Raw genomic sequence first — 71,653 nt, 5'->3', positions numbered from 1 at the left:
GGAAAAATAATTTGCTGGTTTTTAAGGGATTGAGGAGACAACCGTACGGAGGAGACTCCTCGAACCGAGCGAAATGTTAAACCTCACACAGATGCACCGCTGCAAAGGGGGTGCTTTAGATTCGAGATATCAATCTGTAGTACTCCAGCCTAAATCAAGACAATGACCGTTCCAGAGTAAATTCGGTCACAAGAGAGGATGCGTTGATCTGTAGGAGGGAAGCTGAGAAATGTGTGGAATCAATGGTAATCAAAGATTGTGGGTGTGTGAATTCCGAATACGATAAGCTCTGAGTGATTGAAATTGCTCAATTGAGAGTAGTTGCTCAATTGATGAGTTGATGATCTCGTGTTGTCGATGAGACGTGAGATTGATGATACTGATGATGCTTATTCAATCATGATTCAGAGACTTATTTATATTGCTGGAATTGTAGACACCATGATTCCATGAAGTGTGACAGTTGATGGAATCAAGGAGTGGGGAAGTAGAGATCGTGTTTGAAACCAGTTGCTCAACGTGTGGAGACTTGGTCGATTTTCCACCCACTACCTCGTGAATTACTTCAACTGATTGCACGACTTGTTCACATTCCATCGTGTGTTTGAACACACGTTCCGTAGACCGCCAGACCAAAACCCTAAGTGATATCCCTCCAAGTGACACGATTGACGTCTCGTGGTTTGTTAGTCAATTGATGACTCCGTGGTTTGATGGGACGATGAGTCCATGTAGTCGTTGAGTTGAACATGATGTTCTGAAACTCATGAATTGAACATGTCATGAGACAGAGGTATAGTTCTTACGATGAAGTGAGCAAGTATTGCTCATTCGATGAATCGTTGAATATTGATTGTTGAACCAATATTGAGCAAATATTCCTCATCTGAGCAAGTGCTGCTCATGTGATGAATTGTTGAATATTTGATCATCTGAGTATGTGTTGCTCATCTGATGGATTATTGGCAGCGTACCAAAAATATTAATTAGAATACTGGTCGTTGAACCGAGCATAATTAATGACCATGAAGCCGTCGTAAAATTATTAAGGTTGGAATCTGGAATGATGATCCTTGGATTCAGAAACCCTAATTTGATCAATTGATGATCAATTTCGTCAGAATTTCAACCATGGGACGAAGGAGGGAGCGACTACATGGGACCGTGGATCAACCATGTAGTGTCCATATGCTCACGTGAGCAAATACGAAGAACTCCTGAAGAGTTGACGATTTGTTGGTGAAGAATGATTAAATGCTGCTGTTAATCATTTATTCAAAATGCTCGTCTGAGCCTTAGGTGAGAAAACCTAATTAATTATGACGAGGAGGGACCGACCATGGAGTCATGAAACCGGCCCTGGGTTGTCCGTGACCGCCTGACGATCACTTCATGAAAATCCAAAGTGTTTGGAAGTTTTGGACCTAATACGAGCAATTGTGCAAATTAGGTCAAAACTGTGAAAATTGATGGGACCGGCTTCCGTGAGCCAAAGAGCCAATCTTGGTCGGTCAAGAGCGTGCTCGTGTCCCCAAGGCGTCCGTCTCAGTCCTGAGAATTTTGATATTTTCTGGCGTGCAATTGAGCATCCATTCGAGAAAATATGCCAAAATTAGGGTTTCGACGAAACTGAGGAAAACACCATGAGATGATGAAAAATAATTATAAAATAAGGAATGAGGAGGCGTGGGACCGCCGTGGTCAAGGCATGGTCGGCCGGTCGTGACCACGGTCCCGTGGTGCCTTTTCTTAATTTTATAATATTTTGATGATTTTATGAAAAATTCATGAATTTTGAGAAATTTGATGAATTTAGGGAGTTTCCATGAATTGAAGGAGTTTTCATGAGTTCAGGAAGCAAAAAATATTAAAATAATAAAAACAAGGGCGTGTGGGACCGTGGAAGGCATGGCCGGCCGGCTAGGGCCCGGTCCCACGAGTTTTCAATTTTTTAATATTTTTAGGTATTTATGATTTGAGGGAATTTTTCCTAATTTGAGAGAAATACCATGAAATCAAGGAATTTGATGAATTCAAGGAAAATTAATAATAAAATAATAAAACAAAGGGGCGTCTGGGACCGGTTAGGGCATGTCCGTCCGTCCAAGGCCCGGTCCCCCAAGTTTTCATAATTTATTTTATTTTATTATTATTATTTGATGATTTGTGCAAAATACCATGAAATCAAGGAGTTTTTTCATGAAATTAGAGAAATAATAATAAAAATAATAAGGAACCGTGGGGTGTGGGGCCGGTTGGGACCAAGGCATGGCCGGTTGGCCAATGGTCACGCCCCACACTCCTTTCCTTAATTTTATATTATTTTTTATGGATTTATGGAAGTACCATGAAACCGAGGAGTTTCCTCGAGACGAAGGAGATTTGATAAAATGAGAGAATTTTCATCAAATCATGGAAAATAATAAAAATGCATTAAAATTATAAAACTAGCGTGGGATTGACCGCGACACGGTCGGTCGGTCGTGTGTTCGTGCTCCCAGCACCCTGGTCAATATTTTTAATTATTTATTATTTTCTTCTCTATTTTACATAGGTTCATCGTTTCGTTGTATTTTTGAAATACTCGTTCATGCGGTGACTGTTAGTGTATCGTCGTTGAATACACCTTCACCATTTGAATCGGTGCTTACTTAGAGGTAGCTCAGACCCCCGATTGTTGATTATTTATTACTAATTGGGGAATTCGGTGGAGAATAATTCACAAAACTGAGAAATAAGATGTTTATTATTAATTCATAGGATCAGCTGAGGATTCGACTACGAATACAGAATAATAAAGTGAGCATTACCATTCCACGGGATCGTACATTCGACCATATAATCGGAGTAATTAAGATTTATCTATTACCATTTATGAGACCAGTTGTGGATTCGATCATGAAATCGGAGTAATGAGATAATATAGTTATTGCTATTCTATGAGATCAAGATGTGGATTCGATCATAGAATTAGAACAATTGTTATTGCCATTCCATGGGACCAGTCGTGGATTCGACCATGGAATAGGAGCAATTAGGAATAATTAAATTTGTGGCTCTATACTAGCAGAGTAAGCTGTCTAGAAGCATTAATTATCCCGATATGAGCTTGTCGGTAAGTCATATCCTTTATATAGTCAGGGTAAACTCGTTTTTTGTTCCTGAAGACGTTATCGCTCTATACCAGCAGAGCAAGCTGTCTAGGAGCCGTCCATCTCGTGATACTATATAGAAATAATCACTGAAAGTATTCAGTATTCATGAGATATGTTTTTGTCCAGTCGTGAGACTACATATCTACATGTACTCTGAGAGAAAGTACTCTCCGTTGAGAATTCGATGAGAGAGCCTTGTCTCGATGCTCACGTCTGATTGCTGAATCAGAGATTCGTATAATTATGAGTTTACAATTTTAGACTTTGTCGAAAATCCACCATCTACATTAAGTTCCCTGCTTACTGAGGAAAGCTGTGTTCCTCAGTCAGCATTAAATGGTGATTTTCCTGCCATAAGTAATAATACCAGTAATTGAACTTAGTCGTACGTTGAGACGTTACCAGATTTAGAGAGCATGAGCAAACCAAGACTTGATGAAAGCTTCAATGTCATGATTGGAGCATCGTTTGATGAGCATAAATTGGTGTTGAACCGCTGGTTTGGACGACGAGTCCATGGTCGGTTAGGATTCGCGGGTCGGGCCCAATAAGGAAATCCTTAGAAAATTAGGTTTTGGAAATAAAATTATGTTAAAAGGGATTAATCCTTTTTTTGTTCCCACGACCATCTCTCCACCATCTCAGCACCTTCACGCCAACAACAGGAGAAGACTGCCGGGATCCAGCGCCGCCACCGCCAGTCGTCGTCCGTTGCCGCCGGCCAAATTCTGGCCGACCAGGTACGTGTATTTATTTATTTTATTTTATTTTGCTGATGTTGTGACCTTCATGAGTTGTTCATGTTTTGATCATGTTGAAGTTATATACATGTGTGTGTATTAGTGTGAGTTTTATGAAAACCCTCGTTTTTGAAAACGTACGTTCGTTCGATCGTTAGTTTTGTAAACTAACTATAATCCCTGATTTAGTAGAGATTTGTTTTTAGTATATGAACCTAGGTTCAGTGATAAAACTTAGTTTATGAGCTTTCATGTGTACCAAGGTTCTATCATAAAAGAAGTGAATTTTCATGAAATCGGAATAATCCTTCGTTTTAAAGACAAATAACGATGACACGAAGGAAAATATGTATGATGAACTTGTGTAAAGTGATAAAATTTTGCTTATGAGCTTTCATGTAAATACAAAACTTTATCATATGTATGAGATGTGAGCTTTCACAATATTTTTTGAAATAAACCTTCGTTTTAAAGACAAATAATGACGATACGAAGGAAAAATAGTTTTTTTTATCTATATATATGCAGCCGTGACATATATTGTGCAAAATATGATGATATATTTTATTTTCATGAGTTTGTTTTCATTAAATAAAATCCCTGAGAGTTTATGTATGCAAGTTGCATTAATTGCTGCTTTTTTCGAAAAATCAAAGCGTATGTTTTGAGGAACCTTCGAAGATAGATAATATATTTATTATGAAATATTTTATTGTTATAAACTTCATAGGTCAGTTGTGTGAATTTTCACATTATGAAAATTGTGTCCGTGATTTCATGAAAAATCAGTTTCGGAAATTAAATAAAGTTTCGTTCGTTTTTGCAGTTTTCGAAGAGACGAACGATTTTGAGGTGTTAACTCTAGCATTACTATCACTATTGTTAGTGGAAGTATAAAAGGTAAGAGTTAAGAGTTACCATTTTTACTTGTATTTCCTTGATTTATATCTGGACGGCATACTGAAGTAGAATTTTCAGCTACTCGGCAAAGATGACCAATTCCCAAGCTGATGACGCCTCGAGGGAAGAGATGTGCGTTGATGATGGTATCTCCATAGATGAGACATGCATGGATGAAACTTCCGTTGGGGGAGACGAAGATGAAATACCTGGGATTAAGAATGTCTCGAACATAGATGATGCATTCTTTGAAAAAGATATTCTCGGAGCTGAGCAACATTTGAAATCCCCAATGTATTGTCTTTTGATAAATCCCAGAACTGTTACTCAGAAGAAATTGGTGACTCCTAAGACAGTGATTCGATTTTTTTCTTGAACGAGGGATCTTCAATTCATCAATCATAGAGTTTAAGCTTTCTCGACGACCTTTGGAGAAATTTGCCGGCTGGGTGAGGCATATGTTGGGTTTTCCTCATGTGAGGACTATGCACGACCAGGCGCAGGTGACGAGAGCTATTCAAGCTTCTGGAGAGTTGTTCATTTATCATGACGCAAGTGGTATTGTGGCTCTGTTTGCTCGCTGGTGCATTCCCACTCACACTTTCATATGTAGGTGGGGAGAGTTTACCATTACCTTGGAATACGTGGTGGCTCTGATGCATCTCCCGGTCACGGGCAATCTTCCTGGGGATCTTTCAGATGAGGAGACCGCCGTTTCTCATGTCTTGACAGTTTCAATGGAGAAAGCGAATAAGGCTGGTAGTAAAGGATGTTATGCTTCCTGGTTGACACACTGGTGGCCCAAAGACGAGGTTTCTGATAAACCCATCGAAGGTATGTTACCCATTGCTGCTTTCTTATGTTTATGGTTGTCCAGAGACGTTTTTGAAGACAGTGGAAACTTGTTGAAGCCTTTTGTGATTCCCTTTGCTATTAAGATGGCTCAAGGTGAGAAACTTCCGATAGGTAGTTTATTCTTAGGCTCTTTGTATTACAACCTGGACTCCTTGATTATAGACTCCAGTGTGTCGAACAGCTCTATGAAGATTGAGTGTTATGCCAACACGATGTTTCTTCAAGCTTTGATGTGGGAGCATTTTAAGAATTATGCACCTACTCCACGTAATGTTCTGCAAGGACTGAATATTGATGTGCGCCACACTTTCCCTGAGAAAGATAATGCTAGGATCATGCGTTGGTCCACAAAGCAGCCTCGTTCTAAAATACGCTTTATTGATGTGTTAGATGAAGAATCTGAGTTCAATTTTCGCCCGTGGGTGTCAGTCCCTGATTATGTTTCTCAGCCGATGACTTTCAATACTAGAGAAAGCACGAGTTTGACGTCTGGTGCGCATCTGAGTGATGGCGAAAGATCTTTCATATTCAGTTGCACCCCTGGTCATTTGCTATCAGTCACGTTTGGAGAGCTTTCAGTGGAGGAGTATAACATTGATAGAGCAGCTCGACAAATAGGTATGGATCAGTGTGTTCCAACCATACGGAGAAGGAAGCCATCAGTTGAGCAACTCAGGACTCATTTGGATCATACTCACGTGGATGGGAGTAGCTACTGGTTTCCTGGTTTTGATAGATTCGCCTATGTAACCCCAGGTTATGTAGAATTCTGGGATCAGCAACTTGGGCGTTTGCGTGGCTTTGCGAGATTTCCCAGACCTCCATTCAAGGATCTTCCTTTGGCTGAGATGATTTCCAGTCGACCAAGATTGAAGTATCTTTCTGGTGATAAACGAAAGTCGTCTCCAGGATGCTCTCAGGTATGTTTCTTCATATAATCTTCACGAAATTATAAGAACTGTATTCTGATTATATTACTGGATTTCACCACAGGACGGTCGTAATATACGACCTCGAATCGATGTAGATTTCTCAGAGACTGAGGCGGTTATTCATGGCGGAGAAGGCAGACATAAAGGTTATAAGCTGTTACCCAATACCGTAAAGTCCCCAGTTGGTGCTTTGGTGAGTTCCCAATATTTCTCACCGTGACTTTCATTGCTATTAACATTAGAATCATGAAGCCAATGTTGTTACTTTTGTGGCATAATTTTACTCCATCGAGTCTTGAAGGTCTTCAATTTTCTGCTACTGAGGCAATCGCTGATTTGAGTGACGAAGAAACTGTAAGTATTTCTTCACATGTTCAAATGTGGTGCTTCATGGATAAAAATATTGATTGTAAAGGACGTGTACAGGAGGATGTCGTCATGGAAATGGAGAGTTCTGGAACTCAATCATCCTCTGGGAAGGGGAATGGAGGTAATTCCCAAGATTCGGAGCCAGATGGAAGTGATGTTTCTCTTGTCGTTGATGTGGACAATTCCAACCCCTTGGACACTTCGAGGACTCCTCAAGTAAGTATAGATCCCGTATATTATTCATAGAAGTATAAAAGTGCTGACTTTTGAATGAATGAATGAGAACCCATGTGAATATATGAAAACTTAGTCGAACTTCGTCGTTAGAAAATTCAGAACCCAGCTTTTTAGTAAAAACGCTGTAGAATATTCGTCCGGAGTCGGATTTTGATGATCTGCATGTGCAAATTCAAGCCCAAAAAATTTCCAAGCTTTATCACAGAAGTTTTTTAAGTTTTGAGCACGTTAAGAGCTTGAAAAAGTCGAAATAGTAAACTTCCAGGAGACTTCCAGAACTTTTTTCAGATTGCGCATCACTTGATATTGTGGCCACATCCACTCGCTCGTTCATCGTATTGTCATGAAATTTTGACATGTCATATTGGACATTCATATGAAGAGAATGGAATATGACCCATCCTCAGATTCCTTGTATATTTCTCCCAGTTTGTCTCTTAGTACAGGGCAGAGTTCGGTTTCTTCAGACGGACTCATCGTAAAATGTGCTTTCATGACTTTCATGTTATTTGCTCGTGCCTTGAATGTAGTATGATGAACTTTGATGATATTGCCTTGCGGGTATACTGTGTTTCATAATCTCCTTTGGCTTCGTGACTCTAACCTCATGTAATCTTCGTATTAGGTGCTAAATACCGAAGTTGAGGATACTGGAGCCAATGATGACAACTCTAACCCTTCCGAAGTTATTGATGAAGAGAAATCCATCCCTGCACTTAGAGGCCATGAGAAGGTCGCTGCTGATGTTATGGAAGACCAGATGGTTGTCGCCTCAGTGATAAAAGAAACCGAGATAGCAGCGGAGAATACCGAAGGAACTGTTGCTTTGGTCGTGGGAGCCGCTCCAGTGACTGAGAACCGTATAATAGTGTATGAATATCCAACTGCAGGGGTTGCTTTCTATCCTCCCTTTAACACTTCACTCCCGTATCATGAACTGGTCGGTGGATTCAGCGTTCCCATTGGATATGCACACTTGTACGAGACGATATGGAAGAAGTTTGGCCACATGATCGTTGACAGGAACCCTGGGCATGCTTATGCTTTAACCATGCAAGTAGGCGTTATCTTGCGTGTCGTGAGTGATATGCATAAGAGACCCAGGAATACCGTGACTCCAGATATACTCTTTGATTGGGAGTTTAACTTGGATAATTCAGAAAGACTTGGCCTCAACGTGAAATGGCTTCGTAAGCAAATAAACGTTACCAAGGATTCATGTGAGAAGAAAATACCCTTTCCAAATGATGCTGTGAAGGAAAAGGAGGACAAGATTGCCAAGCTGACCGAGGAGTTGAACAAGGAGAGGGCGACTTTGCAAATCTTGAAGGATGCTGATGAAGATTCAGTGGTGGTTTCTTGGATCAGCAGACGTTTTCTGGACATGATGTGGTTCAGTGCGGCAAACATGTCTTTCCTTTGAGCTTTCGGAAGATACAACAATTCGCAGACATGTTCGATCAGAGATTGAACCGCTTCCTTGACAGGAGGTTTAGAGATGGTAAAAGTTCTGACTGGGAGGGGGTTTTTGTGCACTCCCTCAGTCCCCAGGTTGAGCTCTCCTGATTCGACCTTTTCCTTGAATATGCGCTTCAAAATTTTGCAATCACTTGTGGGATGGCTGACGTATCTATGGAAACGGCAATACCGAGGATTTTCCATGGCCTCTTCAGTTGGTTCCTTCTTGACATAAGGTAATTTGATTGCACCATCTTGAATCCAGGCATCGAGTAGTTCATTAACTTCTTCCATTGAACAGGGAAAATCAGGTGCTTCTGGATCTTCTGTATGATGAGGAGGGATTTTCGAATTTTCCTTCTTGTGTGCCTTTGAAGGTGTGGAGGAAGTATGCTTGTGCTGTGGTTCTGCTTTTCGCTTACTCTCTTCCGCGACAGCATTTGTTGAAGGTTGCAGGTTGTACTGCTTGTTGATCAAACGCCTGCTTCCTCGAGTGTCTTTTGAATCCTCAGTCTTTGTAGACTTTGCTCTTTCCAAAAGAGCGGGTGCAGTGGTTTCCGACCTCTTCGCAGCTTCGTGAAGCTCTGAGAAAGTCTGGAATCGAAGGTTTTCTAGTAAGGCCATGTAGACCGGGAGCATGCCATTGATTCAAAAGTCCACCAGTTGTTGCTCTGTGACGTTTGGGTCGTGACAATCCAGGGCTTGGACTCTGAACCTTTTCACATAATCATTGGGATTTTGACTGACCCTCTGAAACATCCTTCCAAGGTCGGAGAGGGTGACTTGTTCTGACACGAAGAAGTATTTCCTGTAGAATGCGTTAATCATTTCTCCCCAATTGTTGATAGTCCCTGGTGCGATGTTGTTATACCAGGTGTATGCTCTGCCTTTCAGAGATTTCGAGAATTCCTTGAGACGACTGACATGATTATGTTCATGTTCTCCCAGGTCTTCGAGAAAAAGAGAGACATGTTCCCGAGCGTTGCCAGTTCCATCATACAAGGTGAAAGTTGGAGAAACGTAACCTTTGGGGAGTGGCATCCTCTGCGTAGCGCCAGGATAAGGAGGTTGATGACGATGGTCATGCGATGTCTTGTATTTTCCACGGTTCTCCAAGAGGTGCTCCAGATCCTCGCGAGTAATGAAGTTCGATGATCCCTTCGCTGGTGAGTTGTCTGCAGCAGTTTTGCGGACTTCGTCGTCTTCCACTGTATGGATTGGAATAACCTCAAGTTAGTCTTCTGAGGATTTCTCCTTCTCCTTTCCATTCTCTTGAATTTTCTTTGACATCTTGTCAGTAAGAGTTTTGAGATAATTACACAGTTCTTTCTGTGTAGCAGCCATGTCAGTCTGATTCTATGCAAGAGTCTCCTGCGCTTTGATAAGATCAGCAATGGTAGGTGGTGGATCTCCTCTGACTTCTTCAGGGTGTCGTCCGGACAGTGGATGACCTTCGACGTGAGGAGGAGTAATGTCACCACCATCAGTGTTGGAGGTCGGAATTATCTCCGGTATATTCTGATTGTTGTTGTTGCTAGTGCTAGCACGGTTTGTGTTAGAATTCGTAACTGAACCCGGCCTGAGATCAACCATCTTGTGAAATTGTGAGATTGCAACCGAGAGAATGATCTCCCACTGTGGTCGCCAATCTGTAGATGAGGAAAAACGATTTGCTGGTTTTTAAGGGATTTAGGAGACGACCGTACGGTGGAGACTCCTCGAACCGAGCGAAATGTTAAACCTCACACAGATGCACCGCTGCAAAGAGGGTGCTTTAGATTCGAGATATCAATCTGTAGTACTCCAGCCTAAATCAAGACAATGACCGTTCCAGAATAAATTCGGTCACAAGAGAGGATGGGTTGATCTGTAGGAGGGAAGCTGAGAAATGTGTGGAATCAATGGTAATCAAAGATTGTGGGTGTGTGAATTCCGAATACGATAAGCTCTGAGTGATTGAAATTGCTCAATTGAGAGTAGTTGCTCAATTGATGAGTTGATGATCTCGTGTTGTCGATGAGACGTGAGATTGATGATACTGATGATGCTTATTCAATCATGATTCAAAGACTTATTTATATTGCTGGAATTATAGACACCATGATTCCATGAAGTGTGACAGTTGATGGAATCAAGGAGTGGGGAAGTGGAGATCGTGTTTGAAACCAGTTGCTCAACGTGTGGAGACTTGGTCGATTTTCCACCCACTACCTCGTGAATTCCTTCAACTGGTTGCACGACTTGCTCATATTCCATCGTTTGTTTGAACACACGTGCCGTAGACCACCATACCAAAACCCTAAGTGATATCCCCCCAAGTGACACGATTGACGTCTCGTGGTTTGTTAGTCAATTGATGACTTCATGGTTTGATGGTACGATGAGTCCATGTAGTCGTTGAGTTGAACATGATGTTCTGAAACTCATGAATTGAATATGTCATGAGACAGAGGTATAGTTCTTACGATGAAGTGAGCAAGTATTGCTCATTCGATGAATCGTTGAATATTGATTGTTGAACCAATATTGAGCAAATATTCCTCATCTGAGCAAGTGATGATCATGTGATGAATTGTTGAATATTTGATTGTCTGAGTAAGTGTTGCTCATCTGATGGATTATTGGCAGCGTACCAAAAATATTAATTAGAATACTGGTCGTTGAACCAAGCATAATTAATGACCATGAGGCCGTCGTAAAATTATTAAGGTTGGAATCTGGAATGATGATCCTTGGATTCAGAAACCCTAATTTAATCAATTGATGATCAATTTCGTCAGAATTTCAACCATGGGACGAAGGAGGGAGCGACTACATGGACCGTGGGTCAACCATGTAGTGTCCATATGCTTACGTGAGCAAATACAAAGATCTCCTGAAGAGTTGATGATTTGTTGGTGAAAGAATGATCAAATGCTGGTTCAATCATTTATTCAAAATGCTCGTATGATCCTTAGGTGAGAAAACCTAATTAATTATGACGGAGTGAGGGACCGACCATGGGGTCATGAAACCGGCCCTGGGTAGTCACTTCATGAAAATCCAAAGTGTTTGGAAGAGTCTTGGACCTAATACGTGCAATTGTGCAAATTAGGTCAAAACTGTGAAAATTGATGGGACCGGCTTCCGTGAGCCAAAGAGCCAATCTTGGTCGGTCAAGGTAGCATGCTCGTGTCCCCAAGGCATCCGCGTCTCAGTCCTGAGAATTTTGATATTTTCTGGCGCGCAATTGAGCATCCATTCGAGAAAATATGCCAAAATTAGGGTTTCGACGAAACTAAGGAAAACACCATGAGATGATGAAAAATAATTATAAAATAAGGAATGGGGAGGCGTGGGACCGTCGTGGTCAAGGCATGGTCGGCCGGTCGTGACCACGGTCCCGTGGTGCCTTTTCCTTGATTTTATAATATTTTGATGATTTTATGAAAAATTCATGAATTTTGAGAAATTTGATGAATTTAGGGAGTTTCTATGAATTGAAGGAGTTTTCATGAGTTCAGGGAAGCAAAAAATATTAAGATAATAAAACCAAGGGTGTGTGGGACCGTGGAGGCATGGTCGTCCGGCTTGGGCCCGGTCCCACGAGTTTTCATAATTTTTTAATATTTTTTAGGTATTTTTGATGATTTGAGGGAATTTTTCCTAATTTGAGAGAAATACCATGAAATCAAGGAATTTGATGAATTCAAGGAAAATTAATAATAAAATAATAAAACAAAGGGGCGTGTGGGACCGGCTAGGGCATGGCCGGCCGGCCAAGGCCCGGTCCCACAAGTTTTCATAATTTATTTTATTTTATTATTATTATTTGATGATTTGTGCAAAATACCATGAAATCAAGGAGTTTTTTCATGAAATTAGAGAAATAATAATAAAAATAATAAAATAATAAGGAACTGTGGGGTGTGGGGCCGGTTGGGACCAAGGCATGGCTGGTTGGCCAATGGTCACGCCCCACACTCCTTTCCTTAATTTTATATTATTTTTTATGGATTTATGGAAGTACCATGAAACCGAGGAGTTTCCTCGAGACGAAGGAGATTTGATAAAATGAGAGAATTTTCATCAAATCATGGAAAATAATAAAAATGCATTAAAAATATAAAACTGGCATGTGATTGACCACGAACGGTCGGTCGGTCGTGTGTCCGTGCTCCCAGCATCCTGGTCAATATTTTTAATTATTTATTATTTTCTTCCCTATTTTGCATAGGTTCATCGTTTCGTTGTATTTTTGAAATACTCGTTCGTGCGGTGACTGTTAGTGTATCGTCGTTGAATACACCTTCACCATTTGAATCGGGGCTTACTTAGAGGTAGCTCAGACCCCCGGTTGTTGATTATTTATTACTAATGGTAGAATTCGGTGGAGAATAATTCACAAAACTGAGCAATAAGATGTTTATTATTAATTCATAGGATCAGCAGAGGATTCGACTACGAATACAGAATAATAAAGTGAACATTACCATTCCACGGGATCTTAGATTCGATCATAGAATCGGAGTAATTAAGATTTATCTATTACCATTTATGAGACCAGTTGTGGATTCGATCATGAAATCGGAGTAATGAGATAATATAGTTATTTCTATTCTATGAGATCAAGTTGTGGATTCGATCATAGAATTATAACAATTGTTATTGCCATTCCATGGGACCAGTCGTGGATTCGACCATGGAATAGGAGAAACTAGGAATAATTAACTTTGTGGCTCTATACTAGCAGAGCAAGCTGTCTAGGAGCATTAATTATCCCGATATGAGCTTGTCGATAAGTCATATCCTTTATATAGTCAGGGTAAACTCGTTGTTTGTTCCTGAAGACGTTATCGCTCTATACTAGCAGATCAAGCTGTCTAGGAGACGTCCATCTCGTGATACTATATAGAAATAATCACTGAAAGTATTCAGTATTCATGAGATATGTTGTTGTCCAGTCGTGAGACTACATATCTACATGTACTCTGAGAGAAAGTACTCTCATTTGAGAATTCGATGAGAGAGTCGTGTCTCGATGCTCACGTCTGATTGCTGAATCAGAGCTTCGTATAATTATGAGTTTACAATTTTAGCCTTTGTAGAAAATCCAACATCTACATAAGGGAGTCTCTAAATCATTTGAAGCCTCGACAATGCCAGAATCTCCGTTGACAACACCGATATCTCCATTCGGTTCGGGATTTCGGGAATTCTCCATATTCCCATGTCCCAAAGAAGAGTGCGCTTCATCAACATGCTTCTTATCTATAATGGTTTCTTCCTGGATTCATCAACAAAAATTATTATTATTTAATTCAAGGAGATGCCGTGATCACCTGCACGAAAGAGATATTTACATCGACTTCTTCATCAGTCCTGGATTCCTGAATTGTTCGCCTGGGAACAAGTTGAAGACCGTCAATCGATGGAGAAAAGGTCTGAAAATAAATAACAAAACCTTGGTCTCATGATCCTAATTGCACGGGCAGGAAAAAGTCATGACACAAGGAGCGCTAACAACTCACCAAAGAAACGGTTGGGGACTGCACGTCATTTGCTAACATCCTGTAGTCCTTACTTTTGGGTGCTCCGCCCCGAAGACTTTCTTCCATTTACGAGGAGTCCATATTGATCTGAAACCTCGCTATACGATCATCATGTGGTATAGTTGATGAAATAACCAGGAGTACAACTCAGTATGAAGGATCTCTCACCATCATTCACAGGTCCCAAAAGTACCATTTCTTGAAGTTGCACCCACGGAGATGTCATCCCTGGAAACATCGTCTTTGAAAGTGTCATCATGAGAGTCAGTCATTCTTGCAAAGTGGCTGTGACAGATGTATAACATTCAGCGCATCATTCAAAGCGCAGGATTCAACAAAACAATGTATCATGGAATAAAGATGCTCACATCAGCGTCTGCAAAAATGGTAACTTTCAACTCTTACTTGTTTACGATTCCACTAACAGTACATGAGTTAATACTTCAAATCTTGCTCGTTCCTTCAAACTTGCTAAGACGAGCAAAATTCTGACATGATTTTCATAAAACGTGAACAACCCACATAAATTTTACAATGTGAACATTCACTGATTTCTCAAAATCTGGACGGACGTCCATTCTATGATTGTGAAAACTCACATATAGACATTATTTTACCATGTATAATGGTCTACATTCAACAGTTGTTCAAAATCAAAACATGATTTTACAAACTATATAAATATTTAACGTGAAACTCACGTAAATTTGGAAAATATATCTATATATTTTTACTCCCTCGCACGAGCATCTGTCTCTGAAGCGAGAGTATATTCTCAAAGACTTCTGAAATCTCGAGATAAAATTTTTTCATGAAAGCTAATAAACAAAACTTTATTACTAACAGACGCACGTCTATTTAAAAAATAAAACTTTTCTCTCGTACGAGCATCCACCTTTGAAACGAGAGTTTATTCCACTTTGTGAAACCTCACATATTTAAAAAAATAAAATTTTGTTTTTCGTGAAAGCTCATAGACAAAATTTTTATCATTAGACTCAGGTCTATTTTGTTGTTTCTTAAACTAACGAACGAAAGAGCGTCCGTGCTAAAACGGATTCATTTCTTGGGCCCGGTACGCGAATCCTAAACGATCAAGGTTCCATCACCAAATCAGCGGTGCTACCACTTTATGCTCATCAAACGATGCTCTATCATGCCACTGAGATTTTCATTCAAGTCATGGTATGCTCGTACTATCAAAATCCGGTAACGTCTTAACTTACGACTAAGTTCAATTACTTATATTGTTTATGACCGGAAAATCACCATTCAATGCTGACTGAGGAACACAGCTTTCCTCACTAAGCAGGGGACTTAATGTAGATGGTGGATTTTCGACAAAGGCTAAAATCGTAAACCCATAATTATACGAACTCCTGATCCAGCAATCATATGTGAGTATTGAGACACGGGTCTCTCATCGAATCCTCTGACTTAGAATACTGTCTCTCAGAGTACATGCAGATATGTAGTCTCTCGGCTGGAAAGCGGCATATCTCATGAATATTAAACACTTCAGTAATTATTCTTATATAGAATCACGAGATTGACGGCTCCTAGACAGCTTGCTCTGCTAGTATAGAGCGATAACGTCTTCAAGATACAAACAACAAGTTTCCCTGACTATATAAAGGATATGAAGCTCCAACAAGCTCATGTCAGAATAATTAATGCTCCTAGACAGCTTGCTCTGCTAGTATAGAGCCATAAGTTAATTATTCCTAAATTCTTGGATTCATCCACTGAATTTCCGAAATATTCAAATATTTTCGCAATATTTCGTTACTTCAATCTATGGTTCTTCCCAGCATAATTCCATGGGTTAGTAATAAATATTCAACGCACGGGCGTCTGAGCTACCTCTGAGTAAGCCCCGGCTCAAAAGGTGCAAGTGTACTCAACGATGATGCACTAACAATCACCGCACGAACGAGTATTTCAGAATACGACGAAACGATGAACCTATACAAAATAGGAAGGAAAATAATAAATAATTAAAATATTGACCAATGCGCTGGGATCATGGGCACACCGACTGGACGGCCGTTCTGTGGTCAATCCCACGCAAGTTTTATATTTTTGTCATATTTTCTGTTATTTTCCTTGATCTCATGAAAATCCTTTCATTTGAACAAATATCCTTCGTTTTGAGGAAACTCCTCGATTTAGTGGTGTTTCCTTCACACCAAGGAAATAATATAAAATTAGGAAAAATATTCTGGGGCCGTGATTATTGGCCAACCGCCATGCCTTGATCCCATCCGGACCCACACCTCATGGTTCCTCATTATTTTATTATTATTTCCCTAAACTCATGAAAACTCCTTAATCTCATGGTATTTACACAAAACCATGGAAAATATAATATAAAATTAGGGAAACCCGTGGGACCGGGCCCCAGCCGGCCGACCATGCCTCAGCCGGTCCCACACGTCCTATTATTTTATTATTATTATTTTAAGGTTTCCTTGATCCCATGAAATTCCTTGATTTCATGGTATTTCTATCAAATTATGAAAATTCTTTCAAATCATGGAAAAATACACATAAAATACATAAAATTAAGGAAACTCGTGGGACCGGGCCCAAGCCGGTCGGCCATGCCCTAGCCGGCCCCACACACCCTTATTTTATTATTTTATTATTATTTGCTTCCTTGATCCCATGGAAACTCTCACTTTAAGGAAACTCCTTAATTTCAACAAAATTCCTCGATTTCATGATATTTTCATAAAATCATGAAAGTATTATAAAATTAGGAAAAGGCACCATGGGACCGTGGCCACTGGCCGGCTGGCCATGCCTTGGATCCAGCGGTCCCACGCCACATATTCCTTCATTTTATAATTATTTTCCTTCATCTCATGAAGTTTCCTCAGTTTCAGCAAAACCCTAGTTTTGTCATATTTTCTCGAATGGATGCTCAACTGCACGCCAGAAAATATCTAAATGCTCAGGATTGAGCCACGGACGTGTTGACGACGTGAACATGTTACCTTGACCGACCAGGGTTGGCTCCTTAGCTCACAATGAGCCGGTCCCACGTATTTTCATGATTTGACCTAATATGCGCAATTGCACGTATTAGGTCCAAAACTCTTCCAAATAATTTTGGATTTTCATGGAATGATCGTCATTCGGTCCCTCACCTCTTCATAATTAATTAGGTTTTATCACCTAAGGCTCAGACGAGCATTATAGGAGAAATGATTGAACCAGCATTTGATCATTCTTTCATCAACAAGTCACCAACTCTTCAAGATACCTTGGTATTTGCTCACATGAGCATATGGGCGCTACATGGTCGATCCATGATCCCATGTAGCCGATCCCTCCTTCATTCCATGGATTGATTTTGAAATAAACCATCAAGTGGTCATCAATTGATCAAATTAGGGTTTCTGAGTCCAAGGATCATAATTCCAGATTCGAACACTAATAACTTTACGACGATCTCATGATATCATGATCAGTATTCTTATTAATTATGCTCGGTTCAACTACCAGTATTCTAATTAATGTTTTATTTTGGTCACGCTACCAATAATTCATCAGACGAGCAACACTTGCTCAGATAAGCAATATTTGCTCAAATCAAGGAATATTGGTTCAACTATCAATATTCAACAATTCATCGAATGAGCAATACTTGCTCTCCTCAACTATCAACGTGAGAATTATATCTCTGTCTCAACAGACACGTTCAATTCATGAGTTTCAGAATATTTTGCAAAATCATGTTCAACTCAGCAAATACATGGACTCATTGTGCCATAAAGTCATGAAGTCAACAACTGACTAATTAACCACGAGACGTCAATCGTGTCACATGGGGGATATTAACTAGGGTTTTTGGTATGGCGGTCTACGGCACGTGTGTTCATACATACGATGGAATGTGAGCAAGTCGTGCAATCAGTTGAAAGAGTTAACAAAGTAGTGGATGGAAAATCGACCAAGTCTCCGCACGATGAGCAACTGGTTTCAAACACGATTTCCATTTCCCCACTCTTTGATTCCATCAACTGTCACACTTCAAGGGATGATGGTGTCTACAATTCCAGCAATATAAATAAGTCTCTGAAATTATGATTGAATATACAAGAATCTCACGTCTCACAGACAACACGAGATCAACACTTCATCAATTGAGCAATTACTCTCAACTGAGTAACTTCAATCATTCAGAACTTATCTTATTTAGAATTCACAACACACCTACAATCTTTGATTACCATTGATTCCACACATTTCTCAGCTTCCCTCCTACAGATCAACCCATCCTCTCTTGTGACCGAATTTACTCTGGAATGACCATTGTCTTGGTTTAGGCCGGAGTACTACAGATTGATCTCTCGAATTCAAAGCACTCCCTTCTTTCAGTGCATCTGTGTGAGGTTGAATATTTCACTCGGTTCAAGGAGTCTCCTCCGTACGGTTGTCTCCTCAATCCCGTGAAACCAGCAAATCGTTTTTCCCCATCTACATCGGCAATAGAATCTTATAGGGGTTATCTTGTATCTTAAAACTCCTTGGCGAATGCATTTAGCTTCGGCTCTATGATTGCATCTAAATTAAGTTGGTATGTATTTTTCTTTTGGTCATGAAATGTCTCTTACGGAAATTTTATTATGATCCCATTCTTTTATCTTTGCCAAATTTATTGACAAAAAGGGGGAGAAATAATGTAGTTCACACTACAAATACATATGGTTTTCGGATCATTGTGTAAGGGGGAGTGGTTTCCGTAATAAAGATGGAGTATTGACTAAGGGGGAGTGATACATATCACCATAGTATTGTTGTTAAAGTCGTGATGCAACTGGACTTTGATGTTACATAATGATACTATGACACTGTATAATAATGATCGAGAATCTCGACTTCTCTCATTGTTATAGCTACGGATCTTCAACAACGATGGTGCTAAACTTACAAACTTTGGGATCATTGGAGTACTTGGAAGGACGAAGATTTCAAGGAACGTTGAATATTAGACTATGGAATAGGAGCCACTAAATTTTATCTTTTTTGTATTCCATATGTATTAATAGTTTTGTCACTAAAATTGACTAAGGGGGAGATTGTTAGAGCATAGCTCGGTCGACCTCGCATGCGTTGCTATATCAAGCATGTTTGTTAATGTTAGTGATCAAAACTATGAGTCTTTATTTCTAGTCTATTATAGCTAAGTCTCGGACTAGGATAGAAAAGTGTAGTTGAGCTCAAGGACTTCATGGAGATTCATCATACAACGACGAAGATCTACACAAGGAACCGTGGAATTTCATCAACAAAAAGGTATGTGGAGACTTGAACTTATCTATCACTCAAAATTCTATTTATTCTATATCCTACTTCTTATGAGACAAAAAGTCGTATGCTATATAGACTGGATCATACACATTTGACATTTCGAGCTGAGTATTCATTACTTATCTTTTTCTCGAAATCGTGTGTTGGTAAAGCGTTTCGCTTTGATCAATTTTATCTTCACCTAGTGACGAAAGTCATGAAAAGTTTCAATTACTTTGAGAATTGCTCTGACGTGAAACAGTCTGTGAATAACGGCTATATAACATCCTCTGAGAATGTCTCAATGATTGGAATGAGAGTTTAGATTACATAACCATGTATTCCTTAATCCGAAGTTTTCGAACTTTGTTGATTGAGAGAAATCGGAGAAATTGGCTTTGCCAAGTCCGCGAACCCAGTCTGCGAACTGACGGAAGTTCTCTTACCGAGAATTTCTGCTGGGTTTTTCCAAAAACTCGTTTGCGTGTTTAGTCCGCTAATTCAGTCCGTGAACCTAGTCCGCGAACTGGCGAAAGTCTCTTTGCCGAGATTTTCTGCTGAGTTTGGAAAACTCTACCGGTTGTCTTAAGTCCGCGAACTTTTTTGTGAGCTTAAGTGGTTATGATCTAAAGATATGCTCTGAACATGAAACTTAAATTACTAAGAAATGCTTTATGCAAACTGTGGTTATAAAGTTCATGAGCCGATTCATCGAATCGAATCATCTTTGTTTCAATTGTGTCTTGTGTAGTTACATAAGATATCATAGCAATTGAACAACTCTCTAACTAGTTCATTTGAGTCAATTGAACTAGTCATGGTGAAGAATAACTAGGTTAATATGAAATGCTCGTATGGTTAACCTTTTGGGTTACTATGTTGAACCAACACACACGTACACGTTTGGGCATGGTTTTCACAAACCCAGTAAACGGTCTACCCAAGTGTGTGTGACAAGCTAAGTTTTTGATCTGAAAGTTGAGAAATATTAGCTTGAATCTAAATCAGGTTTTCATCTAACGGTGAATATGGATTGCTTTGTAACTAAAGAAAAACCTTGATTTGAAGGCTATATAAAGAAGACATCTAGCATTGGGCAAAAATAATCCCCACACATCTGTGTGATACTAGTGCGCTCGCCAGAGTCGATTCTCCTTTAACCTTTGTTTTGCTTCTTTAAAACCAGGTTAACGACTTAAAAACTTCATTGGGATTGTGAAGCCAGACCGATACTACTTTTATCGTAGTTGTGCGATCTGATCTTGCATCTTCTATCATACGAGTACAATATTTGATTGGCTTGAGATCGTGAGAGTTCTCCGATAGGCAAGATAAAGAAGTCACAAACATCTTTGTCTCACTTTTTGTGATTCCTTGACAATCTGCTTGTGTAGTCAAGAAAGATTGTTGAGAGGTGATTGATTAATCTAGGCTGTTCTTCGGGAATATAAGACCGGATTATCAATTGGTTCCTATTCACCTTGATTTCATATCATAAGACGGAACAAAACCTAGGGTTTTTCTGTGGGAGACCGATTTATCCTTTGATAGACTTTTCTATGTGAGACGGATTTGTTTATTATCAAGTCTGCGATTTTGGGTTGCAGCAACTCTTAGTTGTGGGTGAGATCAGCTAAGGGAATCAAGTGTGCATTGTCCTGCTGGGATCAGAGGCGTAGGAGTACAACTGTACCTTGGATCAGTGGGAGACTGATTGGGGTTCAACTATAGTCCAGTCCGAAGTTAGATTGTAGTAGGCTAGTGTCTGTAGCGGCTTAATACAGTGTGTATTCAATATGGACTAGGTCCCGGGGTTTTTCTGCATTTGCGGTTTCCTAAGCAAAACTTCTGGTGTCTGTGTTATTTCTTTTCTGCATTATATTTTATATAATTGAAATAATACAGGTTGTGCGTTAAGATCATTAATTGGAAATCCAACCTCTGGTTGTTGATTGATATTGATTGATCCTTGGACATTGGTCTTTGGTACCGTCCAAGTTATTCCTTGTGTTTGATTAAAGACTCGCTATTGTTTTAGCTTGAGGAAATCAAAACAAGTGAGAGATATTAACTCCTTGAGATATTTTAATCTAGATTGAGTCTGACTGTCTAGTTGATTCTCTAGAAAAGTATTTCGGAGTTAGTCCATACAGATTGCTAATCGAATTATTGGGTGGTGTTGTTAGACCCCCGCTTTTTCAGCAGGAAAACACGTTTAAGACCTTACAAGTCTGTGTTTGTAGCGATCTGACTCTATGGACAGAGGTGATATCTCTATTAACGTACCACCAGTCTTCGATGTCTCCAATTACTTATGGTGGAAAATTGCTATGCGAGCTTTTCTTCAATCGCGTGATTTTCAATCATGGGTATATGTTGTTAATGGCTTTGATGCTCCCATTGTGGCAGTTGGTGATGTAAACGTTCCCAACCCTATTGATGAATACACCCCTACTGAGATAAATGTTGCAAATCAAAATTCCGACGGTTTGAATGCTATCATACATGTCATTACCCCAAATCTTCAGCACCATGTGACAAACTGCACTAGGTCTAAAAATGCTTGGGATATCTTAGAAACTGTATTTGAAGGTAACTCCAGTGAAAAGGAAGCTAGGATTCAAAACCTTAATTCCGATTAGGAAAACCTTCGTATTGCAGATGAAGATACATTTAATGAGTTTAATCACAGAGTGTATGAAATTGTTAATGCATCTTTTGCATTGGGTAAGACTATTCCTGAAAAGGACATTGTGATGAAAATTCTCAGATCGTTGCCATCTAGATACGAGTCTAAGAAGCATGCCATCGTTGAGGGAAATAACCTTGATTATCTTTCCAGAAATACCTTGGTTGGAAAGCTAAATATATTTGATCATGAGCATACATCCAAAATCGGAAAGGATGTTGCCTTTAAAGCACAGAAGAACACTAAATTACTTGATAAGAGTAAAAGTGTTTATGTCTCTGAGGATGATCAGTATGAGGGTGATTTTTCGGATGAAGATCTTGACAAATCAGTCTCCTTGATCACAAGACAGTTTAGGGATCTTCTATTGAAGAGAAGTAAACGGTTTTCAAGAGATAAACCTCACAATCGCATTCCTCCTAAAAATAGGGACGCTGACAAGGCTGATGACGAGGATATGCCACAGTGCTTTAAGTGTAAAGGTTTTGGTCATTTTGCTAACGAGTGCCCAAATCGTAGAAAATACACTGGGAACAAAGGTGTTGATGTAACACTTGATAAAGATAAGAAAACAAGTGACGGTCTTCTATTTGAAATCATTGATTTTGATAGTTGTAGCAATACCTATATCAATCTTGATGATTTCGGTAAAGAAGAGAACCCAATCAAGTTGGAAGATTCTATTGACCTATCCTTTGGAAACTTTGTTTGTGATGTTTCAGGATCTACTATGTGTTTAGCTGCTATCGCACCACGGATGCCTGAATACCATCCCAGTTTGACGTGCTCGTTTTGTTCTCAGAAGAAACATGAACTATCAAGATATTACAAGTACAAACATCAAGTGAGGCACGCCAATAAACTTCAACGAAGATCGAATGAATTATCAAGGAAGCTCAAACTTGCCCAGAAGACCGTTGAGGTATGTAGGATTTTATCTTCGTTTAAGAAGTCTGTTTCCAAAGACAAAACAAGATCATTTGAGAAGAAAGTATGGTAAAATCATTTTGATAGACAGAGGTCAGAGGATTCCTCTCAAGAGGAAAATGGTGGACAAATTGTTGTTCACCACAGCACAAATTAATTGTGTTGATTGGTAAATCTTGTCTCATGTGCCTGATCAAAAGAGACAAGGTTGTGAAGCACAAACTTTAGGAAAAGTTTTTTTTTTTTTTTTTAGGTTTATTCTTTTTTGTCTATCAAATAAAAGGAAGGGTTATTTTCGAAAATTCTACTCTTTATAGGGTTTAGAGGTGGACGTCCACGAACCTGTTTAAAGGTTTCGAACCCTACATTCCTTTTTCCTCTTTGATATTCTTTTTATTTCAAGACTGCTTGTTGAGATTGTGAATTCTAATCACAAAAATCAGTTGGTTATAGTTGTTCTCATAAGCATCATGCCTTTGGATGGAAAGGATGTCAACATGATTGTTAAGCCATCAATCAAGGAAAAAGAAAAATCTCCAGTTATTTCGTCCTTGAAAAGAAAGAAGAGGAATAGAAGAAAGCCAATGGATGTCCCTTCTAACTCTCAGAAGTTTCTCGATGTTCTTGATGAGTTGAAGGAAGTAATATAGGAGATTCGTGATATAAAGGCTTACGTTTTAAGATCTTTGGAAATCCACGAACCTTATGTTCCAACGGATGTTGACGACAAGGGCTCGGGAATGATAAAGAATATCTCAAAGACATTATCGCCTAGTATGTCTTCTTTTCGGTTTAGTTGGAAGAATAACTAGTGCTTTGAATAGCGATTATTGTGACTACACATAGCTATTTTTTTCATCTTCTTGTTTTTAGGTTTTTGGTTTAATTCTTAAAACTTTTTGGAGGATGATGTTTTGCAGTATTTAATCTTTATGATTGGTTATATTGCAATTTGTTATGGGATATTAGTGTTTACGTCCGTGAACTATGTTGTCCCATATTTTGGCAAAAGTAAAGTCGTTCATGATCGATATTCGTTTATTGGTTTAAGAATGAATATACTTTTGACATGTACAAAAGTTAAGCTTATATTGTCAATCTTTGACGGAAGATAGGTTAAAATCTTTTGTATCCAAGGATTATTTCTATTGTATATGTGTGCAAAAGAATGAATCCTTGTGTATTCCACGGTATTGATCATCATTGATCCATCGTTTTGTATTACCGTGAGGTTCCGTAATGTGTCTTATGTTGAGCACGATACGACAAAGTGGATTAATTTTTGATTAGCTTTGATGGTTGTTCCGTGAGATACATTATGTTAAGCATTTTAGAACTAAATTAATCATCTTGTTGGTTATTTAGTTATCACTCCACAAGTTCTCTTGTGTTGAGTATATGAACGATTAATTTAATCACTCTCTTGTATGATTAACTTAGTCGTTGCTCCGTAAGTTTACTTATGTTGAGCACAATGAATTAAATTGATCACTTTTGTGGTTAATTTGATTATCTATTCCGATTAAATTAATCATGAGTTTGCTTGTGATTAATTTGATTGAGTTTTGGATATAAAAATCATTCTCATGGTTTTGGTGTCCAATAAAAATCCTTCTTTTCTCTTGAAATTAAGGTCGCTCGTTGTTGTTCTTTTGGGAATGACATCAAATGGGGGAGAGTCCTTTTGAACTTGTGCTTAATGGTCATATCTTGAGGGGTGTGCGGCTGTGGAATTTTAGAGGGGTTATCTTGTATCTTTAAACTCCTTGATGAATGTTGTTAGATTCGGCTATATGATTGCATCAAAATAAGTTGATGTGTGTTTCTTTCTCTCAGTCATGAAATGTCTCTTACGGAAATTTCATTATGATCCCATTCTTGTACCTTTGCCAATATTATTGACAAAAAGGGGGAGAATTAATATGTAGTTCATACTATAAATACATATGGTTTTCGGATCATTGTGTAAGGGGGAGTGGTTTCCATAATCGAGATGGAGTATTGACTAAGAGGGAGTGATACATATCACCATAGTATTATTGTTGAAGTTGTGATACAATTGAACTTTGACACTATATAACAATGATCGAGACCGATGCTTTCTCATTGTTATAGCTATGGATCTTCAACAACGGTGATGCTAAACTTACAACCTTTGGGAACATTGGAGTACTTGGAAGTAACGAAGATTTCGAGGAATGCTGAACATTAGACATGTGGAATAGGAGCTACTAAAGTTTCATTATCTTTTTTGTATTCCATATGTATTGATATTTTTATCACTAACATTGACAAAGGGGGAGATTGTTAGAGTATTGCTCGGTCAAACTCGCATGCGTTGCTATCTCAAGCATGTTTGTCAATGTTAGTGATCAAAACTATAAATCTTGATTTATAGTCTCTTATAGCTAAGTCTCGGACTAGGATTATAAGTGTAGTTGAGCTCAAGGACTTCATGGCGATTCATCATAAAAGTGGAAGGACTACTCAAGGAACCGGTGGAACTTCTCTACAAAAAGGTATGTGGAGACTTGAACTTATCTGTCACTCAAAAGTCTATTTATTCTATCTCCTACTCCTTGAGACAAAAGTCGTATGCTATATATATAGACTAGATTATACACATTTGGTATTTCGAGCTGAGTATACCTCGCCTATCTATATCTCGAAATATGTGTTCGTAAGCTTTTCGCTTCGACCAAGTTTATCTTTACCTAGTGACGAATGTCATGAATGTTTCAATCATTTGGAAGTTGCTTTGACAAGAAATGGTGTAACAACTATACAACATCCTCTAAGAATGTTTCAATGATTGGAATGAGAGTTTAGATTACATAACCAATGGATTCCTTGAACCGAAGTTCTCGAACTTTTTTGATCAAGAGAACCGGAAGAATGGCAAGTGCCAAGTCCGCGAACTGCCGAAGTTCTCAAACCCGAGAATTTCTGCTGGAGTTGACAAACTACTTGCGTGAGCCAAGTCCGCGAACCGAAGAAGTTCTCATTCCGAGAATTTCTGCTGGAGTTTGTAAACTCTGTCTGGTGCCTTAAGTCCGCGAACCTAGTCTACGAACTTGAGAATGTTATATATCTAGAGATGGTTTCTGAACTTAATCTTAAAAGACTAAGGAATGCTTTTGCAAACCGTGGCTATTAAAGTTCATGAACCGATTCTTGTGAATCAAATCATCTTTGCTTCAATTGTGTCTTGTGTAGTTACATAAGATTTCCTTGCAATTGAACAACTCTCTTGACTAGTTCATTTGAGTCATTTAAACTAGTTATGGTGAAGAAAAAAATGGTTGGTATGAAATGCTCATATGGTTAACCTTTTGGTTAGACTATTGTTGAACCAACAATGTACACGTTTGGGTGCGGTTAACAAACCTAGAAGCGTACAGTCAATTGTGTATAACAAGCTAAGTTTTCGATCTAACGGTTGAGAAATATTAGCTTGAATCTAAATCAGGTTTTCATCTAACGGTGGATATTGATTGATTTGTAACTAAGGCAAAACCCTGATTTGAAAGACTATATAAGGGGACATCTAGCAACTCTGCAAAACTAATCCCCACACCTTACGTGTGATACTAGTTTGCGTGCTAGAGTCGGTTCTCCTTTAACCTTTGGTTTTCTTCTTCTAAAACCAAGTTGACGACTTAAAGACTTCATTGGGATTGTGAAGCCATACCGATACTACTTTTATTGTAGTTGTGTGATCTGATCTTGCATATTCTATCGTAATAGTACAATCATATTGATTGGATTGAGATTGTTTGATTTCTCCGATATGCAAGATATAAAAGTAATCACAAACGTCTTCGTCTCATTGTATGTGATCCGCGACATCTTGTTTCGCTACCATAAAAACTTTTAGGGTTTTTCTGGGGGAGACAGATTTATCCTTTGATAGACTTGTCTGTGTGAGATAGATTTGTTTATTGTTAAAGCCTGCGATTTTGGGTCGTAGCAACTCTTAGTTGTGGGTGAGATCATCTAAGGGAATCAAGTGCGCAGTATCATGCTGGGATCAGAGGCGTAGGGAGTACAACTGTACCTTGGATCAGTGGGAGACTGATTGGGGTTCAACTATAGTCCAGTCCAAAGTTAGCTTGGAGTAGGCTAGTGTCTTTAGCGGCTTAATACAGTGTGTATTCAATCTGGACTAGGTCCCGGGGTTTTCTGCATTTGCGGTTTCCTCGTTAACAAAATTTCTGGTGTCTGTATTATTTCAGTTTCCGCATTATATTGTTTATCTTTATAATTGAAATAATACAGGTTGTGCGTGTAGATCATCAATTGGTATAATCCAACCTTTGGTTGTTTGATTGTCATTGATTGATCCTTGGACATTGGTCTTTGGTACCGTCCAAGTTATTCCTTATATTTGATTAGGACTCGCTGATTTCTATTAGTTTGAGTAAATTAAAACAAGAGAGAGATATTAACTCCTTGAAATACTTTTACCTAGATTGAGTCAGATTGTCTAGTTGATTCTCTAGAAAGTGTTTCGGAGTTAATCCATACATATTGCTAAGCGAAATATTGGGTGGTGTTATTAGACCCTCGCTTTTTCAACAAGCACGAAAGTCTGCCGTCGATGAATGACCCAAAATGAGTGAACTAGGAAACCGCTGACAAGGCCAAGTCTAATAAAATAAAAAAAATACAAGATGTAGTGGCGAACGAGCATCAGCTGCAACTTTCCCGGCTATCCAGGGTAAAGAAACAATAGACTTATAGTGATATAGATGAATCGGAATATAATGGGATCACGAGGTTAATTGTAGTACTGTTATACTCCTCATTCTCTGTTATAATCAGGACTGACTCCTCATTCTCTATTATAATCAGGGTTGACACGACAACTCCTAAGATAAAGATCCTGATGACACTATGGCTTGTCGTGTCTTGTCATTTTATTGCTATCAGACAATTAAATATTACAATTACAATAACGTTAAGGGGATTAATTATTAAGTAGTATTCTCCTATTCAATGTATTCTCCTACTCGTCTAGTCTCTTGTATTCCTGCTCAATGTTGATACGTCATGTCCATTCATTAATTAATGAAAAATCCATCAGAAAAGTACCTTAATTGATACGTGATGTCCACTCATTAATTAATGGGTAAATCCATCAGAAACATACCTTAACATGATACGTTCCTCTCTCTATAGTCTCCAGCAATAACTTAGCTACAATATGTATCCCTTCTTCTCTTGAAAATCTAACTGACAAAACGACAAAAAAAAAATTACACTCCTCTTACACACTCACATTGTTATCATTGTTGGCCCTTAGGAAATTTTGAAGAAACGAAATGGAGTACTAAAATTGCTTAATCACGTAATCAACGCAAATGACGATGATACAGAAAAGAAAAAGAAATTATATGTGATGCGTCACTGTTACGCAATACATATAAAATCAACACACACAAGAAGAAAATCAAGCAGAAGAAAATGCTAATAAATACAACGTGATTCTTATTAGGTATAATCCACCAAGAAATCACCGGCAAAAAAGTACACCCAATCAACAAAATTATGAAGTTTTGCTCTTGGATCTCGTTATTATTCACCGGTTCATGAACAAATAGAACCACAGTCAGGTGTGGTGGATGGACCTGAAAGACCCAAGAGCCCTAACAGCCGCAGCACGCAAAATAAACTGATGATAAAATGCTGCAATAGCAGCTCCAATAAATGGTCCTACCCAGAAGATCCACTGCAAAACGAAGTTCCAAGTAAGGAATAAACAATTTATATACGCATGAACACCTGCAAAAGTCTTTTAATATAGTGGCATTCTACGACAAGCTCACGACTGTGTTATCTAAGAATCATTGTATGTCGTTCTTACGGACCGTGGTTCCAAACCACACAAAACCGGCTCACTAAAAAAAAAAAAAATTGGGGATTCTATGTGAGTGGACCGTTTTAGAAAATTTTATTGCTTAAGGAGGGGAACTGTTTTTGGTCTCTTGCTAAGAGACTACGGATATCAGCTGGAAAGTTATTGAGGGAAACTAGTGTTCATGTTGTATCTCTAACAGATTTAGCTACAGCGTCAGTCACTTGATTATCGTCTCTACTCACAAACGAAAACTTGCAATAATTAAAACCCAAACTTAGACGTTTGATCTCTTTAAGAATGTTTCTATTCTCCCACTGGATCGAGAGAGAATTCTCCACTATTGATTGTATCACTGGCTTAGCATGTGCTTCAATGTGAATCTTGTTTAGTTGCAAGTCTTTTCATGTTTTTGAAAAAGAATTTTTTGGAAAGGAAAAATTAATAATTCCATATGAACTCTATCCAAAATGCTCACTACTTTATAAAACATGCTATATCTATAACAGAGTACAGAGAGCTCTTGGAGATGATCAGACAAAGTCACACACCACATAGATGTAAAGATGCTATAAAAAGAACCGGGATTTAAACCCTGTTTGTAACATGTAGGAGTAAATAAAATCAACTGCTATACCTGGTCATCCCAAACCTTCTCTCTGTTGTACATCACAGCAGGGCCAAAACTTCTAGCTGGGTTAATACCAGTGCCAGTAATTGGGATGGTTGCAAGATGAACCAAAAAAACAGCAAATCCAATCGGTAATGGTGCCAACACCTATTTGTATCAATGCAGGCAGAGATTATTAGCTTTTGGAAATTCAGCATAAATACCACCATATTTTATGAGGCAAATGGGAAAATTAAAACTGTTAGTATAATCAACCGATCAAAAAAAAAAAAACTGTTAGTATAATCTAGTGAAAGGGTGCATATACCGGGATATGGGAGTCTCTAGCTCTCCTTTTATTATCAGTGGCAGATAACACAGTGTAAACAAGAACAAAAGTACCAACAATCTCAGCAGCTAATCCTGTGCCTTTACTGTACCCATCAGCTAGTACGTTGGCTCCACCGCCGAATCTATTGTACTGTGCCTTTTGAAACCCCTTCACTAACGCTGCACCAGAGATTGCACCCACACATTGAGCCACCATGTATGACACTGCCCTAACTAATGATACTTTCCTTGCCAGGAAAAGTCCGAATGTCACTGCCGGGTTAATGTGTCCTCATGCACAAAATATTGATACGTGAATAACATCCTAATATGCGGTCATTTTCAAATTCTGACTAAAGAAATAAATAAAAATGTACATATACACACCGGAAATCCCAGCAGTGCAATAAACCAGGACAAAGATCATGCCACCAAATGCCCAAGCAATACCAAGAATACCAACACCACCACATTTATCACCTCCGCCTGTAGTCTGATTCTTGTACCCAATCACCGTCAATATAGTAACATATAAAAACAGAAGAGTGGAGATAAACTCAGCGATTATAGCTCTATAAAATGACCACTTCTTGAGTTCTGAAGGATCATACAATGGAGCTGGAGGTGGTTCGTAGTAGTCCTTGTGACTACTCTCGATGTCTTTCTTCATCTCTCTCTCTCTCTGAAACTCAAAGCAGCAACCCAAGTTGTATGGAGAGACAAAATAGACAAAGAGATGAATGTTGTTAATTCCATAGTGATGAGCGGAGGATTTTATACAAAGTGCATGTGATTAAGGTTTGAATATAAGCTGGATCATGAGACGGTTAGATAGCTAATTAAGCTAATTATTAACTCTTCTTTTTTTGTGGTAATGCCCCTTCCTCGTACTATTTTTTCACGTTGCAGGACCTTGTGTCAAATTCTACCTTGCTTCAACCATGTGAATGTGATCCATGAATATAAAATTGGGTAGTGGAAATATCAAGTGACAGTGTGACAAAGAAACCTCAAGAAGGGACATTACAGAATGTATACAAATTTTAAACTCATGGCAAAAACTTTGGCTTCACCGCTCTTCTGGAGGGACATTTACCAAAGAGAGATTGTCACTATGCTATTTATTTTTCCTGGCAGAGAAAAATGTTGCAACATTAATACTGTTTTAATAACGCTATAACAATCTATAGTCTGCTCCTGTTTAGCATTTGTAGCTTTTAATTTTTTTACATCAACATCAGGATGCGTGAAAGGCTAAAAGCTCAACGGTCCCTGGCCAAAAATTATTGTCATTGTTATGTTTCCATGGGTACTCCATGATGAAAACTATTTTCATCTGTCACATACAAGTACAACACTAGATTCATTCTTAATTGATTAACTAAACATATAACGCGTCCCTCAACTTCAACTAACATATCTTTCCAGATCTGGCAACAAAATGGACTGGTAGTTCCAAAATGGGGGCTGTTTGTTGAGCTTCATTACATCAACAGTCATCTCTTACGTCCACTCCGTATGGCACTCTGTATGCGCGTGACTAGAAAATTACATCTAGCCAGAGAGTTCCTCCATCAAGCCCTGATTCATGAAAAAAAAAATATAATAGAGATGACACCGCCACACAGGTCTGTAGTTCAATGTAAAGCACACATACTGGTGATGGTTATCAAGAGTTTAGTTGAATTGGTAATCCCACTCACCAGTGAGATGAACCGTTCAGCATCCGTTCGCTTAAGAAAGTGTATCGAGTGCCGTGCAAGATTCGATGACTGATCTCCCAGAGGCACATGACCGATATCTTCGAGGACCCTGACTTTTAAGTAAGGATCCTTCGGAGGAACCATATCCTGCAAAACAACAGAATGTAATTCATCTGCAGTTAAGTAGGGGAATGAAGGAGGCTTGACGGAGAAACAAGGAGACAGAGTGAGTGAGTTACTAACTTACCACAGTCAAATCAAGGTCTAGCTTTGAGATGTATTTCTCCAAAGCATCAGAATGATTTTTGAAATACTCTACCTCACGGTGGTTAAGCTTTTCTTTAACTTCTTGAGGAAGTGTATGCCCTACCTTCCATCTCAAATCCTGAATAATTTGCGCACGATTATACCTGTTTCATAGGGAAGTTCCATAGGCACGCAAAAGGTTAACCAAGCACCATACACTAAGAAAAGGTGGATACATCAAATGAATATACATCATTAGCTTAAGAAGAATTACATATAAGCCATAAGAGAACGCTTGTTCCGAGATAAAGAGAGGTGGTGGATAACAGCACCAAAGTGGTCAGCATTTCTAGTTGTCTGTACGTCTAAACCTTCATCCTGAATTTTCCTGATAACCATTGCACACGAACAAGGAGAACATAATTAAAGAAAATAAAGAATTTTTTTTTCAATGAATCAATTGAATGTAAAGCCTGGCCATTAATATAGCTAATAATTGAGCAGATAAACTTCGCTAATAATCCCTTGATATGCGATAAGCAGCTACCTTTTATAAGTTAAATTTTAGCACTTCTGCAAATAGGACGAGTACTTTCCTGAAAATACCTACTTTGATTTGAATCATATAGATAACGACAGTTCTTATATAGCCCACCAAAGGGAGGTATTGCAAGATTAAGGTTACTAATTCATTCAGAACAATCCCTGCAAAGTTATGCTTAGGGATAGCAACAGGGTGTTTGGAACAGGTTTCAGTAAACCTTAGAACCCAGGTGTTTAACAATCTACCTGTTGGTGTCTTAAGTATAAGCAGCGCCTACTTGTCTATAACCACCACCTCAAGATTATGTAAAGGTGCCAAGATAAAATGACACCAAAAACAGCAACTGAATAGACTATATTATCAACTAATATCAGGTTATCTGTTAGTCATTCTCACAGGTCATTCTGCATATTCCACCAATTAAAATTACTCTATCTAATCACAGAAAGTTATCCCCAATGGAACAATCAAGGACATTGTTGACTTATATTCCTCCTGCCTGGACAGGGTAGGCTTATGAATAAGCACTATTGCATTCAACGCTATAGCGGCGAGATTATAACGGGCATTGCGTTTACACTCCTTTGATGTGCAAGTTTCAGCCTTTAAAAAGTTACCGAGTGAGGGAAACAACATACAACCTTCCAAAACTTTATTTGATTATTCAGTTGAATGGCAACTGCCAAGAAATTTCCAAGAATAGATTCTAACGGGCATTGCATTTACACTCCTTTGATGTGCAAGTTTCAGCCTTTAAAAAGTTACTGAGTGAGGCAAACAACATACAACCTTCCAAAATTTTATTTGATTATTCAGTTGAATGGCAACTGCCAAGAAATTTCCAAGAATCACAAATACCAAGAAGGATTACCTCATCAAGTTCTGAAGCTCTAAGTGGTGGTTATCGCACTCTTTAATTACTTGATCAACCAAATCATTCTACACGATAACAAGGACACTAGTTATCCAACAAAAAGTTCAATGCACCTTAACATGTGAAAAGATCAATTTCAGGATCCACAATTTCTTTCGATGTGTAAATCATAACAATTGGATTGAGTATGAATATAAGGAAATGACATTTTTATAACAAAATGTAACAATTGATATGTTTAAACATGGGGAACAGGAAAGGAGTTAAGTAAGGTGAATGAAACTGCATTGGCTACTCGAAGGAGCTGAACCTATAAATGACATAGTAATAAAATAGTCGCATCTTTCAAATGAAGGAAATGATTCAAATTTATTGACACGACTTGTATGGGTACATCGAAGATGTCCGTACACCTCAGATAATCCAATTTCTCAAACAAAAGTAAACTGATTTTTTGTTTTTAAATTAAAAAATTCTTCTAGGGTGAATGACTCAGGAGTCCATGGCTAAACAATGGTTCTAAAATGATTAATATCTTCTATCAAAACTTCAAACAACACATGTTTACACGAAGTGAAGATCAAAATTTAAAGAAACCTCTAACTCTAGAAATTTGCTAATATAAAATTTAACTGAATCTACTGATAGATTCTCACGCAAAATGCAGTGCTCTATTAATGATTTTAATGCGAAGATGAATGAAAAGAATAAACTTTGACTACTTAGGTCAATATATCTCAACTACAACCATCCGTCCTGAATGGATTTACTAAAGAAAGCAACCACTCATCCTCGTTGTTCATTTTGATATTGGATTACTCTAGAGAAATAGCAAACTGAAAATCTACATATAGACCAAACAATGAGCTATTTGAACTAATTCAAAGAAAAAAAATGAACGGTTGAATAAGTCGTGCGTTAAGAACAGGTATGAATGAACTTGACTACTTAAGTGAATATGTCTCAGCTACAACCGTCCGTCCTGAATGGATTTACTAAAAAGAGCAATCACTCATCCTTGTTATTCATTTTGATGTTAAATTACTATAGAGAAATAGCAAACTAAAAATCCTACATAGAGACATAAATATGAGCTGTTGAAATAATTCAACAACAAAAAAGAAATGAACTGCTGAACGGGTTGTGCTTTATGAACAGGTAAGAAAACCAGAGTTGGGCAGACTTACATTGAAAGAAGAGAGTTGATTAGCCTCATTGCTGGCAAGTTCCTTCACCAGCTGCGATGCAGTTCTTCCGTACATCTTTGCTGGCTTCCAAAGTTTCAAAAACAATTTATACACCAGATATCAGAAATGGAAAAATCATCCACGCTGTAAACAACAGTAAATAAGAGAGAACAAAATAATTCCTTTTCTCGACATTCTGCTGGGTAGATATGAGTTTTATTATAATCTTAAAAACACTCTTAATAGCAACTAGCAATGAAGTTCACCAGCATAATAAAGTGAATGCCAATCCAAGTTTGCAGTCAAAACGTTGCATGGGAGTTGCAAAATACTGAAGTTCGGAGCTACAACTAAAATTGATAGGGGCTTGAACATGTGAGCATGTTTGTTTATATCCTGGTTAGCTAAAAGAAGACACTAGACAACTAGATGTGTAAAGCCTCATTTAACAAAAGGATTAATACTGAAAATACACAAGTGAGGTGAGTCTAGATTTTGATAGAGTCTAGCCCATAAATGTTTGTTGTTTGCACCTAATAAGTACATTTTACAGGTATCCAAGGGTAAGATTGTTCATTTCTTTTAAATTGTTGAAAATATGACATTCTTCAAACTTTAGATATCACGTGAATAATAACGATCACAGTTGTAACGCAGGTGTTAAAGACATGTTTATTTCTTATTTATATAATCTCTGAGATAGGTAATCCACCAATCTCTAACGGTAGAGAAACTTGGGAACTTGCTGGGTTACCTGTCTCAATGATTTCTGCCGCGAAATCACTAATCAAGGATTTGACATCAACTTCATCAAGGAGATCATGCTCAATTGATACCAAAACTTACCTATTGGGTCTTTCTTAGGACATGGAAATAACAGGTCCTGAGAATAATTGCTGCCACTATAGAGATGTAGGCAAACTGTGGAACCCTAGACAATGCGGACGATTTCTTTGGAGTATGTTGAAATTTTATATTGTCGGGGAATTGTTGTTACAGTGACCATGAGCTTAATCTCTTTTAGCCAACGAACAAGTAAGAAATCCAATCAAATAACTCAAAAAAAATTATGTATATTATCTGTATAGAGTATAATCATTCTGGAGAGGTCAATTTAGGTCTACCGATTTTCCTTAGAATGATAATAATCTATGTATATTCTGGATATATTGCCTAATCTGCAATTTTATTCTATCTAGCGATTTGCTAAACAACATGTCTTTAGAACCAAATGCAGCAGGGGTTTAAGGAGCTTTACTCGCTACTTGCAGTAATCACAGCATTATGGGTTACAATCAAGATTTCTACAAAAGCTTTGGGAGTTTAATGGCCTATTGATCAAGGTTTCTCTCAACAATGTTTGTGATATCAGGAAATCGAGAAGGTGTTAAGAAAATTAGAGAGTTTCACTATATTGAGATTCAGATCATTGTTCTCGATCAAAAAAACTAACCTAAAATGCTGAAAAAAAACCATAATCATAAAATAACCAAGTACGAAATTAAAATTTAGTATCACCAGACACAAATCAAAACCTAAAATATAAAGAAATGAACACAAAGTTGCTTATTTTTCATACCTTAGCTTAGAACATTAAAATCTTACAAATGTGTCCTCTCTTTCTCCCTCTCTGTGTGACTAGAGCTAAAATACAAGCTTCTGTTCTTTGGAATTTTGGGTTTTAAGAAGAAAAAAAATCTGGAGCGAAGTTTCTAATTTGTAGATACAGGTTTGGTCTCCAGCCCAAACCCGAATGGGAAAAGCGGGTCATAATGGGAGTCCCCTACATTCATTGGAAGTTGATCAACAGTCTTGAACCAGGTTCTTGCTAGCTTGCCAGTGAACCCATAATCACCAAAAAGAACATCAGCTACACCTTGTCCTTCACTTCCAGGGAGCCAAGCAGCCACTAGTGCATTTATCGATGATACATATGGTTCGATGACAACAGGACGTCCGGATATGACGACAACGACACATTTAACAGCGCCGCATACGTTAGTGATTGTGCTGGGTCCTGGTTCAGGAATGGTGAGGTTTTGACTGTCACCGAAAGTTTCCACATAAGGGTATTCACCAACTACAACAATGGCGTAGGAGAAGTCGTTGGACTTGAGGAAATCAGCATTAGGATTCTCATTGTAGGTAACTTCTGTGCTTGGGTCTACAGTGGCTTTGATGGCATTGAGGATTGTAGTTCCTGTTCATACGACCATTGAAATTTGTCAATGAGGACTAAGAAATTCTTTAACTTTATTGCAGAGTAATTTTAAGCAAATGTAGATGACAGAATATAAGTGGAAAACAGCAGGCTAGCTCACCCTCAGTATAGTTATTGCCGGAAACTCCTTGCCATGTAAGTGTCCACCCACCACATTGATATCCCAAGTTATTGGCATGGGTTCCTGCAACAAGTATCTTAGGCACCTTTTTCGGTAGAGGCAGGATTGCGTTATCTGAGGAATTTCCATTCTTCAATAGTACAAGTGATTTCCTAACAGCTTCCCTAGCCAACTCCCTGTGCTCCTGTTACACAAATTGCAATAGTTAGTTACACTTCCTTGCACCAATTTTGGTGAAGTTTGGTCATTCCACAGTCCACAGTAGGGGCTTGTTGGCCAAACCAACGGTAAACTTACACAAAATTGTCCCTGCAATTTTAGTCAACTAACCTTGCACCCAATCTTGTCAGCTAGGCTGAGATCAGCATATGGGTTTTCAAAAAGACCCATAGTGAACTTGACACGCAAGATCCTCTTCACTGCATCGTCGATACGGCTCATTGGAACGACATTCTTATTGACCAGGTTGGTTAGTATAGTGCTAAACTCATTGTGGTCATAGGGAACCATGACCTGCAAGAACGTATCAACCTCGAAAATTAGATGGTTTAACTAAAACAGATGCGTCTACACGTTGGAAAAGAGACGGCAAATGGATGTGTTACTGACCATATCAATGCCAGCATTAATTCCGACTTCAACTGAATAAGTGTAATTTATATGGCGTGGATATGTAAGGCGGTCAATTCCCTGCCAATCTGAGATGACAAAACCCTGTAGTACCATAACAGTAAGTAGTGTCATAATCAAATGACAAGGTAAAAATTAGGATTACTGATATAATAGCAGTCAAGATTGGTTTACCCGAAAACGCAGGGTTCCCTTGAGGAAGTCAGTGACCAAACCACGGTTTGCGTGCATCATCTCTCCATTGATGCTCGAATAAGAAACCATCACGGTTGAAACGCCTTTCCTAATGGCGTCAACATAAGCAGGCATGTGAATTTCGAGTAATTCATGCCAGCTAACAATTGTGTTGTTCTCGTTGATCCCATTGATAGTTCCACCATCACCCACAAAGTGTTTTGCACATGCAGCAACCTTAGTCCTGCACAGGATCAACACCATACTATTACTTTTAACTAAACCTGGGTTCTAATGTAATCTTAAAGGCTAAAACAATAAGGGAATCTAAGCACAAAACTTCTCATATCTATGGAACACAACAATGTATAAATGAGATAAAGGAATGAAAATGAACATAGATTACGTACTTTCCACCGAGATAAGGAACAGCTTTCCTAGCATCAGCTGGAATTTCACCCTGTAGTCCTGAAACGAGCTCCGTCATGCTTCGTACAATTTTGTAGTCTTCGCTATAGCTCTCATAACACCGGCCCCATCTTGGATCTCTGCAAACCTGTTTATCTCAAAGAAACAAATGATTAATGGATTGAGAACTGAATTAAACCCAAAGAATTGTGTACCACAGAATTGTCCTTACCGCTATACATGGAGCAAAAGCATACCGAACGCCAGTAGCTCGAACTTCTAGAGCAGTAGCAGCTCCGATTCTCTTCACTAGATCAGGATCCCTAATAGGATGAAAGTTTTTACCAAAAACATACTCTCTTTTTCATCATAACATACTAAGTTATAATAAATACGAAGCTATCAGCAATGAGTATATATCTGTATCTACCTGGTGACTCCAAGCCCGACATTGTGAGGGAATATTGTGGCTTTGTAGACATTGTTATGCCCATGAACAGCATCAATTCCATAGATCATAGGTATCCCGAGACGCGAAGAAAGAGCTCCTCTCTGGAACTCATTTATCATATTGACCCATGCCTCAGCCGAAGCGTTTATCTCAGGAACACTACCACCAGCACTCAGTAAACTCCCTATTTCAACATGTATTTACTTTTCATTAGTTCATCGTTTCCCTTAAAAACAACTGGAGTATTTCGGAGTTATAAATTTTGTTAACAAATAGCGAGATTCTAAGAGATGTAAATTGTAATTTACCGATAAAATTATTCTTCATAGTATCAGCTGTCACGTTTATCCGATCAATCTGTATCATCTGCCCAATCTTCTCTGCAAGAGTCATCTGACTCATTAGGTTCTTAATCCGAGCACCTATTGGTTGCGTAGGATCTTTATATTTCACATATTGTTCTTCAGCTATAGCCATGCTTACACAGCATGATAGGAACAAGATCCCCACAAAACTGAGGGAAATTCTCGACATATTATCCGAACCGTACGCTAACTTTGACGAATTCCGTCTTCAATTCTGCAGTAAACAAGTTATTAAGAAGGTGAAAAATCTTGTAACAGTCAAGGCTGGATGGTGACACAAGAATCCAGATGATTATGAGACAAACAAAGAAGGTAAAATGTTGCACTAGAGAAACGAAAGAGCAGAAGAAGAAATGCCTAACAGAAATAGGGTCTTAGGTAGGCCAACCAAGAAAATGTGGATGATATTTCCAATTTTCTTCCTGGCATGATGAAAGTCATGAAACATAGAAGTTGCACACGCAATCTTGAATGAATAAGAGATTCCCACTTTTGTGTGAGACTTTTTGGTTAAACTAAAGGAAAAATCAAAATTTTCTCAACAATCAAACTGAAACGAAGTTTATTGTAGTAGAACTGAAATTGGTGAACCACAACAGAAATATAAAACTGAAGAATTCATAAAAATGAAATAAAAAAATTACAATGAAATCACTAAAAAAGAAAATTAAAACTTACTTACTGATGAAGTTTTAGGATTGATATGCTTACATGATCGTAAACCTGAGGTATTTATAGAGAGGGAGATTAAACAAAAATGAAATGATATAAAAAGATAATTACAAAACTAATGCCATTCCATTTTTTGAGAGATACTATCAATTATTACATTAATGTCTTCCCAAATTTGGCGGTAAATCTTAGTAAATACCGATTTTCTTCTATAATTGGCGGTACTTATCCATAGAATTCAAAATTAGGACTGTGTATATCCGATGGCATACTTCCTATTTTAATTTTTGCATTAAATTTCGAAGTTATTCCTTAACCGTTTTAGCTTTTAGAATCCTAGTTTGCAACGTTACCACCATCATGGTTTCATGGTGAGGATAAGTCGGACTTATGGAATGAGCAGGTATTGCCTAATCCGATTTTAATCTATCCGAGTTTCTAGGATGAGCCAGACTGGGTACTTCAAAATTTCTTAGTTAAGTAAATTGGCCATTTATGTGGTGTTGCAGCTGATCCAGTGCAGGTCTTTTGTGCGATGATGCAAATCTTGTGAAAATCATGTAATGTCACGAGACTTGCGACCTATTTGACAACTTCGTAAGTTCAGGAATGGATTCTGAACAATTTTACTCTTCCATTTTGCATTTTCTGGTCTACAGAACCAACCTACGATGACGACGAGCATTGACATTGTCAATCTAGTAAGAACATCTTGTCAAAAAAAGAAGTGTAAAAATAAATAAATGGTGTGATTCTTATTCTTTAACACCTTACTCCAGTTTTTATTTTTAGACAATGAATAGACCCTCTGTTTTAAAGCAGAAACTACAACTAGACAAAACTGATGGATGATTTACACCGGACGTGTAAACAAGCAATGGTTAAATACTAACATACAAATACATGCTAATTCGGAGATAATTCCTTCAATGTGAAGCTACCAAGCTTTTTAAGTACTTCTCGACATTATCAAGTCCACATAGCTCCTTCACTACAGGCATGGTTGCTGGGACTTCCAGTTGGAATGTTGAATATGATGATGCTTCTGGTCCTGGTTCTGACCCACTCCAAGAGAGAACCTGTTTTCTTGCTTCTTTAATGGCGTCTCTCGTTGCACAGTGAACTGAAGCAGCCATAAGTAAAGGTGGCTCGCCAGAAGCTGGAAAAACACGAGAACAGTAAGTTTAGCTCAACCAAGCCCATAGCTAATGGATGCACAAACATCAAACAGTAACATCCTACCTTAAGATAGTTTCAAGCCTAACTAATGTTGTCACTAATGATAAATGGGTTGTCCTTGATCATGCATAAACCATAAATGAGCCGATTTTTAAAAGTACAGAAAAATTTGCAGATGACAGAAAAGACAAATTTTTTTGTTCTTTAAGATGATTGGTTTATATTGAAATTCAATTTTGTAAACAGGCCACCACAAAGAGAATGCCACCTAAGACAGGCAAACCTCATCATTTTGACTGACATTCTTGCCTCTGACCGATTGGTTGTATGTTTTATCAAAAACTTAAAAGGTTTGAGTTGAATATGGAACCTTTAGAGGACAGAACACGTTTCTTATGATGTCCACTGTTCAGTATCTCGACATTGAACTGTCTGGGGATAGTGTCAATAGTTGGGATCTTGTAGTTCCATGTTCCATCAGACACCACCAATCCTTCAGAGTTCGTCAGGTACTCCTCCAACATAAAAAAACCCACTCCTTGAACAAAAGCGCCCTCAACCTAAAAAGCAAAAACAATTTAAGCAAACAAAGAAAGAAGAAAAACTCCAACGAAGTCGGAAGAGAAATTAATATGTTGCAGTTGAGCAAACCTGTCCCAGATCAACAGCAGGGTTTAAGCTCTGGCCACAATCATAGACGATATCTGTTTGCAAGATACTGGTTGCTCCTGTGAGAAGATCAATCTCCACCTGTACGTTTAATATATGACAACAAGCATTGATTATATCGAAATATAAGTAGCAAGTATAAACATATATATTGCTGACGTCATCAACTCACCTCACTCACTGCGGCACCATAGTTCAGATAACGCATTGAACTGAAATCGGGAACATAGTAAGTACTTGCACATAAGTTGACAGATTGGAGATGTGCCTGGAAGACAGACGTGTTGGGGTGAGAAAATAGATATACAGTTTTATCTGGAATTTACAGATAGGTGATAGGTACCTGGACTATTAAAGTATCCCATGAAACTGGCCCTATCTTCTCTAGTAACCTTTCCTTGAGTATGATCAGTCTTTCAACCAACGCATGACAGCAAAGGCGAACTGCTTCACAACTTGACTCTGAGGTAGTGCTCCCAGCAGTAAATCCTCCTTGTACCAAGCTCAAGGTATCAGTCTGAATGACCCGAACCCGCTCCAAGAGATCCTTACTTCCATCACACTCTACGGGACTCAGAGCAAACGCCGCCATCTGCTTCACCTTTGTCCAAAGTCCTTGACCTAACTCAATACCTCCAACTTCAACCACCACCGATCCGTCATTGAGAATGCTTACTTTACCTGGGGTTGGTCTCAGCATCACCTCCTGAAATATGGGTACTCGGGAGATTCCTCTTTTTATCCACTTGTTAGAGGTGTTAAACTGTCTTATTTCTTCTACCCTTTGGTGGAACCTGGAAGATACAGCTAATCTATCTAAAATCAAGGGCATAGTATACTCTAGAGGTTCACCCGCACTCTCCTGATAAAATAACTTGAGGCTCTCGTATGTATGTATATTTCTTTTTCTGACAGCATCTACTTCCAATGAAAGAAATGACGCTACATGCTCAACCACAGCCTCACAAATAAAGGATCCCTGCACCTCTCCTGGTGCTCTCATGGCTGTCTTACTAGAAAGATTTGTCTTACAAATCTTTATATCAAAAGATAAAGCTCCCCAGTCATACTTCTTCAGTGAACCCACCATATTATTTGGCATGATTGGGCTTATATCTTGAAATGCTCCCGCATTGATTAGTATATCAAGATGTAGAGCAGTGATCTTTCCATCAGACTTGAAGCCCACACTGTAATTGATTTTCATTGGGTGTCTTCCTCCTGCCATTAGCATATCAATCTTGCGATTGAGGTAAGCTCGGACAGGACGGCGTAGTTTGTGAGCAGCAACTGCACATGCTGCTGCAACCTACACACAAGTTCTTTGATTGTGAGCTTGGTTTTACTGGTTTGAATGCAAAATGTGAAAGAATATGACTTCCAACAACGATGAAATTCTCGAGTCTAGACAAACAACTTTAGAGAAGGAAAGAAGGCCAATTTAAAAATATGCATACTTCGCACGACCAAATATACAATGCAACTTATTATTTCAAGTAAGATCATAATATCTTTTGGTTCATTGTCGGACAGTTGATTCTGCAGTAAAGGAGCAAATCTCCCCAACAAAAGTAATAGAAGGATATTAGCCAGTTCAACAAACTGCCTCTTTAGGTTGAATGACCACACACCATTTGGTAGGAACTACTTATACAGCTACCAAATCAGGATGTAACTGGATGACTTTCCAAATTTGGAAAGACTAGCTTAAACGGACGGGAACAAACAAAAGGGTACTTACAGGCATCGATTTCAGGGCCTTCCCACCAAACCCGCCTCCAACTCTTCTCGTTATCACACGGACGTTATTCTCTGGAAGACCTAGGCATTTAGCAATTACAATCTGTGTGTACTCTGGGCACTGACTGGAGCTGTAAACAACCATGCAGTTATCTTCATCTGGAACTGCAAGGGCAGTTTGTGTCTCCATATAGAAGAAGTACTGAGATCCAAGTTTGATCTGAAATAATATTGAACAGTTGTACATCAGTCGAGATAGCATTACATGGTCACACTCAAGAAACATTCTAAGTTCAACCTGAAATAGCATTTTGAAAGGTAAAATTTTTGAGAATCACCTCTGCGGAGATAATTCTGTGATCTGCATCGCTCATTCCTTTCGAAAAATCTCCTACCTGCTTTGGGTAAAGGAAAGGTGGTACCTCAAAGAAGCTGGACCTAGCAACAGCATCTTCTACTGATAAAATGGGCGGTTCAAGATTTTCAGTGTCGTACTCAACCACTGCGCCATCTGCCGCCATATCTGCATGTTTCTGCGTATCTGCAACCTACATCAACCATATAAATAACTAAGAAAAGAGAAGAAAAAAAATAGTAATGTTCAAAGAGTTCTGTTTGTATTTGTTAGAATATGGGCATCCAACTCAAAACCAATTGGCAATGAGTGGACTGGCCCTAAGGATTATAAACCGCAGGATCTTAGATTACCCATACAATGTGGGACTAATAATCTCAACAGTATTCTAATAAGAGAACGTGACATACCACAAAGCCAAGCATCTGGCCCGCAAATTCAGCAAGACCATCAGCAAATAGGGGTTCAGTATCAAACACTGTCTTACTTCCTACATTTTCACCTCCTTTAGAGATGTCTTCAAGAGAAATAACCTTAACAACTCCATCTGGTGAAGGCAGTGACTTAAGCTCTACATTCTTAATCTGTGCCAAGGGCTTTTTGCTACATATCATTGCTCCATGAAGGCAATCCTTGGGAGAAGGAATATCATCCACGTATACAGCTTCACCTACATATTTAATATCGGAGTCAAATTTCATGGGAACCACTAAACAAAAACTTAGTTCCATATTATCTTTGAATCATGAGTTCTAAAACAATAATCAAGTTAAAAATCAACATCCAAAAGAAAAGTTTTGAAATGGATAAGAGATAAAAGGTTCAAAGGATTTAGTGACAAATGTAAAAGCAAAATTAGCCAATCCGTTCAACACTACACTAACTAAAAAGAGAAGGGAATGCAGACAATATTTTCAATAATATCTTTAAGTTGATATATAACGAACCAGAAGCTTGATTCTCGACTCCAACTTTTTTAGTAGGCTGACCGACTGGATGAAACTCCCTACTGACTTCTATGACTTGCCTCCCAGAAGAGAGCAAACCCTCCTTTTTGTCATGTGAACACTGATCAAAACTACCGTTACATTTGGAAGCAGTAAACCCTGAAGAATTAATATATCTGGTCAATCCATCGTTCGGAATTGCAGTACCAACTCTAATAAGAGGGTGAACAAAGTCAAAGAGGAAACTGACAGCCAAACTTGACCGGTAAGCAGGACTTGAAGTTCCCTCTTCAGGTATTATTGTGGCTCTAAGAATATTTATGGCGTCAAGCAGTACATCTTTACTAAGGGATCTACCAATTAGAGATTCCTCAACCTTTCTTGCTCTTATTGCATGCTTTGTCCCATAAGCACCAAAAGCCAACTGAAGTTTTTCTAGTACACTACAACCAGATATTTTAGAGAGTGAAACCTCGGCCAAGAAAGCAGCATTAAGGTATGACAAGGCATTCCCAAGGGGTCGTGGTGTAGCTCGGTATGTCTGAAACATCAATCCGGATTCACTCTGACAAGAAGAAATGTTCATTGAGGCCCAAAGTGGAATTCTGATACTTAATATTACAGTCTTTGAATTACAAGGTGGACTACTTAAGAACTCCTCTAATGTAACTTTTGCTCTTTTGGAGCCACTAAGTACGATGAGAGATGAACCTGCTGCAAGAAGTATAGTTGCAATATCCGAGGGAAACTGATTCCTTTGTGCCATGACCAAATTTCCTCCCAAACTCGCAGAATTTCGGACAAACTCTGATGCGACCTTCTTCATATGGTCGGAAATTTTGCTGAATACAAGATTGCCTGCTGAGTTAGGCCCTTTTTTTGCTCCCTCCTCCAAAGCTTGGATAGCATCAGAGATCGTCACAGCTGCTCCAATTTCAACCCCAGCGTCATCATTTAAGATCATTGAGAGTTCTGGAATATATTTAAGGTTGATGTAGTTGTTGCAGTAATCAACCTCCTTGTAATAGCCTGTACTTGTATTACCAACAACTAGCTTAACACTAGTGCCATTTTCAGATTCTATGGATTCAATTAAATGCTCAAGTTCCTCAATACTAAAAGGATTGTGCCAGCATTGCCCCTTTGAATCCCAGAGGATTTTGGATTTAGTTTCAGTCTTTAAGAACTCAGGAAAGGTGCAAATCTCATTGCTAGGGTTATATGAGGGTAAATTACCAATCTTTTCACTTTCGCTATCTCCCTTCTTCCAAAAGGAATTCAAACCTAGATCTTCCATGTCGACATCAACTGCAAAACTTTTGCAGGCATCAGCTATTGGGCGATAACCTGTGCACCGACAAAGGTTACCTGAAATAGCCTTCTCAGCTTCTGACTTTGTGAGCTTGGAAAATCCAGGACGCAGATTTGGCGCTTGTGTTTTTTCAGCGTTAACAAGAGCAGAGAAGAGAGACATACACATGCCTGGAGTACAAAACCCACATTGAGAAGCATGGAAACCAGAAATTCTTTTGTGGATGGTGTGGAACCCATCTTTAATGTTTCCAAGGCCTTCAGTCGTCGTAATTGAACACCCATTTATACTGGAAAGAAGTGTCAAGCATGAACTCACTGTAAAATCCTCAACCTTTTCATGCACAGGATCATACTTGGACAAAAGAACAACGCAAGCTCCGCAACCACCTGCAATGGAAACGAATGGGATTATATAGAGGCTCACTATCCCATTTTGTTAAGAAACTGAAAAGTTGTATCATTTGGACTAAATGAATAGGAAACCCCAGAGAAACTAAGCTTCAAAATCAAGCACATCAAAAAGATACACCACATTCAGGATTTTTGCTTGTTGACAGCATGTGGACACTCAGCAATATATTAGAATTAAGATGTGTGTATTTGCAGAAAATGAGCTTTTAAAGATAAGATATTGTTCTACATGACTTCGTTCTGTATTGTAGCAAATAGAATCGTAGTATGAATAAAAATCTTTGTATTAAGCAGTAAATCAGACAATTAGTGAGACAGGGATACATTTTATTTTCTCATAAAAACTGTCTACCTCCCTTGGCCCATAAGTTATGGCACCTGGTACCAGTGTTTGATCAAGGACGCCATATCATTTTCACATAAGAAAACAACAAATTATGGAATATATAAACAATCATCAATTTGAACACTCGAAACAGCTGAGATTTCTCCAAAACCAGATTCAATATCATCTATGTAATGAAATTAACTAAAGCAATACCCTCATCAATTTACAGAATCAGAAGTAGGCACATAATAATAAAATCAATGAAATTGAAGTTGGGTTATACTACTGACCTTCTCCACAGCTAAGCTTAGTTCCAGTGAAACGAGTCTGGGTTCGTATGAATTCAAGTAGAGTGGTAGAATGATCATAGATATTGGATATCTGAAATCTCTCACCATTAATGGCGAAAACCAATTTATTTTTCTTATCCATTTCTGAAGCTGAGTATCAGTGTTATCAACACTAGAGTCGTGTTGTTTTTGAATGTAGATGGAGTAGAGTTCAGAAGACATCATCATCAATTGAATGGACTAAGAGAAGCAGAAGAACCGACTGAGAAGATTCCACGCGAAAAGTCAAAATTTGGAATTATATTCTTTCTTTATCTATTTTCTGCTTCTAGATAAAAACAATTGCTTTCCTGAGGGAAAAGGATAAGAGAACCATGCCAGAGAAAAACTTGCATTTGAGGATCCAATGGCCAAGAATGGTCCATGTGAAGCAAAAGAGGAATGTAAGACTGCCAGCTTTTAAATCTGGATCTAAGAAAACATTACATCCACGGACTGCATTTTTCCTCCAAGGGGGAGCATTAACACAATAGTGCGCTGCTTTTTTCCCCGAGAGCTGCTAGACTTACCGACCATTTCACCGGTAAAACGTCCCGATAGAGAAATGAAAGGAAGTGATCCAAACTCTCTGACATCTGGATTGGTAATGGACAAAGTTCGGTAAATCTATTCGGTCAACATATTATTTTCGTTTTCATCCCTTTTTAACTGGCTAATCTATCTTCCAGAAGCTTATCTCTGTCGAAACGAAGAAGCGAAACTCCCAATCTGGTATGAAATATTCTTTTTCTTTCTTTCCACTGTGTACTCAATAACTGACTATGAATATGAATGTTTGTTGCAGATGAATCATGATGACCGATTCTCCTCCACTCCTTATAACTTAAGACCCAAACGGACTGTGAAAGCACCTGCCTGCTTCAAATCCACTCGTGCAGACGCCGGAACATCTGTAAGCTTGTTTTCAATCAGAGGTTTATTTGAGGGATTCTCCAAACCTTCATTGAACCTAGATGTTGTTGCAGGTTGACATTCACGTTGTTGGTGTTGAGAAAAGAAGAAGTAAAAAACCTGCTACTGCAGTTGATGATGACCATACTGGCAATGACTCGGCCTCTGCAGATGCTGATCTCAGAGCTTTTATTGGTAAGTACCCAACAACTGGACTCCCATTTGACGTCCCCATGGAAAATTCTTGCTCGGAGAATCAACTCGTTGGTGGCTTCATCGTGCCCAAGTGTTACGCATCTCTTTACACCAGGATCTGGAGAAAGTACGGACATATTGCTACTACCGTAGTGTGGAGGAATTTTCTGCCAACTCTTCTAAGTATTGTGGCTGGACTGTTGCTGATTTTTGATGAAATGAACAAGAAGAACTTACATGATGTCAAGAACAAAGAGCTTCATCGATGAGATCACATGATCTCGAGTTGCGAGACTTTGAGATTCAATGTAGGTTGGCTCCGTCGTCGGCTTGATGTCATCAAGATTGATAGAGCGGTTTTTGCTGCTAATATGATTTCTGCTTCAACTGCTATCATGGAAGAGGAGAAACTGCTCGCACTGGAGTCAGTAAGGGTTGAGAAGGCTATCCAGGACTTGAAAGTGAAGACCGGAAACTTTCAAAAGAGGATTGAAATGGCTTTCAGTAAAAATTATTTGATGTTGGATGGTTTGCTCTGAGTGAGCGTTTAAGGTTTTTTTTTTTTTTTTTTTTATTGATAAAGTAGGATGATTGATGAAGTAACTTTTTTCTGTTAGATTAATGAAATCTATTTTGGATTTTGAACGAATGAGCATATTGCATACTCTTTGAAGGAATGAAGATTACATTTTGAAATTAAAATAGTTGTTTACTGATCATTCAGGCATAATATGATTTGAGCCACTTGCCATTGATTATGTTTCCTTCCACTCCTCCATTAACAGCCAAAATTTTGTAAAATATTACTGGATACTGCCTTGATGATTACATACGACCCTTCCTATTTTGGAGAGAACTTGAAAGCGGACATGTCTTGTTGAATATGCTTTGATGTTTTTAGAACCAAATCTCCTACTTGGAATGTTTGAGGTCTTACCATTTTGTTGTATGCCATGGAAATCCTTTGTTCGTAAGCTTCCACATATTTTTCCACCTTGGCCCTCCTTGACTCGAGCATGTCCAATTCAGCAATCTTTGAGTTAGACACTTCGGCTTCGTCCCATTGCACTCCACTGGCTGTTGCAATCCTTGCAGCAGGGATTTTGATCTCGGCTGGGAGAATAGCATCAGCACCGTAAACAAGGGAATAAGGTGAAGTTCCAATTGAGCTTCTTAGTGCGGTTCAGTAGGCCCACAAAGCCATAGGTAGTTGTTCATGCCACGTTCGAGGGTTGTCATGAACAGTTCGACTGAGAATCCAGATCAAAGTTTTGTTGGTACTCTTCGCTTGTCCGTTTCCTTGAGGATAGTACGGTGTAGATAAAATTTGTTTGATACCATATTCTTCAAGTAATTTTTCCACATGTCTGTGGGAAAAAGGAGTTCCATTATCTGTGATGATATGTTTAGGAACGCTGAATCTGCATATGATGTATTCCTTGATGAAGGTTGCAATCGTGGCTCCACTGGTACTTCAAAGAGGGATAGCTTCAAACCATTTAGTAAAATACTTAGTTGTTGTGATAATTTATTCATGTTGCTTTGAAGATGCTTGATTGATTTTTCCAAGGATATCCAGTCCCCAGCTGTAGAAAAGCCATGGACTGCTCACAGAATGTAATGGGAGACAAGGAGTGTGAATGAGGTTACCATGGATCTGACACTGATGACATTTTTGAACGTAGGCAGCTGCATCGTCTTCTATGGTCGGCCAAGAATATTTCTCATAGATCTGGAGAAATAATTTCCTCTTTCCCTGGTGTTCTCCTTCGTGCATTTCTTTCAAAATTGTTGGAATTTCATGCTCGGCCAAGCATCTCAGTAGGTTCCCACCAAAGCTTTTGCGATACAAAATCCCTTTCAGATAGACAACCCGCTTGGCCCTTTGGGTGAGTTTGATTACTTCTTTCTTCTCTAATGGTAAATCATTGTTGTGCAGGTACTTGATGTAAGGTTCTCTCCAGTCCCCAGTATGATGGACTGTTAGAGCTTCCAAATGATGAGGCGGTGTCTGACAATTCAGATAAGATATTTGTAACATTCTCGACTGAGCTTCCATGGATGGCCAATTTTATTCGAGCCTTTGGAGCCTCCTGTAAAGTGTAACCACCAGTTTGTCCTCATATTTCTTTATGTATGCGCTTGAGTTACTCGCTCTCTTCTTCATCTCTGAGACATCGTGACAAAGATCCATCAGGATTGTGATAATGTAATGCTCCGTGTAGCAGAAAAAAATTCTTCAATTCCTTGAGGCTAATTTTTCCTTCTGTAAGAGAACTACTCAATTCATGAATGATAGATGCTCGCCAGTCGCTCGCTTGAACATCTTCAACTTGAGTGAGCCAGGTTGATGACACAGAACGTCTTTGTACATTAATGGACTTTCCTGACCCTTCAAATTGCAGCTTGGATGCAAGAGTTGCTAAACAGTCAGCATGTCTGTTGTTGGTACGACGGGTATGGACGATCGTTGCCTCAGAAAAATAAGCTAATAGACGTTGTGCTTCGGCTCTGAATGGGGCAAGTGTTACTTCTTTCAGAGAGTATACACCATTCATCTGATTGACCAATAGCTTTGAGTCTCCTCTTATCTCCAGGTGCATTTCCCCTGCCTGCTTGGCCAAGGACAACCCTAGCAAGAAAGCTTCATATTTTGTTGAATTGTTGGTGCAGTGGAAATCCAGCTTGAAGGAGTGCGAGAAAACTTCACCGGAAAGGGATACTAACACCATGCCCGCTCCGCCAGTATCATTGCTAGGAGTGGCGGATCCATCAAAGTACAATAACCATGTTTCTTTTTTAATGACCGAAATTTCTGGAAACTCACCTGGCACATCTTTATGTAGCATTGTTATGGATTTCCCTGGAAAGGGAGCAAGTAAGTATGCAACTGCTTTACCCTTTATTGCTTTGGGTGAGACACATGCTATGTCGAACTCTGACATCTCAAGTAGCCACGTTGCAGGTCTCCCTATCAAGGTTGGTTTCGACCGTAAGAATTTTACAGGATCAGCTTTAGCAACAAGTACGACTCTGTTTGACAGCAAATAATGTCTGAATTTCTGAATCACATGAACCAATGCTAAGCATGCTCTTTCGGCTTTAGGGTACCGGAGTTCAGCATCTCTCATTGTACGTCTAAAGTAGTAGATCGGATGCTCGACACCTTCTTCGTCCTCTTGAGCGAGGAGATCCCCAATATAAACATCACTAGAGGCCGTGTAAAGTATCAATGGTCTCCCTTGCACCAGAGATTTCATGACAGTAGGTGATAATAATATCTGCTGGATCTTTTGAAATGCATATTGTTGGACGATTGTCCATGCAAAATTTGCTCTCTTCTTCAGTAGAGGGGAGAATGAAGCAATAAGCTGAGTTAATCCAGGAATGAAACGTCAGATGTAGTTTACCTTGCCCATAAAGCTTTGAAGATTTTTCACAGTACGTGGAGGAGGCATGGTGGTAATATCTTTGGTCTTGTCTGGGTCGACTTTGATTCCTTCTGACGTGACCTGGAACCCTAGAAACTTCCCAGAAGAAACACCAAATGCACATTTCATGGGATTCATCTTTAATTTGTATTCTCTGCATCTTTCGAATAATTGTCTCAAAACATCTAGATGGTACGATCGAGTTTTTGATTTGACTGCCACATCGTCAACATAGTCTTCTACTTGTTTGTGCATCATATCATGAAAGATAGAGGTCATCTCTCATTGATAGGTAGCATCTGCATTTTTCAATCCAAAAGGCATCACCGTGTAATGAAATTTCCCGATGGGCGTTCAGAATGCAGTCTTGTTAGCATCATGATCATACATCTTGATTTGGTTGTAGCCGTTGTAACCATCCATAAATGAGAACATGTCATGGCCACTAGTTGCGTCAATGAGCATGCCGATATTGGGTAAAGGAAAGTCGTCCTTCGGGCAACATTTGTTCAGGTTTTTAAAATCTACACAACATCGGATCTGACAATTTTTCTTCTTGATCGGGACGACATTTGTTAGCCATGTCAGATGTTGAATGGGCTTGATAAATCCTGTTGCTAGTAGCTTCTAAACTTCAACTTTAGTTTATTCCTCAACTTCATGTCTGAATTTCCTGGGCGGTTGTTTGATAGGCTTGGATCTAGGAGTTATGTGTAAGTGATGTGTGACCAACTTATCGTCAAGACTGGGCATTTCCTCGTATGTCCAAGCAAAAATATCTTGATACTCCTTCAACGGGTTTATCAATCATGTTCGTTCCTCTGGTGACAGTGTAAAACTGATCAAGATTGGTCTTAGATCTTCCTCTGTTCCGATATTGATTGTTTCAAGATCATCAGTAGTGGAATCTGTGTCATCTTGTAACTGTCGTGGGTCATCTTGAATTTCTTCCCCAGGCGGTTTCTCGCTCTGACATGATTCTTCAGAACGATGAGACTTTTTATCGACCTCCCTTATTAATTGCTAATCTCTACGTTGGAGATAAATGATTCTTCCTTCCGCATCATAGCTGGTTATAAAGTTGGATTTCTTCCGAGGCATAGCTTGATCCTGGCGATGCGTGAGCAGTGTGGCAGGTGGCTTGGTCGGCTTAGCACCTGAAGATGATGGCCTGTCAGCAGCTTTCTCGATGGACTTCCATCTTAGGAGTGCAGTACTGTAGATATTGCTTGGAGTTTCGGGGATGCTTTTTGGTGGTTCTAGGAACTCAACATCATAAACTGGAGCATAAGGAGACGCTGAAGCTGCAATGCGGACGATCTTTTTGTTGATCAAAGCTTTCATACATTGATGGTATGTCGAGGGAAAAACCTTGTTGTCATGGAGCCATGGTCGCCCGAGTATCATATGGTAGTTAGGCTCCTTCTCAATCACATGAAATTTGATCGTCGATTGAATAGGTCCCACTTTCAGATCCACATAGGCGTACATGTACGTGTGGCTCTGGATTCCTTCAAAACCTGTCATCAATATGGGATGATGAACGATTTTGCTTTGTGGGACTTTGGATGTCTTGAGAGTCTTCATAGAGATAAGATTGGTAGAAGCACCAGTATCAACAAGAGCTCTCCTGAATTCAGAGTCCTTGATAAAAGCGGTCACGTACAAGGATCGATTATGCTATTCCTCCGCTATTCGGTCTTCTTTAGTGAAGGTAATATTGTTTATCGAATGTTCGGACACCACGGATACTTCTTCGACTGAGGATTCCCGGAGAAGTGAACGATTTCACACAGATTCTCGATTAGATGTGTAACTTCCTGATCTACCGGTTTCTCGTAAGTAGTGAACTGTTGGTTTGAGGATTGATATCAGTGGTGTCAGGAGATGAACGTTCTACCACCTGAGCTCCTAGAATTTTTGTCGACAGATCCACCATGAAGTTGAATAAATTATCGATTGCTCCTTTCAACCGATTTATATTTCTTTCCAAAATTTGTTTCCTCCATGCTAGCTCAGCCAATGATGGAATTTCTCCATCGTATGCACCGATAGAGAGAAAAGGAGTACTAAAGTAGGAATGATGAAGATTACCAGAATCGTTCGTATGAGCATGAGGAGCGTCATCGTTCGAAAGACTCTGACCAGAATCTGGGATAGTTAAATCAGACCTAAGACCAACCATCTTTGTGAAAGTTGGGATTGCAACCGAGAGATTAATCTCCCACTTTGGTCGCCAATCTGTAGATGGGGAAAAGGATTTACTGGTTTTTTAGGAAGTGAAGAGACGACCGTGCAGACGGGGAGTCCTCAACCGAGAAACTTGCTTAACCTCAAATAGATGCACTGCACGGGAGTGCTTTGAGCTCGAGAGATCAATCTGTAGGACTCCGGCCTAAACTAAGAAATGGTCGTTCCAGAGTCAATTCTGTCACAAAGAGGGAAACGGGTCGATTTGTAGGAGGGAAGCTGAGAAGTGTGTGATATCGATGGTAATGAATGTATTGTAGGCTTTTGCAAATGAACTGCTGGGTTCTAATAAGTTTGAATTCTGCTTAATTGATAGTGATTTTTCATATGAAAATTGTTGTGATAATTCATATACTTCTGTTTTTCAGTCCATCATGAATTCAGAGAACTTATTTATATTGCTAGAACGTGGACACATTGATCTCCAGTAAGTGTGACGGTTGCTCGATTGGAATAGTGGGAAAGTGAAAATCGTGGTTAAACCAGTTTCAGATCTTGCGGAGACTTGGTTTATTATCCACCAACTATTTTGCCAACTCCCTCAACTGCTTGCACGACTTACTCACATTTTTCATCGTGGATGAACACACGTGTCGTAGGCCTCCATACCAAAACCCTAATTAATATCCCCCCATGTGACATGATTGATGTGCATGATTTGTGGAGTCTGCAAGGAATACATGTATTTAATTAGTCAATTATTGACTTGATTAGACAATGAGTCTGAGTATTATTCAGTTGAGCATGGTTTCTGAATGCTCTATGATTCGTCATGTCGTATATTTCTCGAGTAAATGTTGATAATTGGATCAACATGATGAATATTGATAGTCTGAGAAAATATTGCTAGTATGATGAATTGTTGAATATTGATAGTTGAATCAATATTAATAATACTCTGAGCAAATATTTCTCTCTGGGAAAAATTACTGAATATTGATAGTTAAATCAATATTCCTCGTCTGAGCAAATATCGCTCGTCTGAGCAAATATTGCTCGTTTGGCAAATTATTGGTAGCATGACAAAATAAAATATTAATTAAAATATTGGTAGTTGGATCGAATATTATATAATTAATTAAGATGTTGATTTCTGGAACAATCATAAAATTATTAGTGTTTAAACTTGCTTATGATTAAGATTTGCAGAGCATTCAGTTTGAAACCCTAATTTTGATCGATTGTTGATCAATTGCTGATTTACTGAAAATCGACCACTGAGTGAAGGAAGGACCAGATACATATGATTATGGACGACCATTTAACGTCCAGGTGCTCGAGTGAGCATGCACTAAAGTCCTTTGTTGACCAGTTGGTGAGAGGATGATTAAATGCTGGTTTAATCATTTATTAAAATAGTACTCGTTTGAGCGTTAGATAATAAAACCTAATTATGGAGAGGTGAGGGACCGGACAAGGGGTGTGAAACCGGCCCTTGGTGGTCGTGGGACCATCTGGTGGTCGATTGAGCAAATTCCAAATTGGTTGGAAAGAGTTTGAACCCAATATGAACTGTTGAAAGCTAATTAGGTCAAAATTGTGAAAGAGTGTGGGACCGGCTCCTTGCAATCCTAAGAGCCGACCTTGGTCGGTCAAGGTGGCATGCACGTGTCACCATATTGTTCATGTCTCAGTTCTGGGAATTTTGGTATTTTCTGGTGTGCGTTTGAGCTACATTTTGGATTTTCTGAAGAGTTTGATCTTGACTGAAAACTCTCTCGATTTTTGCTCGAATGAGCAAGTAGAACTTTGCTCGAGCGATCAATATTTTGAGAATATTAAAATAATAATATTTTAATATTAGCCGTGAGCAGCCTAGTCGGTCATGTGACCATTTGACTTTTTGGCCTTTTGATGGTTTGAACAATATTCGAGAAAATATGCAAAACCAGGGTTTTTTACTCAAATGATGGAGTTTCATGAGATGAAGGAAATAATAATAAGAAGAAAATATGGAATAATAGGGTGTGGGACCGTCCACGGCTAGGGCATGACCGGCCAGCTAGGTGAACCGATCCCGTGACTCCTTTCCCTATTTTTTATTATTTTTTCATCATTTGAAGGAAAATATGGAAAAACTAAGAGTTTTGCTCAAATAAGGAAATTTGCTCGAATGAATGAGTTTTCATGAGATTAGGAAAAATAATAAAATAATGGGAGAGGCGTGGGGCCGGCTACGGCGACATAACCGGCCGGCGGGTGGGCCCGGTCCCCTAGGCACCTCTTTTACTATTTATGTATTAGTATTATTTTTCTCCCTATTTTGCATAGGTTTCCTCGTTCGTCCATATTTTTGAATGCTCGTTCGTGCGTTTGAGTGCTCATTTGTGCATTATTTGCTAAGTACACTCAAACCATTTTCTCGGGGCTTACTCGGTAATGGCCCAGATGCCCAATCAACGAATATTTATTACTAATTCATGGAATTCAGCAGAGAATCATCCACGAAACAGAGTAATAAAATAAAATGATTATCTATTACTAATCTATGGAATCCAGCTGAGGATCAGTCATGGAACGGAGTAATGAGATAGATAGATTATCTTCTAGGAATTCAATTGATGAATGACACGCTGGAATTAACAGATAGACGCATTTATCTGTCTATTTTGTTCTCAATATTCTGTATTGTTAGACTCGCTTAAGTACTTATTGTGTTATTTTGTATTTTTGTAGATGTTTTTAGAGAAATAATCCTTTGTGGCGAAATGAGCTCGAAAAGTAGTGTTTTACACCCCAGAGAAAATTACGAAAGGCACCCCAGAAATGCACCGGAAATGTCCCAGAAATGCACCGGAAATGTCCCAGAAATGTACCGGAGGATCCCAGAAAAATTACCATTTCCACCCCAAAATTACTATTTCCACCCAAATTACTATTCGCACCCCAACACTCTGGATAAGGGGCACCTTCTTCAACAATTTGAATTTGTGTTTTGGCGGGAAATGAAGTTTTCAACTGGCAGAATTGTGATCGTCAAAATGAATGGGTTAGAGTGCGATTCAATCGCTCAAACTTGGTAGGAAGTTATGATTTAGCCTAAGGAAGATAGTTTGGGTGTCGAATTTGATCGTAATTGGCTGGAAATATCGATTTGATTCTCGAGCTCAAAACAGAGCTACACGGACTGAACACACCCTGTACACGCTGTTGTGTGTGTTTTGGCTATGCATGGAAGTGATTAAGGGACGTTCGACGACTTACTAGGCGTGGGAGAGCTGAATTGGAGTGTGCAGAACCAATTCTAACGTGTGACAGAGTTAATTTTGGAAATTATCGTTATTATTGGCAGCGAAGAATAATCGGATTAAATGGATAATATACGCAAGTAATGTTGGGATTTTTGGTCCTAAAACACTATAAATAGGCTCTTTGGGTCTACTAGAGAGGGTGTCGAGAGTCGGGGGGGCTGAGGAGAGCAAAGATAATCAAAAGAAGAGGTCGATAGGCGAAGAAGTTCTGCTGCTGCTCAGCCAAGAACACGAAGAACATTGTACAGTCCAGGAAAGTCGTTGACTAGTGTCGCATATTTGCGACAATTCTCAGTTCCTTTCCCGCGACTTCGGTGTTGTGCTTACAGCACTTCTAAAGTGTCGTTGTTGCCTGACGCTTTCTGTTGGTCGCAAAGAACGGTCTTAAAACGATTTTCTTCTTATTTCATCATTTGTAATCAACTTTTGAGCATTAATAAAATATTTTGAGAGCATTTTTACAATGATGAGTTAAACCCCAACACTGGGACGACGGAGGAGGCCGAGCTTCATACATGGGTAATTTAATTAACTCTTTTTAAGACTTTTGCATTAAAAATTAATTGAAATATGATTTGATTAAATTGGGTGTTATTTGATTAGATGGGTCATGCTTAGCTTAGGTGATTTGATGTTCCATGCTTAACATTTACAATCAATTTTTTGAGAATCTACTTTGGCAAAATAAGAGTCCATATAACTTATGTTTTGAACGATTATTGTCGAGAATAATTCATTGAGCCCTATTTTATGAAGATTGGCCGAATCATTAGTCCCAGTACCTCTCACCATTGTTAATATTTTATTGTATATATTTATCTATTTTTTATAAATCTAAAAATCCTTCACCTTCACAAGTCTTAGAGTTCGAACCTTCATTACTACAACCCCAGAAAATCTTTAATCATTAACCTATTTGCAAATTCGAGATATGAGATAATTGAAGCATCATACTCGTTCTGAGGGGGGTGTATAGTCAGGGAACAACGAATAGCGTGACGTCCTGAAGGCGTTATGCTTTATACTAGCATACAATATGCCTAGGAGCCGCCCAATCATTAAAGATTTTATACACGGGCTCTCTACATAGTCAGGGAACAATGAGCAGTGTGACGTCCTGAAGGTGTTAGGATCTGTACTAGCATGCAATATATCTAGGAGCCGCCAAATCATTTTGATTCTATGTCGAGGTGATGATGAAATGTATGAGGCATTGAAAGCTCGACTGAGAGGCTTTTCGAGAAACATATTCATCATAGCTATGAGAGGAACGTTCACTCAGTCAGAGATCGTGAAATAGTTCATAAATCATAAAATATGAATCGTCACATGCATTCCTGAAGCCGGGTCAGAAACATGCAATATCATGATTTTACAATTTAGCCTTTGTCGAAAATCTACCATCAGCACAACTATACGAAGTTGGTAGTAATCTTCGTATATCGTCTAAATTCTGAGAGTATTCGAAACTGGATTAGGTCCTAGGATTTTTCTGTATTTGTGGCCTATTCATTAACAAAATCTTTTTGTGTGCTTTTATTTTACTTTCCGCATTATAACTCTTTAGTTATAATTAAGTAATTGCACTTGTACGTTAATCCAAACACTTAGGTTGATACCTATAGTATAAGGTTCGGTTTTAGACTTGTACCATATACCAAGTATATACCTTGTGGTTTGCTATCTTCTTGACGGTATCTGTCTATATTAGATCATGCAAGATATCATACTTATATGTGGATATCGAAAGATCGTGGCGTACTTGGCACCCTCGTCATTTCATAGTTAAGAGAGTGATTTAAATTGAACGAAAAGATAATTCAATTGCGCTTGTCAAGGAATTTATTTGAAGTGACTTACATGTCAGATTTTTTTTGTTGGTTCATTACACCAATTTCCAAAAGCGGATAAGCATTACACTTCAATATTGTGAAGATCGACGCGCCAATATGGGTGTCGTGTCCGCGTCAGACGCGCGTCGGACACAAGACGTGTGTGGGACACCGACACGACGCGTGTATAGAAATCTATACTCCATTTTACTAGTTGGGTAGTCTGGTATGTTAGGAAAATTTGTATAATAGTTAATTTTTCTACTGGTTGGCTAACCTAGGCATAAAATTGAGCTTTTTTCATGTATTTGTGTGATTAATATTTTTGATATACTATAATACTATGATATTTGTATATAAATTTATTTAATTTATATGTATATAAACATGTCCGCGTCCTGATGATTTTGAATTTTGTCGGCACATGTGTCTGTGTCATGTTTGTGTCCCGTATCAGTGCTTCCTTGCTTCAATACTACAATGTAGGATAATTAAACTGGGAAGATAAGACATTTGCATAACTTGTTGCAAGAAGTGATTTAAAGTCACAATTGTCATAGTGCATTCCCTATAAATGGATTTGTCGTTCACCAAACAACACGTACCAAATAACATATTCTCCTCTCCACTCCATCTCCACTGAAATATCAGCTTATCTCATCTCAAGGTTTCTGTAAGTACAACACACTTATAATTCCTTTGTATACCTCAGAAGAAGACGTTTCTATAAAAATGTTTGGGTGAATGTTGTTACTCTTCCTGAGGTTCAGTGTCATTTGGTTTCGACTAATTTAGTTTGGAATCAGGTATTTGATAATTATACACAAGAATTCATAAATATTCATCGAAGAACAAAGGAAAATATAAAAGGTAATTGGTGTGATAACAAAAGGAGTGAGACAATACGTACGCATCCAAAAATAAATTTATATTGAACATGATAGATCTCCTCTATGGACAATTGAAAGACTTGTAAGTGTTTTTTTAGTGAACTTGTTGATTATTGTATTCATAAAAAAACAATAACCTACTTTTGACTGGTTATTGTAGGAGCAATCTGCAAACATAAAATATGCTCTAGATACCGGTAGAGATTTCTAGTTTTATGAATGCTACGTAATCATGAAGGAAAACTTCCAAGAACTCAACACGATACCACCACCACCACCACCACATAATCCTCCTCAAGATGGAGACGAAGATTAACATAACTACACCATCATTACTGATTTTGTGGCTATACCTCTTGTAAACCCTCCCGAGACACCACTTGGCCGTTAGGGTCACTTAGTTGTTTGAAGGCTTGTTGCACAGGTTAAGTGAAACCGCGATGCCTACGAAAGTGAGCTAGGTTTAGAATCCAGTAATCAATCAATGTATTATCTTGTGTCGCATTCAGAAATTAATAAATTCAATTAAACATCTTAGTTGAGCTCGGTAAAATTGATTCTCCTCGTTGAACCTTAAATCTCGACCACAATACCAATGTTATCAACGAGAGCGTGAATTAGAACGTAAGAGTGTAAATGGGATATAGTATTAAAAAGGTCAAACTAATATTTAAAACGAACTCCAAATGATCAGGGTTGACGCCAAATGGTACGACGTCTGACGGCTAATGGTTAGGCGTCTATCCGCATCTTTAAGAGAATAATCTCCTAGACGCCGAACCATTTGGCGTTTAGGAAATTTCTGCAGCGCCAAACCATTTGGCGTCCCTGTGTTGATTTCATATCGCACCCAACGAAAACAAGAAAGCCTTAGAGCAAGTCCAGCGGGCCGGAGTTGTTATATTTGTGTATTCGCTCATCCACGTGGATAGGCAAACTCAATTTTCGACGGTGGCAATGAGAAAATAAATGGGCAAGTTCAACTGTGGGTCTCATTTTTATTATATTTTTAAAGTAAAAGAGAAAATATTCTGATAAAAGAGATGAAAAGATTATATACATATGGATTATAAATTTTTAAGGAATTTAATATTTGGAATCAAATGTCTTTTAGAAGGAATGAAGGGATTAAGGAGAAAGACATTTAAATATTTGTTTCCTAGCTAACTATACATATATTTTTATTTATTTTAAATTAGGTCATGCTGAAAATTAATATATGAATATAAAATATTTAAGGGTATATTTTTGAGAGTTTATTGAAAAATACGACAGAAAATGGGCATAATTTTGGAATGGACAAAAATAAAGGACAAAAATAACGAAACTGAGAGAATAGTAAACGAGTATGTCTCAGTTTAGGCTATGCCGACCGGCTCAATCTGGGATGGCTCGGCTTTTCCTCAGCCGACTATTTCTGATTGATTCGATCAGCTCAACTTGAAGCTGGACGGGTAGGCTCTCAGATTTGAGCCTCTGCCATGCATCTCAACCATTTCCATGTTTTACTGTGGGGTCGGACTGGGCAAATTTTCCCACCCCTGGAACTGCTCTTGGGATGCTAGCTAGCCTACAGCCCTTAGTATAGGGTTGAGCCTCTGCCATGCATCTCAACCATTTCCATTTATACGTAACTTATTATACAATATTGTCCCACTGGATCATTGAGGATTTGTTTTCATAACCCTTTAATAAGAACCCTTAGCTTGGATCTCCGTTTGGGATTGGTTTTTTTCATCAAAAGCACTTTGTAACAAATTTTTACCAATAGTTATGTTCGGTAAAAAAAATTCAAAACGCTTTTCACCAAAAGCACTTTTATTTTAGACCTGCTTTCAAAAGCTACTAGTGAGTAGCTTTTAAAAGCTGAAAAGCAGAAGATGTGGACCAACAAAAAACTGAAATAACAAATTTTCTTTTTTAACCTTATTAATTTGTTAATATGACAAGATTTGTCTCTAGATTTCTATTATATGGTACGTGCGAGGAAATACAAGTGATACATGTTAGGATATACAAGTGATGGATATTCCAAACCTGCGTAAATAGAAAATATAGTACGCAACACGAACACAATGATTTTTTATTTTCTTTTGGTAGCAACCAAACTAGCGAATATTACTTGGATTATTTTTTTTATTTTTTTTGAAGCAATATTACTTGGATCATTGTTATACAATATGTTTATTGATGATTTCTGTACAAGAAGTTCATAGTGGCCATAATATAATAATACTAATACTGAAAATACTATGATTTCTGCTGTTATATCACGCAAGTTGTATAAATATCAAGAATTGTGTGCAAGGCATGGTTACGGCTTCCAGGTTTTAGCCTTTACTTCCTTGGGTGAACTAAGTGGAGACACTATCACTTTTCTAAAACGTTTGAGGAATTGTTTTGTTAGAAATGACGCCAACTATAAAATTGGTAATTAACTTTTTCATATAATAGGTATTATTACTCAAAAAGGTGTGGTTTCCCAGTTTGTTACTAGGCTACCCACCATTTCTTGTAACATTGATCTTCCCTTTTATGAATAAAATAATATTTTTTACTATGATAGTAATAATAATAATAACATATTTTTAACCTGGCGAGATTGGGGTATACCCAGATTAATTGTGGTATACCCAATAAGACAAAATCTGGTCATTATGAAATAAAACCAAGCCACCCCTTAACCTTGTATTTTCTAAATGGCTAATATGCCCTTGTTTAATTAACATTAAAAATTCTGATTAGGTTAATTACATAAGTAGATTAAAACTTCTCAAATTATGAAATTGAGTTATGAAATTTTGTTTTTGATTGAACTTATTTGAGAAGGTTTTTGATGAAAAAAAATTTGTTTTGAGAAAATCTTTTGGAACGGAAATGAAAGCACACTACCTTAACACTTCTAAAGAGGGGATTGCAAAGATGTTGTATGAAATCATACTCAAAATTAGATCAGAAATCAACACTTTCAGTTCTGAAAGTATGAAAAGCTGGCAAGGTCGACGATGAAACCTTGCCGACTTTTTTTTTTGACATACTGGAGATGACAGAAAAAAAGTCGGCAAGGTCTTCAAAAAATACCCTGCCGGCTGTTGAAACCCTGCTGGGTGTTGAAAATACCCCGCCGGCTGTTGAGAAAAATGTATTAGTCGGCAAGGTTTTCAAAAAATACTCTGCCGGATGTTTATTAGTCGGCAAGGTCTTCAAAAAATACTTTGCCGGCTGTTGAAAAAATTTACAGTCGCCATGGCTATTATGAAAAGTCGGCAAGATATGTATGTCACGACCTTGTCGGATGTATTGGCCGACAAGGTCTTCAAAAAATACCATGCCGGCTGTTGAAATTTACAGTCGCCATGGCTATTATGAAAAGTCAGCAAGATATGCATGTCACGACCTTGCCGGCCGAAGACACAGAAATCATAATTTTTGATTTCTAACCTAATATAACAATTATATAACAACCAAATCACACAACACAATGATGGTTTAAGTTTAGACATCACTTAGAGTCTTCTTTTCGCCGGCCAATGTTGGAAAATCAATGTTGAAGATTTTCGGTTGATGGAAGAAATGGAAGAGATGAAGGGGAAGAGCAGAGAAATTAGAGAAGAGAGATTAGGGAAGATTAAGAGTTTTTAAATTTTAGGGTTTAATTTTCAGTTAATTAGTTCAAGGGTATTAAAGTAAAATCACCAATTTTGACCACCCCTTAGCAAGAGCACTAGGTCCATTTAAATTTGGGTATACCCTAATTAATCTGGGTATACCGCAATCTCGCCAGGAATTTTAAACCTGTCTATTTTCGTCATTAGTTATATCAACATCACTTTACATGATAATATACGAACATAATTTCATTTGTTTTTAAACTCATAGCACTTTTAAGATTAAAGTTTACCAAACGTCTAACTGTTTTTTTCCGCAGCACAGCAACGCACGACAAAGCACAACAGCGTATAACAGAAAAAGCGCTTTTGCAAAAGCTACAGCAGTACCAAACTCGCCTGTAATTTGTCGAATTCTAACGAAGGTGATGCTTCCACTCTCTTACACTTTTTCATACTTTTCTAGTTTGCGTGTGATTTCTAGATGATATTTACCATTTTGTCTACGAGAAAAAAGTCGATAACATCAATCAATTCTCAGACATATCATGTTAAAATCCCAAAAAACCACTAGTGGGGGCTGATTCATGCGATCTTCGTTTAAGACATGAATTAGGGTTCATGACATTTTCGTGTAAGACTCGAAAATGAATTGTGCTTCTCAAAAACCGCTAAGGGGGGCTGATTCATGCGATCTCCGTTTAAGACATGAATCAGGGTTCATGACATTTTCGTGTAAGACTCAAAAATGAGTTGTACTTCTCGTTAAGAAACACAAAATTGGCAGATTACTCGTAGTACGACCGGCATGAAAGCTAAAGCCTGGTGTTTTCCTTTTACAATCACCAAATTAATTAGCTTCAACTCACTGCTAAAGTATTAGATCTGAGAATTTTATGTAGGACTAGTTAATTTGATAGGATTGCCCACCTCTTACTCATTCGAATGTAGAAAGAACACGAAATGAGAGACAGAAAAGCGTTAACGAGACAAGTGTGGAATGTGGATCGCGGTTGATACAATATAAGAACCGAGCCACTAACAAGAGTTTGTTGCGAAGTGCGTGTCAGGAATAAAGCTTAACGCCTTCCACATCCTCCTAGACATGCTTAGTCCAGCTCGCTCATAGAAACGCGAAAATATATCATTTCACGATTCTTGTTCTTACGTTTGATGTCATCTCGGGCACATTATTATCACTCCCACAGCACCGAAACTAGATCATCGGTAGCCGTGGCCGACGATTAACAATAATTGTTCCAGTCGTAGAAGTGAAAGGTAGCAATTAAGCTCAAACACAGTAGGAAATCTGAAATGCATCAAATAAATCATACTCCGTAAATCATAATATATCTATAATAATTACATCAAATATCTCTATATAATGATTCTCGGTGTGATTTTCTCCTCCGACAAAAAAATAATAATCGGTGACATGCAGGCACATATATACGAACCTATAATGACACCAGTCATGTTGATGGTAGTTAGAAGAAAAGAACTCGTAGCAATACTCTTCCTCTCCAAAGAACCGATCTTCGTAATTTTAATTTGATTTGGAGAAATTATATTATTAGAAGAAAAAAACACTACATAGGGTAGAAACTAAAAAGAGAATAAAAGGGGAGAAAAGAAAAGGGATCATGTCAGTCTGCTATGAGATACACCACATATATATAAAACCCTAATAATCCTGGTGTGAACATATACACAAATATGAGATACACCACATATACACCCTAACTTTGGGTTAATAACATAAACCCGCCACTCCATCCTGACGAAAATTTAGATCATGAATAAGGAAAAGAAACGGCATATATGAAGTTCTTTTCTTTTTCTTTTTCTTTTTCTTTTTCTTTTTCTCTTTTTTTTTTTTTTGAATTTATAACGCATCATAAATAAAATCGAACGATATATACTAAAAAATACATCAAAATCCACATAATGAATACAATATTTCTTTTCTTATTTTTGGGTTAGATGTTATGCATGTACCAGTTGAGACAAAATAATACAGGATGAGATAATGAATCAGATAGATCAACATGATACCGTTTTGACAACTATTATATTGTAGCTAGCTATTTTTAACAGACCACCTAATTGAGCTTATTCTTAAGTGTGGATCATGAACTTGACCTTTGATCAAGCCAGCAACCCAATACATAGAAACCCTAAAACCAGATATATAAAGTTAACTAGTGGTTTAGTTACTTTGAAAGACTACTTTATAATTAACCAACTTACTGAGATCAAAATGGTAAGCATATATATCAGGTGATCATGGCAAGCATCTGATGGAACCCGATCAACCTCGCTGTGTATTCTTGTACGTAAGAAGACAGGGAGTAAGGAATGAAGCCTGGTCCGAGATCTATCCATGATGAAAATACATATGAACATGCCCATCACATCCATTTTGAATGGAAAGCTAAGATGCATGATTTATGTTGAAAAGATCGATCAATGGATACATCTTGGATCAAACCTCATTCCAAACACCTTACTTTCTGCTTAGCTTCATCAGAAACTTGTCACCTCTCTCTCTCTGGAACCAAGATTCATGTTTTTCATGATTCAACAATCAAAACATAGAGGAAAAGGCTGCTACAGACAAGGTTAAACTAAAATGATGATAAGATATGGTTTTCTGTCTCTTCAAAGTAAGGTTAAATAGAGTAGTAGGAGTGAATATGAAGATTAGGTTGATGATACATGATGATGAATAAATAATTAAGTTAGCAGGAGAGGGTACAGAAGAACACATGAAAGACAGGTCATTTTGGTGGGTGATATAGTGGAAAGCTGCTAGTGAGAAGATGTTATCTTCTTCTAGGGTTTCTTTTTCTTATACAGGGAGGAGACAAAGTGCTTTAACAGGCTAACTACTACAACTCTTGAGGAAAAAGACGATGAAGCACTGAAAATTACAAAGAGGAAAAAGAGAGTAGTATGGGAGAAGGAGACAATTTAAATTATTATGACTCTTTTTATTGGGTTCATATTTATATGTTAAAGTATTGTCTATATGTTTTATTATTGGACTCTCAAATAAAGGAGGAATAAAGAAAAGTTACTTCAAAGGATTTCTATATCAAGACTGATAAAGTTTTTTCACCGCCCAAAATCAAATCACTGTATGATATCAGCATGCACTACTCCACTCTTCAGTGGCTATCAGTTTTGCATTTCATTTAGTGCGTCAGTGAGTCTGTGAGACCCATTTCATGTAGAGTGTAGACAGAGCACTAGATTCAGATCTAGTACAGGCTATACAAGACCCATCCACGTATAGATCCAATTGGCAATTGCAGTAAAGTATTAATCAACATTAGTCACTGGGTACTTGGGTGCATGCGTACACCAGTAAATATTAGAATTTTAATGGAAAGTAGTAGAAAAAGTTTGCAGGAGAACACAATAATTCAAATGCGTGTCTTGTAGAGACAATGGGACGGATTATTGTATCCCATGGTAATTATATTTCATTAATCTAACGAGCAGATGCCTCCTTACAGTAGACGGGAAAGCGATCTGGTGTTGATTTTATCAACTCTGGGGTTGAAGTTACTAGTATAAGCATTTTATATTTCTAACACTATATCTTTAAAAAACAAACCGAATTATGCTGAATTCAAAAAAAAATCATTTTTTCTTTTGTGTTATCAAAAGAGTACAGAATGCAAGTATGTGTGTGGTACATGTGTTCTTAATTACTAGTATCGGTAAGCGTGTATTTATACCGTGCGTACATGTATATATGAACAAATAATTTGAACGGACCCTTCATATTTTTTCATTGACCCAATGTTCGTCATTTGCAGGAATTTTTCTTTTTCTAGATAAAGAAGAAATGCATGTACTGAACTACTATGTCTTTCGCAGAATCAGAACCCAGATTAATGGCCGACATGACTTTTAGACCCTAACTATGCATCAACTTGGAGATGTGAGCGAGCTCGAGACTAGTACATGATGAGTAAGCTAATACTGTGAGAGTGTGAGACCCTATGCATGATATCGCTAACTTGGAGATGTGAGCTAGGCAATCCCCTAGAAGCCAAGTGGTTTGATATGCCATATATGAGATCTATATGTTTCTTCCAGATGTCCTATAGGTTCTAGGCGCAGTGGATGGGGATACTTGGGAAACTACAGTATGTTTTATCTATTCCTTGCTGAAACTGTGAGAAATGAGAACATTTAATTTGACAAGCCACAAAACAAACTGGTTAGGTTAATCTATTAGTTTTTCCCTAGTAGTGAGAAACCTTCCAAAGAAATGAACCTTTTCTTTAACTCTCTCACTCTTCTCCAAACCTGCAAGACATTCTGGAGGCATGGATTTGTGCTCCTAAGCAACCTGTACACAGCCATGGATAGAATCAATTGCAATATGAACTTTCACCTGACATTTCTTGGTAGCTAACTCCAGATCTAGCTCCACTCCCTAAAGCTCATGAGCCATCACAGATATACGAGGACCACCACCACTAGCAGCAATAACCACCTCTCCTCTATGAAAGGGTTATTTTGTTTTTGCCAACACTTAGGGACTGGGGGTGCAGTCTAGCCATGTGGTAGAAACTGTTGCTGTTATTATGACTTCGGAATTGTCTTACGGTGCTGGTTATAGGTTGGTTAAAGTGGTCTCTGATTCTGGGACTCTAGGATTGTGTTGAATTGCTTTCAGAAAAACTCCACCATGTGGGTGGTTGAAGCAAGATGACTGCGGATTCTTAAAGTTGTAGACTATTTCATTTAAGCATGTCTATGGGGTTCTACCGAGAGGGATTTGCAAAGAGAGAGGTTTGTTCTTCAATAGTGGGGGGGAGTAGAAGGAATGTCCTAATTATTAAAGATTTAGATAGCTTGGTTCAGTCATGCCGTAATTTTTGTTGTGTCACTGCTGCCTTTTGCTTATTAAAATACGGATAACAAAAAATGTACTGTATGAGCTATGAAACAATAATTAGCCCTTGATTTTTTTTCATGCATATTAAGAGGTCTCACATCAAAGATGGCAATATCTTCACCTTTTGCTTTGTTTTTTTTCCTCTCAAAAACATAGAACAATCATCCTTCTTCTGTGCTACCTCGATTCAGTGAAAGAAAAGAAAGAGAAGAAACGAAAACAAAATGACAGTAACTAATAATTAGCATTATGATTTCCATCAATCATGCATCTCTTTTCTCTGCTTTTTTTCCCCTCACAAGATTTCCTACGAAATCCGAACTCCAAATACTGTCTGTAGATTCATACCCTTCTCTCTCCCTCTTCCACTGGCCAAGTGGGATTTCTTGGGCACATCCTACATGGCATTACCTAGGCATAAGGCACACCCCGCTTGACTACTGGACAGGCCTCTTTTCTGATCTCTATTTTCTTAGATCGGAAACCCAGTGAGGAGATCCACGAATAAAACATGTCATACTTCTTCGGTTAGAAGACTCGACTGGGTTCCAAACGAGACGTCTAATGTTTGTTCTTTTTGGTGAACATTATAATGATTAATGACATGTTTGGTAGATTCATCAACACAGAAATCGACCCAACTTTTGTTGCTTTTATTACTATCTTTTTCTTTTCTTTTGATCAACAAATAAATGAAAGGCCTACATTCTTATTTCTCCTTTTGAACAACAAAAGCTTTATTGAAAAGGAAAAACAGTAAGAACTAATGTACTAACCTACAATATTCTTGGCTAGATGTACAGTGAAGTCATCTGTACAGTCAAATTTACATTCCTAAGAAGATTTAAGTGACGTAAAGAAGAAACCAATACCAGAATTTCCTGCTCTTTCCCCAGAGTTGGTGGCATTGAGATTAAACGACTTGGTTCTGGCTTTTTATCTTAACACTGCTGTAGAAACGTTTGAGGTCCTTAATTGCTTTTTCTTCTATCTGAATTGAACGAATTGATGAAGTGGAGTTAATTTCTGGTTTGAACCAGCGGTTCATTCCGCCACTTGAATCAGATGGTGAACCCTGGGTAGGCGCAATTGTGAATCCAGTTGTGCTCGTCTTAGGGCTTTGAGAAAGATTCTGCTGATGGCGCTTCTCCTTCAAAAAAAAATGAAAAAAATGATGAAGAAACAAAAACGTCGTTGGCTGGTACTGGGGAGTTTAATGATTTGGGATAGTTGTTAATCCATGACCTTTTTAAAATGACTTGTCGATCATTCCCAAAAGGTAAGGTTCGCTCAAACATTGTACCAAAAGAAAAGAATCCAACGTGTGAAAGGTTGTACCTGCTGCATCTGAATGTCCCGCAGAGATGGACGAGAAGAAACAGGAGAAGACTGGGAAACCCCCGCAGCAGTCCAAGGAGGGGTACCCTTCTCTCCTTCAGAAACTGCAGATGCTCGGGATGACGCCATGGCAATTGGGCTGGATACTCCCCATACAGGCAAAAATGAACCCAACCGTATCGACCCGCTACTCTTTCCCTCAGCATGGTCCACTGACTGATCCATCAACTTCCTACTTCGCTGAGCCTCTAATTTCTTGCTCTGCTCGGACTGAATATCACGAAGAGAGGCTGATCCTGAAGGTATCTTAGCTCCACCCCATGCTGGGCCTTCACTTTTGGGTGGTGGCGGCGGAGCAACATCTCTTGGTGCATCATCAAGGGCACCACTTAAGAACATGGACAGACCACCTTTCTTCTTTTTCTTTGACCCAGCTGATGTTAATGTCTTCTTCTGGGTATTCGGTATGCATTTCTTTGGACTACAGAATGATGATTCTTCCAAAACCTGGTGGCTGGCAGTTTCTTCAAACATCTCGCGCCCCACCTATTGAGCAATACATACAGTAGCAGCAATAAATCAATCTGTAGATAACTTTTTCCTAGAGAATTTGAAACATTGCACCAAAGAGCAGAAAAATCTAACCTTTTGACCAGAGACTTGTGTGGTATCAATCTCCAAAAACCCCTTTACTGGACTTGGTTCTTCTTTTACAGCATCTTCATACTTGACAGAGGAGGCAACTTCCAACTGTATTGCCTTTTGTTTGCTCTTTTTCCGCAGCTTTTTAGATGTCTCCATTTTCTTAGTACCTTTCCCATCACCGACCGGGGGAGGAGATTTTCTATCTGTCTCAACAGGAACGCCGAGCTCTGTAAGTGAGCTCTCAAGAGCAAATCTAGCTTGAATCTTTGCAATTTGCTGATCATCGAGCTGATGACCATTAGACTGTTTAGCTTCAAGCATGTCAATCTGCTGCAACTTCTTCCGCAAAGCTCTAACTTGTTTGGCAATTGCTTGATCAGCAGCATCACTGGGTTGTAGAAAACATTCCACTTTCTTGTCTCCACAGATCCTTAAGATGGATTTTGTTTGACTGTCACGGACCCTTAGATATTCACTATCGCTATCCTCTTCTTCACTATTAATAATGGCTGGGAATGTTGCTGTAGGAGTTGGGAGCCTACGGTAACTCCATGGTTCAGAAGACTTCAGATCCAGTGATTTTTCTAGATTAGCTAGAATATCAGGTGAAGCACTTGCAATAGACTGAGCTGAAACAGTAAATATGTAGTCCAGGTTGCGAATAACCATATCCTGCGAATGCATGTTTCAAGTTTATACATTCGATCGCATGTGACGACAGATATTTGAGAGGGTAATGTAGCTTCTATTCTAGAAAAGAATAAGAAATTAAATTAAGTGATCACCTCACAATGCTTCTTCAGATCTTCAGCTTCAAGAGAATCTGCAATTTCAAGTAGCTGTACTGAATTTTTTGGTTCTACCAGGGCTTCAGCTGCTACTTTTTCGCATAGGCTTTTCAAACTTGGAACCACCTTGCTACATGAATCATCATATTGGGAAATAATATCAACTTTATCAGTTTCCATACAGTTAAATATGCTATCTTCGTCAAACTCTTCAGACTCTTCGGCATTCTTTGACTTAAGATTCGGAGGATTCTCCCCTGATTTAGGATCGTAAATGGGATGGTAAAGAGCAGAAACTATCAACAGATGCGTTTCACCAACTGAAACTGAGGTAGCACGCTTCATTCCCTGTAGTCGGGTAGCAATAGGAGGCTCGGTCTTACTTTTCTTCCCATCCCACATATAAATATCGCCTGTCGTTGTAACTGCAGCAGTCCAGTACTTCCCCGCTGAAATGCTCACCATATTCTTAGCGCACATAGAATATAACTACATAGAACAAACAAGGGGGAGATAAGAGTCACAAGTAAATTGCTGGGGAAGTAAGGATATATTCATTAGCCACTCTAAAACCAACCTGTCGACATCTAAGATCAGGATCAGATGACATCCAATAAAATAATGCACCATCATCTGTGAGAGCCATGCTATGTACCATCCCAGCAACTACTGCAACCACATGAAGTCGTTCCACGCGGTGGAACTTCAGTTGTGCAGCACCACTCTTTTTAATATATCTTGCAATTACCACCCGTCTTGGTGTTACAAGCCGGTGACCCCAAGTAAATACCTGAGTCGCAAAAAAGAAAAAAAATAATAATAAAAATTCCACACAAACA

General features: G+C 38.5%; 5 protein-coding genes across 7 annotated transcripts in view; all 5 read right to left on the bottom strand.

The window, feature by feature from the left end:
- Positions 1–28,702: 28,702 nt before the first annotated feature.
- LOC113312826 (probable aquaporin PIP2-4) lies at positions 28,703–30,513 on the bottom strand. Its single transcript, XM_026561563.1, has 4 exons — positions 30,276–30,513; positions 29,887–30,068; positions 29,586–29,726; positions 28,703–28,822 (listed from the first exon to the last, which is right to left on the bottom strand). Exons 1-4 carry the CDS (start codon positions 30,313–30,315, stop codon positions 28,703–28,705), a joined length of 483 nt encoding a protein of 160 aa, XP_026417348.1. The 5' UTR covers positions 30,316–30,513.
- Positions 30,514–31,026: 513 nt separating this feature from the next.
- Positions 31,027–36,113, bottom strand: LOC113313702 (probable DNA replication complex GINS protein PSF1). Of its 2 annotated transcripts, none has more exons than XM_026562499.1 (7): positions 36,022–36,113; positions 34,443–34,526; positions 33,253–33,320; positions 32,112–32,225; positions 31,839–32,001; positions 31,592–31,738; positions 31,027–31,469 (listed from the first exon to the last, which is right to left on the bottom strand). In XM_026562499.1, the coding sequence occupies exons 2-7, from the start codon at positions 34,515–34,517 to the stop codon at positions 31,443–31,445; spliced, it is 594 nt and encodes a 197-aa protein (XP_026418284.1). In that variant the 5' UTR covers positions 34,518–34,526; positions 36,022–36,113; the 3' UTR covers positions 31,027–31,442. The 2 variants fall into 2 exon arrangements, with proteins under 2 accessions (XP_026418284.1, XP_026418285.1); XM_026562500.1 differs by having other exon boundaries at positions 34,443–34,522; positions 36,022–36,102.
- LOC113313701 (beta-glucosidase BoGH3B-like) lies at positions 36,092–39,877 on the bottom strand. Its single transcript, XM_026562498.1, has 10 exons — positions 39,491–39,877; positions 38,756–39,026; positions 38,427–38,631; positions 38,229–38,319; positions 37,999–38,144; positions 37,589–37,832; positions 37,394–37,498; positions 37,115–37,297; positions 36,764–36,968; positions 36,092–36,642 (listed from the first exon to the last, which is right to left on the bottom strand). Exons 2-10 carry the CDS (start codon positions 38,979–38,981, stop codon positions 36,155–36,157), a joined length of 1,893 nt encoding a protein of 630 aa, XP_026418283.1. The 5' UTR covers positions 38,982–39,026; positions 39,491–39,877; the 3' UTR covers positions 36,092–36,154.
- Positions 39,878–40,199: 322 nt separating this feature from the next.
- LOC113308987 (indole-3-acetaldehyde oxidase-like) lies at positions 40,200–46,970 on the bottom strand. The gene is made up of 10 exons (XM_026557420.1): positions 46,718–46,970; positions 44,375–46,075; positions 43,838–44,097; positions 43,411–43,620; positions 43,074–43,292; positions 41,676–42,641; positions 41,505–41,600; positions 41,315–41,413; positions 41,034–41,223; positions 40,200–40,643 (listed from the first exon to the last, which is right to left on the bottom strand). The coding sequence occupies exons 1-10, from the start codon at positions 46,857–46,859 to the stop codon at positions 40,411–40,413; spliced, it is 4,116 nt and encodes a 1,371-aa protein (XP_026413205.1). The 5' UTR covers positions 46,860–46,970; the 3' UTR covers positions 40,200–40,410.
- A 21,702-nt stretch (positions 46,971–68,672) lies between these two features.
- LOC113307768 overlaps positions 68,673–71,653 on the bottom strand; it is a 7,107-nt gene continuing 4,126 nt past the window's right edge. For both annotated transcript variants that reach the window (XM_026556215.1, XM_026556217.1), the window contains exons 7-11: positions 71,392–71,604; positions 70,812–71,303; positions 70,027–70,698; positions 69,382–69,927; positions 68,673–69,193 (exon numbers count right to left, since the gene is read on the bottom strand). In XM_026556215.1, the coding sequence (XP_026412000.1) occupies positions 68,957–69,193; positions 69,382–69,927; positions 70,027–70,698; positions 70,812–71,303; positions 71,392–71,604 (2,160 nt within the window). In that variant the 3' untranslated portion in view covers positions 68,673–68,956. The remainder of the gene's footprint in view (positions 69,194–69,381; positions 69,928–70,026; positions 70,699–70,811; positions 71,304–71,391; positions 71,605–71,653) is intronic.

The sequence above is a fragment of the Papaver somniferum genome, chromosome 9, assembly GCF_003573695.1.
Source record: "Papaver somniferum cultivar HN1 chromosome 9, ASM357369v1, whole genome shotgun sequence".
NCBI lineage: Eukaryota > Viridiplantae > Streptophyta > Magnoliopsida > Ranunculales > Papaveraceae > Papaver > Papaver somniferum.
This window is presented reverse-complemented; position numbering and strand designations above follow the sequence as displayed.

What these genes read in the sequence shown, in the direction of transcription:
- LOC113312826 (XM_026561563.1), bottom strand. Translation starts at nt 30,315, where the DNA reads ATGATCTTTGTCCTGGTTTATTGCACTGCTGGGATTTCCG. An exon ending in CTAGAGACTCCCATATCCCG is followed by an intron (nt 29,727 to 29,886) that starts GTATATGCACCC and finishes TGATACAAATAG; the next exon opens with GTGTTGGCACCATTACCGAT. An exon ending in AGAAGGTTTGGGATGACCAG is followed by an intron (nt 28,823 to 29,585) that starts GTATAGCAGTTG and finishes TTCGTTTTGCAG; the next exon opens with TGGATCTTCTGGGTAGGACC.
- LOC113313702 (XM_026562499.1), bottom strand. Translation starts at nt 34,517, where the DNA reads ATGTACGGAAGAACTGCATCGCAGCTGGTGAAGGAACTTGCCAGCAAT. An exon ending in ATCAACTCTCTTCTTTCAAT is followed by an intron (nt 33,321 to 34,442) that starts GTAAGTCTGCCC and finishes GTTATCGTGTAG; the next exon opens with AATGATTTGGTTGATCAAGT. An exon ending in CTGAACGGTTCATCTCACTG is followed by an intron (nt 31,470 to 31,591) that starts GTGAGTGGGATT and finishes TTCATGAATCAG; the next exon opens with GGCTTGATGGAGGAACTCTC.
- LOC113313701 (XM_026562498.1), bottom strand. Translation starts at nt 38,981, where the DNA reads ATGTCGAGAATTTCCCTCAGTTTTGTGGGGATCTTGTTCCTATCATGC. An exon ending in AGGGAACCCTGCGTTTTCGG is followed by an intron (nt 37,499 to 37,588) that starts GTAAACCAATCT and finishes ATGGTACTACAG; the next exon opens with GGTTTTGTCATCTCAGATTG. An exon ending in TTAATGCTGGCATTGATATG is followed by an intron (nt 37,298 to 37,393) that starts GTCAGTAACACA and finishes ACGTTCTTGCAG; the next exon opens with GTCATGGTTCCCTATGACCA.
- LOC113308987 (XM_026557420.1), bottom strand. Translation starts at nt 46,859, where the DNA reads ATGGATAAGAAAAATAAATTGGTTTTCGCCATTAATGGTGAGAGATTT. An exon ending in AGTCGAGAATCAAGCTTCTG is followed by an intron (nt 44,098 to 44,374) that starts GTTCGTTATATA and finishes TTAAATATGTAG; the next exon opens with GTGAAGCTGTATACGTGGAT. An exon ending in ACAGAATTATCTCCGCAGAG is followed by an intron (nt 43,293 to 43,410) that starts GTGATTCTCAAA and finishes ATATTATTTCAG; the next exon opens with ATCAAACTTGGATCTCAGTA.